General features: G+C 37.2%; 3 protein-coding genes across 7 annotated transcripts; 2 read left to right on the plus strand and 1 right to left on the minus strand.

Annotated features, from left to right (window-relative positions):
• Positions 1-14,926: 14,926 nt before the first annotated feature.
• LOC122038692 (proline-rich receptor-like protein kinase PERK9) lies at positions 14,927-19,051 on the minus strand. 2 transcript variants are annotated; one of them, XM_042598575.1, is made up of 9 exons: positions 17,683-19,051; positions 17,368-17,466; positions 17,056-17,292; positions 16,878-16,967; positions 16,708-16,778; positions 16,536-16,618; positions 16,268-16,415; positions 15,307-15,468; positions 14,927-15,207 (listed from the first exon to the last, which is right to left on the minus strand). In XM_042598575.1, the coding sequence occupies exons 1-9, from the start codon at positions 18,395-18,397 to the stop codon at positions 15,010-15,012; spliced, it is 1,803 nt and encodes a 600-aa protein (XP_042454509.1). In that variant the 5' UTR covers positions 18,398-19,051; the 3' UTR covers positions 14,927-15,009. The 2 variants fall into 2 exon arrangements, with proteins under 2 accessions (XP_042454509.1, XP_042454508.1); XM_042598574.1 differs by having other exon boundaries at positions 17,056-17,466; positions 17,683-19,050.
• A 4,773-nt stretch (positions 19,052-23,824) lies between these two features.
• On the plus strand, positions 23,825-39,401 carry LOC122038693 (ubiquitin-like-specific protease 1D). Of its 3 annotated transcripts, none has more exons than XM_042598576.1 (14): positions 23,825-24,216; positions 24,791-24,842; positions 28,163-28,233; positions 28,305-28,555; positions 30,700-30,760; positions 31,321-31,397; positions 31,487-31,516; positions 31,605-31,700; positions 34,802-34,904; positions 36,158-36,249; positions 36,997-37,119; positions 37,844-37,964; positions 38,411-38,521; positions 38,595-39,401. In XM_042598576.1, exons 1-14 carry the CDS (start codon positions 23,935-23,937, stop codon positions 38,751-38,753), a joined length of 1,629 nt encoding a protein of 542 aa, XP_042454510.1. In that variant the 5' UTR covers positions 23,825-23,934; the 3' UTR covers positions 38,754-39,401. The 3 variants fall into 3 exon arrangements, with proteins under 3 accessions (XP_042454510.1, XP_042454512.1, XP_042454511.1); XM_042598578.1 differs by having other exon boundaries at positions 37,850-37,964; XM_042598577.1 differs by having other exon boundaries at positions 31,324-31,397.
• Positions 39,402-39,882: 481 nt separating this feature from the next.
• LOC122038694 (histidinol-phosphate aminotransferase, chloroplastic-like) lies at positions 39,883-46,183 on the plus strand. 2 transcript variants are annotated; one of them, XM_042598579.1, is made up of 9 exons: positions 39,883-40,204; positions 40,639-40,722; positions 41,859-42,013; positions 42,108-42,205; positions 42,433-42,541; positions 43,037-43,194; positions 44,038-44,180; positions 44,271-44,411; positions 45,848-46,183. In XM_042598579.1, the coding sequence occupies exons 1-9, from the start codon at positions 39,986-39,988 to the stop codon at positions 45,977-45,979; spliced, it is 1,239 nt and encodes a 412-aa protein (XP_042454513.1). In that variant the 5' UTR covers positions 39,883-39,985; the 3' UTR covers positions 45,980-46,183. The 2 variants fall into 2 exon arrangements, with proteins under 2 accessions (XP_042454513.1, XP_042454514.1); XM_042598580.1 differs by having other exon boundaries at positions 40,064-40,465.
• The last annotated feature ends 25,906 nt before the right edge of the window (positions 46,184-72,089 follow it).

Raw genomic sequence — 72,089 nt, forward strand, 5'->3', positions numbered from 1 at the left:
CCCAGTCAACCTTGACCGAGGGATGTTGCACCAACAATCTCCCCTTTTGATGTTTGACAATACCACAATAACACTTACAATACCACATGTAAGTTAGGCTAATCCTATAGCCTCAATCTTCATGCCACTAGGTAATGAACATATAAATTAAGCTCTTCATTCTCCCCCTACGAGGGCACACTCCCTCTAGGTAATGAAAGCCTAACTTATACCCATTCATAGGTCCTTTCATTCTCCCCCTATTGGCACACATCAACCCATCTTTGGGCACACATCAACCCATGCCCCAATTTTGGGTACACATCAACAAATCCATTTGTTGACGACTCTCCCTCAAGAGTTACTCATCATTGTTCACAACATCACTCGTTGTGATCAACACGATAATGAAGGTCCCATACCCTTCATTTATCCTTAACTTCTCCCTCAATGTAGACAAATACCCAACCTTGAGCATTATCTAACCACTTGAGTTCCCACTTGAAATAATGAGGATATCCACTCCCCATTTCAAGTTCAAAAGCTCATACATGAGCATTTTCTTTAAAGAAGGTTAACCACCTTCCACGGTTCATGAAAAGTAATTTTTTATGTCTTTAAAGAGTCCCTCCCCCTAAAGACATGGTGGTAACTTCTGTCATTGCACCAACAATGACTTGGAATCCCTAAACCTTTAGGAAACCCAAATTTAGAAGTTTTGAGGTTTAAATGTTCAATATTTGAAACAACCTCAATCTAAACTTCTACTTAGTCTTCGTTAACCAATCCATCCTTGTTTTCAACATGAAAACACCCTTGTATTGTATACAAATGTATTTTAGGGGTTTGGAATGGTTGCATAGACTAACCATGGTTCAAAGATGCTGAAATCAGGCCTTCCCAGCCAAAACCAGCAACTTGGATCGATTGGAGTTGGGATCCAATCGATTGAACCTTTCTGAATCGATCCACTGATCGATCGATCGGCTGATTGATCCAGCGAGCTTCTGCTCGCGGGAGACTTGCCTTCTGAATCGATCCACGGATCGATTCGGGCACTCCAATCGATCCATGGATCGATCGGAGCTCTGATAGTTGCTGAAATTCCATTTCAGTCAACTTCAGAAACCCCTAGAAAATTCTACAAAAATCCAAAAATCATGAAATTTCGTGTAGACATTATTTAGGGTATACTTAATCATGGAAAAATAGCTTTCTATGAAAATACATCATATTTTCAAATATTGACACAAACTTGAAAACTTGCAAAAACTTTAGTGTTTTTCTTCAAGTTTGTGTCTAACTATTCAATGGTGATTACTATCAAAAGATAGCCTTCACCAAAGTTTTCCAAAAACATTTTAAAAACATTTTCAAAACCAATATCCCATCATGTTCCTTGGGCATAATGCACATGACTTGTACATTAGCTTTCCCAATGATGGGAAAACACATAACTATGTGTTTTGATGAACCTAAAACTCAAAAGAATGCACTAAATCAACATCTTGAGTTTTGTTCATCTTCCTAACATCTCACTTGTATCTAATGTGCACTAATCACATACAAGTCACCTTATAGTCTTTGTGAGATGTAAATTTTGGTTTTTGCCCTAATCTAGGGATCATGCATATCTATCTAGGCATTCTAGAGATATTAGACATCCACCTAGGATGTCACTTTTCAATAATTGTTGTTAAATGACATTCGTCCTTAATTACAAGGAATTAAACTTAATGCATGATTATGTTATGGAATACATCAAAAGAAAATAATTTTCAAAAGAAAATATCCTATTACTACATGATGTATGAATGTCATGACATGGTATTTTTTGGAGTTTTCATACTAAAACAATGAATTCAAAAATAGACATGATGTCATGGCATATGATGGGCAAACAATCATGGCAAGATTTAGCATAAATAAAATATACTTCGATTAACTATCTAAGTATCCTTAAAGTCTTAGCTAAACTTACAACTTAAACCTAGATTGCCCTAAAGTGCTTCAAGAGAATGCCAAAGCCTAAATTGGAATTTCTAATTTCCTTGATTTAATGTATGCCAATTGAAAATAAATATGTCCTCAAATGTTGGCATATTCCATTTTTCCACAAGAGTAGCACTTTTAAATTAAGGCCCGGATTGCCTTAAATTGCCTAAGAACATACCAAAATCCCAACTTGATAGTTCTTATGAATTTCCCAATATGTGCCATTTAAGATTAAAATTAATTCTTCCACCATTAGGCACATTTTACTCTTTCAAGGAGTAATCAATAGGTCCATTTCATTTTCAAAGGTTAACTAAAACCTTGAAAATGCTCCTTGAGTGTCAATTTCCTCAAAGTTAGGTTAACTACCCTTCTAATCGGAGTTGACACTCTCTAACCCATCTATGGGGTAGAGAAGATGTTCCTAGGAACCCAACACCTATTGGTGTTCCTTGGATGCTCTAGGTACTCACTAGGGATAACTTCCCTAGATACCTTCCTAGTGACCTTGTTGGGCTTCTTAGAAGCCTTGGTCACACTTTCTATGTCAACTCTAGGGATAGCCTCCCTTGTGACCTTGTTAGTGACTTTCTTAGACTTCTTAGAAGTCTTAATCACTTTGGTTGCAAAGATACTTCTAGAGATATCTTCCCTTGTATCTTTGACTTGACCTCTAGACTTAGGGTTTGTTCCATAGCTATATGGAACCCTATGATAACTAGGCACATCCTTTTTAGCTTTGGGTTTGTATCCCAAACCTCTATAGCCATTGGATGACCTTTGTGCTCCTAGCCCTAGGTATTGCTCATTTTGCCCTTTAAGGATATTCTCCATCCTTTTTAGGGTCTTTTCTAGTTTGTCAAGTCTTGACCTCAAGACTTGATTTTCTATCATTAAATCCTTAGGTTTTGGTCCATGAGCATTTTTGATCTTGGGCATGTGTCTATTTTCCTTAGTGTTTTCGCCTAGATTTTTACCTACAATCCTAGCCTTAGGTGTAGTAGTTTTAGCATGAAAAGCTATATGTTTTTCTTTAACGCTATCATGCTTTCTATTTTCATGGTAAATAGCATTAAAATGATATAAATTGGAACTATCATGCTTTTTACCATAATGTAAAGGAGTAGGCTCAATAAATGTTACCTTCTTCTTTACCTTAGAAGCTCCCCCTTGACTAATGCCTCCTTGAGCCTTGACCATCTTCTTCCCCTTGGGGCATTGACTTCGGTAATGCCCTTTTTGGTTGCAAGAAAAGCACACAATGTGCTCCTTGCTCCTTTTTATTCTGGGGATGGTCTCCTTGGGCTTCTCCTTGCCCTTTTGTGCCACTTGGCCCTTCTTCTTGGCCAAGTTGGGACACTTGCTCTTATAGTGCCCATGTTCCCTACATTCAAAGCATATAATATGATTTTTATTATTAATTGAAATATTTATACCTTTGCTTGTAGGGATGACATCTTTTCCTTTGGATCCGGAGGTAGAAGCTTCCTCTAGATCAGACCTTGATTCTCCTCCATTTGATTTTTCTTGACTTGTGGAGGTAGAGGCTTCTTCCTCCTCTTCTTTTCTCGACCCGGATGTAGAAGCTTCTCCTTCTTCTTGATCCGATGTCACCAAGGATTGCTCCCCCTCAATCCTAGAGGTGGAGGCTTCATCATCTTGAATATGAAACAAGGAGTATGCTCCCTCCTTGTTCCATTCGTTGCATTCCCTTGAGGATGAAACTTCTTGGATTTCCTCTTCTTCGGAGGTTGAGCATCTCTCAACTTCGGAGTCCTCCTCTTGGTCTTGCTCCAAAGAGTCACCCTCTCTGGATTCTTCTTGCTCTTGTACAGTGGAGGGGATCTCTTCATGAAGCTTGGCCAATTTGCTCCATAGTTCCTTTGCATCTTCAAATTCTCCAATTTTGCAAAGAATGGTGCTTGGCAATAAATTGACCAAAAGCTTGGTCACTTTGTCATTTGCCTCGCACCTTTGGACTTGCTCCGGGCTCCATTTGCTTTTCTTTAGAACTTTACCCTTTGAATTTCTTGGAGCCTTGAAGCCTTCCATTAGAGCAAACCATTGCTCTATCTCCATCATAAGAAAATTTTCGATTCTTGATTTCCAAGAATCGAAACTCGTAGAAGTGTATGGTGGAGCCACCCTTGTGTCAAATCCAAGTCCATCTTGGAATTGCATCTTGAAGTTGAGTTTGATAAAATCTTGAACTTGAAGAATTTGCTCCAACTTCTTCACCCCTCTAGCTTTTCTTGTTATGCTTGACCCTTCCGGCGATGATTCCGGTGAAGAGCGGCCTCGCTCTGATACCACTTGTTAGGACCAAAAGTAGCTAGAGGGGGGTGAATAGCTCGTCGCGTTCGCTCGGTGCTTGGCGTTGCTCGGCGTTGATTGTTTCTTCAAGAATATGCAGCGGAAAATACAGAAACAAATACAACCACGCTAACACTAGGATTTTACTTGGTATCCACCTCCAAAGGATGTGACTAATCCAAGGATCCACACCACGCACGCACCCTCCACTATGAAACACTCCTTTTCGGTAACTACCGAGGGCGGAGAAGCCCTACAAGACTCTCGGTACAAGAAGAAGGAAAGGGAAACAAAATACAAGCACAAAGCTTACAATGAATGCAGAAAACCCTAACCCTAGCTTCTCTTCTTGCCTTTGATCCGCCTCTTGACTCGGAGAGCTTCCAAGAACCTTCAAGAACTGGCGATCACGAGCTTTGAGAGTGCTGTGGAGGAGCTGGCGAAGATCTGAGATGAAACGGTGAAGAGATACTGCAGCCAACGCACGCCTGCAGCTCAAATACGACGCAACGGTCGGATCCCGATCGATTCGAATATTCCCAATCGATCGGGGAGGCTTTGGATCGATCCACGGATCGATCCAGAGCGCCTCTGTGCTCTGGAAAAACGCCTGGATCGATCCACGGATCGATCCAGCGCTTATCGCGCAAAGCAGCAGCGTCCCGATCGATCCACCGATCGATTGGAACATCTGGATCGATCCACGGCTCTGATCGCTTAGGAGAAGCCTGGATCGATCCACTGATCGATCCAACACTTGGTTTTTGCCCAAACCAAGTTCCAAGCCTCTCAAACCAACATCCGGTCAACCTTGACCTGTTGGTACATCATGCCTAGCATCTGGTCACTCCTTTGACCTGCTAGGACTTCCCACCAAGTGTCTGGTCAATCCCTTTGACCCACTTAGACTTTTCTATTCATGCCAAGTATCTGGTCACTCCCTTGACCTACTTGGACTTCCATCAGATGTCTGGTCAATCCCTTTGACCTATCTGTATTTCCTCGTGCCAAGTATCCAGTCAATCCTTTGACCTACTTGGACTTCCCAACACCAGATGTCCGATCATCCTTGATCCATCTGGATTTTCCCTTGCCTGGCTTCACTCACCAGGACTTTCACCTAGCTTCACTCACTAGGGTTTTCCTTCTGCCTGGCTTCACTCACCAGGACTTTCACCTAGCTTCACTCACTAGGGTTTTCACCTGGTTTCACTCACCAGGACTTTCACCTAGCTTCACTCACTAGGACTTTCACCTAGCTTCACTCACTAGGGTTTTCCTTCTGCCTGGCTTCACTCACCAGGACTTTCACCTAGCTTCACTCACTAGGGTTTTCACCTGGTTTCACTCACCAGGACTTTCACCTAGCTTCACTCACTAGGGTTTTCCTTCTGCCTGGCTTCACTCACCAGGACTTTCACCTAGCTTCACTCACTAGGACTTTCACCTAGCTTCACTCACTAGGGTTTTCCTTCTGCCTGGCTTCACTCACCAGGACTTTCACCTAGCTTTACTCACTAGGGTTTTCACCTGGTTTCACTCACCAGGACTTTCACCTAGCTTCACTCACTAGGGTTTTCCTTCTGCCTGGCTTCACTCACCAGGACTTTCACCTAGCTTCACTCACTAGGGTTTTCACCTGGTTTCACTCACCAGGACTTCCCTGTCAAGTATCCGGTCAACCTTGACCTACTTGACTCTTCTTCAATCAATTTCTTATTGTCAAACATCTAAACTCAAACCAAGACTCAGCTTGGTCACCCAGGTCAACCTTGACCTGAGGGATGTTGCACCAACAATTTCTAGGGGATAAAATCCTAGGCTAAACCGGATTTTTGAAAACTAACAAAATTTGGAGCTTTGAAAATATTTTTTCCTAAGATTTTTAAAAAAATTGTTTATAAGTTGTGAAAAGTAAAAGATAAGTTTTATTCTACCAAGCATATCCCTATTTGTCTTCTAAGTGAACTGAACTCAAGTTTAGGTAAGGGCTTTGTGAATATGTCGGCTAGGTTTGATTTTGACTCAACATAGTTAAGTACAATATTACCCCTAGCTACATGATCCCTTACAAAGTGGTGCTTTACTTCTATATGTTTAGTCCTTGAGTGGTGAATTGGGGTTTTCGTTAGATTAATTGAACTTATATTATCAATTGAAATTTTTATTTTCTGATATTCTAGTTGATAGTCTTTAAGGGTATGCATCATCCATAACAATTGAGATGTGCATTCACCTAGGGTTATATATTCAGCTTCAGTGGTAGATAAAGCAACACAGTGTTATTTTCTTCTTGACCAACTTACTAGGCACTGACTTAGAAATTGACAGCTACCACTCGTGTTTTTTCTATCTAACTTGCACCCGGCATAGTCTGAGTCAGAGTAGCCGGTTAGGTCAAGGGTGCAAGATCTAGGGTATCATAGTCCTACATTTAGGGTTCCTTTAATATACCTAAGGATTCTTTTGATAAAGGTTAATTGAGACTCTTTTGTACAAGATTGGTATCTTGCACACATACCTACTGCGAAAAAAATGTATGGCCGACTCGCAGTTAGGTATAGTAGACTCCCTATCACACTTCGATAGTATTTCAAGTCTACTAGTTTACCTTCTAAGTCTGAGTCAATTTTAATATTAGTAGTCATTGGTGTATTAATATTTTTTTTAGTTTTCCATTCCAAATTTTCTAACTAATTCCTTAACATATTTAGTTTGATAAATATAAATTCCATCTTTGGTTTGTTTAATTTGTAAGCCTAAGAATAAGTTAAGTTCACCTACCAGGCTCATTTCAAATTCATTTTCCATTAGTTTGGTGAATTCTTTTAAAAATTTAGAGTTGGTTGATCCAAAAATTATATCGTCTACGTAAATTTAGGTTATAAAAATATCTTTTTCTAAGGTTTTTACAAAAAGGGTTGGATCTATTTGACCTTAGTTGAACCCTTTTGATGTTAGATAATTGGACAAACATTCATACCAAGCCCTAGGTGCTTGTTTTAGTCCATATAAGACATTTTTTAGTCTAAAGATATGATTTGGTTGTTCTAAGTCCTCAAATCCTAGGGGTTAACCTACATACACTTCTTCTTTAATAAATCCGTTTAAAAATACGGATTTTACATCCATTTGATATAGCTTGAATCCCTTGTGTGTTGCATAGGCCAGCAGCATCCTAATGGATTCAAGTCTGGCTACAGGGCATATGTTTCATCATAGTCTAATCCTTCTACTTGATTGAACCCTTTAGCTACTAACCTAGCTTTGTTTCTAACTATTTCGCCTTGACCATTTAATTTGTTTCTAAAAACTCATTTAGTATCAATTATAGTCTTGTTAATGAGTTTAGGCACTAATTCCCAGACCTGATTTCTTTTAAATTAGGCCAACTCTTCTTGCATTGCTAAGGTCCAGTCTGGGTCTGGTAGGGTTTCATCTATAGTTTTGGGTTCAATTTTGGAAATAAGAGTTATTTGGCTTAGGTTTCTATAAGATGACCTAGTTATGACTCTTAGAGTTGGACCACCCAAAATTTGGTCAGATGGTGATTGGTGCTTGTTCTTGTTGGTCTTATACTTGAGTTAGTAATTGGTTCTTCAGATTCATTAAGTTCAGGTGGAATTTCATCATCATCTTCTGTATTTCTTGAGTTATCATTTTTTGTATTATTATTTTCATTTATTATATTGGATGGTTTATTTTCTTCATCAAATATTACATTTGTTGTTTCTTCAACTTTTAGTGTATTTTTGTTGTAAATCTATATGCCCTACTGGTTGTTGAATACCCTAAAAATATTCCTGGGTTTATTTTTTGACGAAAATTTTCCTAAGTAGTCTTTAGTGTTTAAAATAAATATTTTGCACCCAAATACTTTTAAATAGTTTAAGTTAGAAATTTTATTATAGTATATTTCATAGGATGTTTTATTCTAAGATTTGTTAATTGAAATTCTATTTTGTATATAACAGGCTGTATTAATTGCTTCAGCCCAGAATTGATTAGATACTTTGTATTCGTTTAACATGGTCCTAGCGGCTTCTTGTAGGGTTCTGTCTTAGTGATCATCCAGACTTCGAACTAGGTTTACAGGTACGACTCCATTCGCCCTTTCCAATAGCCGAAGTCTTCACCGGACAAGAGCGGGGGACGGACGGTGCTATAGCCTTCTTGTTGAACCATTTGAAAACTAGCACACAGAAATAAAAAATCTGTTCCAAGACTAGGTCTTGGATTAGTAGTGCGGAATGTATAATAAAAGGAAAACGAACTCGAGTGGTGTTGCACCAACTTCGAGCAAAAATTGATTCGAACGAGAAAATAGATCAGAATATAGCAACGATACTTAATTCTGATCGACTCCGAAAAACTGAAAATACCACAAAAAAGTGCTTGATTGGTGGTTGCACCAAATCAAAGCAACCCCGCTCTGATATCAATTATTGGATCGAGACCGCGCTAGAGGGGAGGGTGAATAGCGCTCGTGGCTAATTCGTTTGATTCAAAACTAACAGAGTAACACAATGGAAATAACAAAAGAACAATCACACAAAAGAAAACCAAGATTGACTTGGTTCAGAGCCTAGGGCGACTCCTACTCCAAGGTCCGCGATCGTAGATCGCTTTCGATGGGCAATCACTATAAATTCATAAATCTTTTACAATTCAAGAGTACAAGTGTTGAAGAAAGAAATATAATACCGACAATACAAAAGAATTGAAAAACAAAGTCGTCAGTTGTCGGAGTAGTAGAGCGTAGTTGAGGCATTCGGAGCAGCGTACGAGAGCACAAGTTGTTCTGTTCGAGTTGTGTTGGAAGCCGCAAGCTGAGACTCCTTTTATAGCCTTTACAGATCTAATCCAGATCCTCAAAATCTGGGATCAAGTTTGACCCAAAGAGGATCGGTTGATCGATCCCCGCGTTCGGTCGACCGATCAGACGATCTCCTCCTCATCCGATCCGCCCGATCCGCTCACTCTGCTTCGATCTGGTCAAGTCTTATCCCCGGTTCGGTTGACCGATAACCCGGTTCGGTCGACCGATCCTCTGGTCGAGCCCGGTCCACAAGCTGGAAGTCTGATCTACTGCTTGGGGGTTCGGTTGACGGATCCAAGCATTCAGTCAACCGATCCTGGTCAATTTTGACCCTGCACAGAAACTGTTAGAACTGTTCTCCTACAAAACAGAGTTAAAATATAACAGATAATATATAAGTAAATAAATTGACAGTCTTCGGACAATCCGGTTTTGACTTCAGATTCCCTACCGAAAACCCTAGGTCGAACCGACGCCTACTGTTCCCTCTTCCGGGGAACGCGTCCTCACCTACTCCACTCAGGAGAAGTTACCTTTTGCCAGTTCGGTTCTCCAGACCGACTGGACTTTTGCTCGGCGCTCAAATCTTCCGGTCTTTTTCACGCTGGACACCCGCTCCACGACTCATCCAGACTTCCACTTGGTTCGCGACACCAGGATTTCCATTTAGGGTTACCGCCCCCTAGGATTTTTGCCCGAAGACTCTGACCCGCCAAGGCTTTCCTCATAGGGTTAACCCTATGACCTAGGATTACCGCTTCATAGGGTTTTCCACTTGCCTAAGCCCAGCTAGGACTTTCCTGCAAGCTCATTGAGCATATCAGATAATAAGTAACATTAACTTTAAATCCTTTTGTCATTATCAAAACTCGGGTTCGATCGTCGGATGCTTCCCGCACCAACACCACTTCGAGCTGCCAACAGGTTGAGAATTCCGATCGCTCGGGAAGACGTAGGAAGAAGAAGTACTTTCTCCAATGTTTATTAGAGGTTGACATTTTATCAAAAAACACTAAGCCAACCCTAGATTGGAAAAAGAAGGTCCCTGGCTCAGGCAGCTTTGGGTAGTAAAAATAGTGAAAGATCCGAGGGACAAGAGGGATGTCGTGCAACCGAAATAGGACGACTACGCCACACAGAAGGCGGAAGGAGTTCGACACGAGTTGAGGGAGAGAGATGCGGAAGTATTTACAAACGGTGATAATGAAAGGATGAATAGGGAATTGCAGACCGGTGACAAAGTGGTCTCTGAATAGACAGATGGTGTCGGTCGAGGGATTATTTGGACGGTCAGACCAAGAAGGCAAAACAATCTCGTGGTTGGGCGGAATTTCGAAGGCATTTCTAAGGCCCTCTGCGTCGCCCTTGTTAAACCTAGACTCTATGGTAGTATATCAGGGTCTAGGGACGGCGGCCGACGGCTGGGAGAAGCTAACCATCGATAAAACAGACGTAGAAGGGGAAAGACAGCCAAAAAAGGTACGAAAGGGTCGCTGGAAGATCACCGGACCAGCAAAAAATAAAAGAACCGAAAGAAAAGGGGACGAAGGGAGAGCTTACTGGGGAAAAGGGGAACGGAGGACCATCGGAGGACAAAACACAGGGAGTTGTCGGAGAGCACAACACACAGGAACACGGGTCGTCGGAGACAGCAGCGAGAGCGTGAAGAAGGCGGTGACACAACGAGCTCATATACCCCGGGCTCGGTTGACCGGAGTCGTCCGATCTAGGTCACAGAAACCTACGACAATATCTCGCCGTTAAATTTAAACTGCCAAACGTCGCCATCAATGCCTGTCACGTCAGGCGTGCGGCGGCTACGGGCATGCCACGTGGCGTGCTACCATGGGTCGGCAATTAAGGCTGGCATGGGAACTGTTGTGTCTTAATGAAAAGGGATTTGCATGCTTTCCAAGAAATCGAGGTGATGTCAACCCAGTCCGCGCTCGCCCGAGGTCGCCCGAGGAAAAAATTCTGGTGTAAACCTTTGTCCGCCCGATCGGACAAAGGGAACATGTTTATGATCGAGCGACATACTTCAAAAGGCTGATCGGAAAGGATTGGGCCTATCCTGTGGTCTGCATAGTGAGGAAGGCCGATCGGGATGGAATCTGTTCACGCAATGATCTAGTCAGTTGGACTATAGCCTCCTTCGATTAGACTTGAAGGGGAGACATGTGATGCGGTGATAATAAGGGGCTCACCTTGGGAAAGGTCTTCGCCACAATGAAGGTCAAAGTCAAGACAGTCGACGCCCCACTATCAATGGCCAGGCGGGCGAGTGGTTCACCCGACCAAGATATGCAAGTCCTGATCTGACATCACTACTAGCTCCGGCACCAGCTGAGCTAAGATGCTCAAGAAAAGAATGAACACCAAGTGTCTGCAGAAGCAGGCCGAGTGACTACCCCGTTCAACCTTAAATCAATGTCCAGATCAGTGGAGTAGAGTCATGGCCGAGCGGCTGTCCTGTTCAGTCTAGGTACACATGCAGTAACCAGACAGTGGAAGTATCAGCCGAGCGGCTACCTCGCTCGGCCAAGTAGTAGATTCATCAGCCAGACAACAGAGACTCTAGGCAAGCGACCACTCCGCTCGGCCCAGCAACGGACGACTCTGGGATAGGGGACTTTCAGCCGAGCGACCATTCCGTTCGGCTGAGCAACAGACACAGCAGAATATTCTTCGACATCCTTTTGGGAATTAGTGTCGTTGACGGGCACCATGGTCAGACAGAAGATCTTACGGTGGAAGCTTTCAATATCACTTCAAAGATATGCTCACCCCATTAAGGTATTGTGTCAAGGACACTTTACCGACATGTCTCTTCAGAGAAAGCTTGGAATTGCGTGCTCGCTTTAAGAAGCGTGCACACACGCTACAGGAGCCCTATATAAAGGGGGTCCAGGCATTGATGGAGGTATGCTTTTCTCGTGATCTCTACTATTGCACTACAGTTCTTTGCTTCTTGCCTCGTCGGAAACTGACTTGAGCGTCGGAGAGCCATTGTCGGGGACCCCTTCCCTGGCTCGGCACTGACGCTGTTTGTGTTGCAAGCGGGAGCAAAGTCCATCGGAGGTCAGCAGGAGCGCCACGTCCCCAGCAACCGTCTCCCTGACTTTTGGACAGGATCACTGATAATAGATGTTTATTATATATGTGGATCTATAGTCCTGCATCTATTATTATATATGAGCTGATAATAGATGTCTACTATATATAGGGTTAGTCTTCCAGGGTTTAGGAAAGAATCTTTGACTTAGTTTTTTGTTCTTTATTAACAAGAAGTTTTTTGGCACCGTCATCCCCTAAATCTCTTGGAAGATCCGTTCTATTTGTTTCCGCTTCTTCTTCATCAAGATTTTCTAGACAACGCTAAAGGACAAAGACAAGACTCTTCAATTAAATTTTTTATCATTATATTTATGTATTTATTTTTTTTATGTCATGTTCTTGATTAAACTAAATCTTCTTGCTTTTATATTTTCTAGATGTGAATTCTTTGTGTTTTAGAATTTATGTGGCTTAAATTTTATAAGAACTATCATGAAAATGATAAAATTGCTAAAATTTCTTATTGAGAAAGAAAGAAGATAACAGATTGATGTTTTAGATTGAATGGATGACAGATTTTTGCTTCCTATTACTATCAAGGAAGAAGACTATTATTTTTGTTTGTCAAATAAAGAAAGAGGAAGAAGGAATTGGGATGAGAGATCTTTGAAACATCGAATCACTGATGAGTGATAATAAGAGAGTGGGATTACCGACTAGAGAGAGAAAGAGCACATGATCATACATCGACAAAAAATTGAAAAAGATGTGAGATTACTGTGAGACTGGAGGAGAGTATGAGATCACTGGTGACGATGAGAGAGGGGAAAGACATTTTTAAAAAGCAGTTAGGTTTTAAAAACAAAGATATCTTCGTATTAATGTGAAAGAAAGAAGTGTTTGCTAGTTTAAAAAAATATATATGTAATTAAAAAATTAATTAAGAAAATTTTAATATAAATAATATTAAAAAATATTAAGGCTTTTGGGGCTTAGGTAGAGGCTATGGCATGAGCCAGCCCGGCATTCATCCATGAATATCTAGCATTATTTTTTTTAAAAAAAAGTATATATATATATATATAAAATAAAAGCAGTTCAGCTATTTCTCACCCAACATGGTAGTCAAATAAAATAAAGATTGATTATTTTAACTGGTGTCCGAAGGTTTGTTGTATACATTTCATTTCATGCTATCTTACATGCAACTTGTCCATAAGTTCTCAGGACGGAGTACAGTTAAGGGTGTATGATCTTATGATCGAGAAGTACAGGGTTCGATTCTCGAAGTGTCATGACATGAGATTAATGTTTCTGTCATGCACTTTCAACTGTGTACCTGTATTTACCTTCTTTTATATCTGTGGGACCGACTCTAGGGGACCGTTGATGTGACGGTTCTATTTTTTTTTTTTTTGCATGCAACTTGTCCACGAAACTATAAACTATTTAGATTGTGTTAGCTTGATTCAAACTTGCTCTTGTTTCTTGTTAAAATATAACCCAGCTCAATTAGAAAATTTATAATCATGTAGCTTATCAAACTGTAATTGTATTAGTATACGACCTTTTGTGATCCTTCACATAAATGAACATAAAAAATCGAGATTATCCAAATGATCACGGCTTTCTTATACAATGTATCTATACGCTATGATGTGTATATGGCAGTTGAGACCAGCTAGAACTATTTTTTTTTTCTTTTGAAGAAGTGATCATCATCCATCATTCATCAACTTGTTGGACATATAAATCTTCTTGTTTCCATGATATTTTCTCTATTAATTTCTTCCCTTCACGCTCTCACCAAAACATCTCCATGGATGCACCAATCCAGCTTCATTATGAGAGTTCCTCTTACGCAAGGTCTTCCCTTGGTGATAGCCATGGCAGCAGCTCCTTCATCGAAATGGACCTTAATCGCATCTTAGAAATTTGCAAAAGTGCTCTTCAACTAAATCTTCCCTCGCGGCCATCTTTAGTTCCTGACCGCAAAGATCATATTTTTCTTGATGGTCTCCTTCACCTTCCACCAAGAAGCCTGCTTTCCCAGAACAAGAAAGCAGATAGTTTATCTAAGTCATCTAGTGCGGGGCAATTTTATGGATATCTGAAGAAAGTTATTCGGAGATACTTGAACCTTTTGATGAAGCTGTGCAAGAAACTAAAAAGGATTCGATCCAGGAAGTCGACAAAGTGCTGCGAGAACTTGGGAGGAAGGATGAACAATAGTTCTTGTTCAGGCATAGAATTCTGTCGTAGCAATGCTGATATATTAATCTACGACGCAATTCTTCACTGCAAGAGGTCAAACGTATGAATGCTTGTTTAAAACTCATGTTCATGTGTGTGATGCAAATTTACGTACCAACTCAGCTATAAGAACTTGAAGCTCATGTTCATCATGCATGGAAGGGCGGTGGCATGTTAGCTCACTAATTAGCATTAATCTTTAGTTTCTTTAATCCAACAAAAAATCAAATTTAATGGAAATGTAGTCCCACTTTTCATCTCCATCTGCGATTAACGAAGTCAATGAGCAATTATTTTGCACCGCGCATGCATGCACTCTGATAACTTTGTTTATCATTACTGAAACACTGCAAAAATAATGGCAGAAATGGAGATCCCTCTGCAAACCTTAATGACTCTGACTTTTTTTAATGCTGCATAATTTTGATTTGTCTGGGATCTTGAGATCTTCCTCGAAATGATTAGTAGGAAGCTGAAACAAAAAAAACAAAAAAAAAAAAAAAAACTACCTCCTACATAACATGCTTTTACTAGTAGGGCAAAAACAATAATATACACCAAAAAATACAACAGTGCAAATGCCACACAAGCCATCTTTATACATCATTTTGATTACTCCAATAGGAATAGGAATGGGAATGGCTGTAGTCAGAACTAGAACCAGGGTTGCCATATGCCAACTGCTGAAATATTCTGATGTCCGCTGAATTAGCTACATTGAAGGCTTCGCTCTGTCCTGGTGTTATACCGCTGGTAAGATCGATGTCGGCAAGACTGTCAAGAAACCGGCCCACCTGTATCGACAAAATATTATTTCACAATAACAAGAAGCTGCAGCTGCACCATTGGATTCGAAGGACATATCAGTCGCATTGTTGGTATGTCAATGTTACCTTCCCCATTTGAGGCCTCATCGATGCTGAATGACGGGTACATGCAGCGGCTGCTTCAATCATACGGAACATTTCTCTTTTATCAAAGTTCTCATGGAGTCTAGGATCAGGTAATTCTCCAAGCTCGCCAGTTTTAAGTGCTTGGGAAAGCAATGGTCGTGCCTGAATTTCATCAGCAGTTAAGCGGGATAAATAGTATAACTACCAAGTCAAGATGAGATTCACGATAGCTTATGAGCTTGTGTAAAAAGCGCAATAAGTTAGAAGTTATGCTTAGCAACTGAATTCTCATCTAAGGACAATAAGTTGAATTTCCTCATTTAGTTTCAATCAGTAAGATTCTGCCTGACAGATATCAGTGATAAACACCAGTGACAAAGATATCAGTCTCAGAAAATGAAATAAAAAAATTTCAATCATATACTGAGTACTAGTCTCTAGATTAAGCACAGTCAATGTAAGGATGTGTTGGCATCGAATGTTACCACTCTTAGCCAAATCAAATCTAGAGATTTAACCTTCAGTATACTGGCTGATGGCAGTACAAATGCATCAAAATTTGCAACCAGAGAAAATGCTTAACCTAAAGCTTAAAGACTTGAGTATGAAATGTTTGTGAATCAAATAATATTTCCAACTAGCAGTGAGGAGGCACTCAAACCAGCAACAAACTGTTCCAATATGAAAGGCAAGATTTTGGCGAAACATGGCACTCGTGCAGATTCAACATTGGCACAGTTAGCCCTATGTATGCTTTACATGATCCATTGAATGTGCAACAACTGTGGACTTGTATTACTACTGTAGCCTGGGTCTTCGATCTCAAACACCAAACTTTAAAATAAAGAATCTGGTTATTTAGACATGCTGATTCATTTCAAGCTCCAGAGAGAGAATAATTAGCATAGAAGACTTATCATAACAAAAACGATGCTTATAAAATGGAAAATTTTGAACTTACCCACTCAACAAGTCCCTCGTCACCCGATGGCCTTGTATTGTCAACCGGCTTTTCTCCAGTAATAAGTTCCAAAAGCACAACACCAAAAGAAAAAACATCAGATTTTTCAGTCAATTTGCCACTGGACGCATATTCAGGTGCCAAATACCTAACAATACAAATAACATCAGTTTGTTTATATTTAGGATGGAAGAGCCACATGATTCCAACCGATCCCATAATCATTCTGATTAAATTCAAGATTGCAATGATAACATGGTTCACCTACCCAAATGTCCCCATCACACGAGTAGTTACATGTGTACAAGCATCCAGTTCCAAAGCTAACCTTGCAAGGCCAAAATCAGAAACCTGCTTCATAATGAAGAATTAGCAAAGAAGTAACACGAGTGAGAATGAACATCAATATTATAAATAAAAATCATTATGATGAGGATAACCTGAGCTTCAAAGTTATTGTCCAATAGAATGTTGGAAGACTTTATATCTCTATGAATTATTTTCGGATTACCTGGTTACAATTCCAATGCAATATATAAAAAAATATACAACCGGATAACCAAATAAATATGTATATATATATTGCTGATGCGTATCCTTATAATATTACAATCCTCATGCAGGTAAGCAATGCCACGAGCTGCACCAGCAGCAACCTTCACCCTGGTTGCCCAATCCATTACAGGTCTTGTGTTCTTCCCTGAAAATGCAGAGATAAATCAAACAGATCCATTGGTTTTCAATAAAAAAATGGTAAGACTACTTCAATAAATAAATAATAATTGTACCATGAAGATGAGATTCAAGTGTTCCATTGGGCACAAAATCATACACAAGCAGCCTTTGATCGTATGATATGCAATACCCTACAAGAGAAACCAAATGGCGATGGTGCACACGGCTGATAATCTCCACTTCAGATTTGAACTCACGGTCACCTTGCCTACTTTCAATTTTTAATTGCTTCACGGCCACTTCTCTTCCATCAGGTAAGCACCCTTTGTAAACAGAACCAAATCCACCCTCTCCCAATATATTTTGAGGTGAGAAACCATTGGTGATTCTGTATAACTCTTCATATGAAAATGATAGTGTTTTACCAGCCCTTGGTGTTTCAGATAATGAATTGGTTCTTGAAGTGGTTTCAGACTTCTGTTGTTGCACAAGAGGGGCTGTTGGGGACCTTGAAAGGGATGATTCTGATATGCGAAATCAATATGTCATGGAAATGTTCAGAATGAAGTCACAAAACATTTTTTCATCTAGTTACTTATGAAGGTAATGTGCCATGAATCCGAAAATCTTTTTTCAGAAAACACTGCAAGCAATTATAGGAGTTCATAAATGAGGATTCATCTCACTCACAAGTCCCCCCCCAAAAAACCCAGAAATTTACAATTATGTTTCTGCATCACCTGAAATTGAAGATCTAAATGAAGAAGGCATGACAACCCTTGCATTGTGGTCAGCAACAGCTTTTCTGCGCTTCCTGATAATGCAAACTGCAAATCCCACCAAACTAAATGCAATAAGAACTGCTACAACTCCAATAGCTACAACAGATCCAGTCGTAAGGCTGCCACCAAATCCAGAGCTTCTACCTCCCTCTGACGCATCTGAACTTCGATTGCTTGTTCTATTGGGATTTGATTTATGAGGATCAATTGCAGTGCCCGGAGGAGTAACTAGGGATGGAGGAGAAAGACCAGGTGGATTAGGAGTTGCAGAAGAATTACTAGGAGGAGAACTGGGGTTTGAGGACTCCGGTGTTGGTGGTGGTGAAGACGAACTCCTAGGTGGCTTAGCCGATGGTGGTAGAGGAGTACCTGTTGGCGGCGCACTAGAATGTGAAGGCTGTGACGCTAGAGGAGGTGGGGATGTAGAAGGTGGAGGGGCATTAGGAGTAGTCGGCGCTGAAGGTACGGAAGGAGGTAGAGGGACAGTGGAAGGTGGTGGCTGGGAAGTGGTAGGTGGCGAAGAGCGAGATGGCACCGGCTGCGAGGGAACGGTACCTGAAGGAGGTGGTGGAGGCGACGGCAGCGGCGGCGGGGAAGATGGTAGTCGAGTAGGAGGAGACACCGTGGAAGTCGGAGGAGATGCCGAAGAAGAAGGAGAAGGCGAAGAAGACATCTTTTGCTGCAATTTCTCACCTCCTTTATCTTCTCGCAACTACAAGAACAAGCTCAGGATTTCCATTCGCAATCAATTTGGAATGAAAATCAACATCCCCATTGGACAACTCAACAACTCCCTCGTCTTTTTCCTACGCCGAAAGGAACTCACGAAATTCATAGGATCACAAACAAATCAGCAATGTTGAATCGCAAGAAATCCTCCAATTCCAACCCTTTTCCAGGAAACTACCGAAACCCTAGATTTCTGCTTCACAGTGGTTCACGATTCACCGAGATTCAGACTTCGCGTTCAACAAACGCGCCAAGGTCAAACCTTTACCATAATTTCCTCAGGGGAGGCCCCTCAATCAATTCAGAGTCCTCTCGAAAAAGCTCAGCAATTTCACAACAAACCCAATAATTCGGCAGCTAAACAGATCTCACATTCTCACAAGGTGCGACCTTTTCCGCAAGATTCAGCCGCAAATCGCAGCCCCAAAATCTGCCAGTTTCCGAAGCAGCAGATCGAAGAAACAAATGGCATATACCAGAAAAGAAGAAGAAAAAAAGATGGAAAGAGATGAAAATTCGAGCATCAGTCAAGCTTCGGCAGGCGTCGCTGCAGATAAATGGCAAAATTCCAAAGAACGACCTTGGATTTTACTTATACGCGGCGGCCACATATTTATCATGGGCAATAATGCGTTCCTATTTAAAGTAAACTTTAACGGCTTGTGCAGTTCATCTATTACTGAGTTTGGTCATAATTATTAGAAACTTTTAAATAAATCTAAATGATTCAAATAAAAATATAAAATGACTCTAAAACTAAAAAATATAAATTATTTTAAAATTTTAATCAGGATTTATCTTAGTAATTTTTAATCAAAATTTATATCTCATCTTTTAGAACTTAAGGTCTTTAAGAACTTTAATTATTCTAAGAAATAAAAAAATAATATATTTTTAAAATTCAACTAATTTAGATTTATTTATCAGTTTTATTAAAGTTATTAGATGATATAATCAAAACTAAAAAAAAAGATAATTTAAAATGACTTTAGAGACTTCAAAAAATATGATAAAGAATTGTAATACAATTTGACTAATTTTTAAATTTATATTGATTTTGGTTAAAGTTTTCTATTTAGTTCGAATAGTCAAAAATAAGGGTATAATTAATACACAGGTAAGATAAAAATTTATTTCACCCTCTTATGATTTTAAATATATTTATATTTTATTGATAATAAAAAGATCTTAGGAAGAATTAACTTTCGTCTCATCCTACCGACTTAATCTTAAATTTGATATGCCAAATACATTTTTACCTGATTGTCAATTGTATCTATTTAGTTCGAATAGTCAAAAATAAGGGTATAATTAATACACAGGTAAGATAAAAATTTATTTCACCCTCTTATGATTTTAAATATATTTATATTTTATTGATAATAAAAAGATCTTAGGAAGAATTAACTTTCGTCTCATCCTACCGACTTAATCTTAAATTTGATATGCCAAATACATTTTTACCTGATTGTCAATTGTACAATATTTATACAGAATAAAAAACACTATTTGCATAAGAAGATTTTTTTTTATATATATTTTATAAATTATTAAAGATAATTTAATATTTAAATCTATATGAGTAAAACAAAAATAAATTTAAATACTTTCCACATGGTAATCAAGTTCCTACCTTTCATTATTCACGATATTATTTTATTGAGCATAATGACATTCTTGATGTTTCCAAATATAACCAGCATCGTATTTTTGTTAAAAGAAAAAAATTATATTATCTCAGTGCTAAAAATATTTATAAATGATTAATGAGATCATTTTTAATTAGGCAATAATCAAAAGGGTTTCACCTCATCAGAGCAGAGCTAGGATTCAGTGTAGGCACTATACTGGATCACTTCAAAAAAATATATATATATATGGTTACTGATCTGTCCGGAAGCTAAGTCGGATGAAGGTAGGTCCCGATGTATTGAAGGTTGACGGAAAGTTGCTGTGATGTCTGATCTATCTGACACTCTTCAGAAGGGTTCACACGGGCGGATGACGAAGGGTGATGACCAGGATGATGACGCTAGGGCTCTGCGCACACTCAGACGAGCCCCCCGAGTCGTTAGAGACTAGAAACCAGGAAAAAAGTCCCCGGGTCAGACCCTCCGACGCTCAAATCAAGTACTTTTTCCCCAGAAGCACAGATAAAGGATGAAAAGTAAAGATGAGTAAGAAATGACGAGTGAGCGTACCCGCGTAAGAGACAAAACATCCATTTTTATACTGCAACATATTCTTCTGGAGTCTGACGGGTGTCAGGAAATGCCAGATGTCAAGCTTTGTCTAGCGGTGGGTGACACATGGCGTCTTCTTATAGGTCTAGGAAGGAATCAGAGTGTTGTAAATACCCGACCATTAGCATATTCTCTGACAGACAGTGATTATTCTCTGACAGGTGGTTACGATTCCTTGGACTGCTTGTTGCGTAGCGCCCGACCTCCTTCTCTTGTTATCCCTGCCCTGGCTCTTGGTGTTTGCTGATCCCGACCTGTACGCTATGCTTGTGCCGCAGGGCTAGAAGCCCGACCTGTATTCTTGTCCATGTACCCTGTGTTGTAAGGCTAAAAGTCCCGACCTGTATTCTTGGTTGGCCAATCCCAACCTGTACGTTATGTCCTGTGCCAAAAGGCTAGAAGCCCGACCTGTATCCTTGTCCATGTATCCTGTGTTGTAAGGCTAGAAGCCTGACCTGTATCCTTGGTTGGCCAATCCCAACCTGTACGTTATGTCCTGTGCCACAAGGCTATAAGCCAGACCTGTATCCTTGCCCATGTATCCTGTGTTGTAAGGCTATAAATCCTGACCGGTATGCATCGGTCTGCTTCCGCTTATTTTGAGTTCCGACCTGTACTCTTTGATCCTTTTATCCAGTGTTGTGAGGATATAAGTCCCGACCTGTATCATCGGTAAGCACACTCCCGATCTGTACGCTTATGCATGTATCTTGTGCCGTAAGGCTAGAAATCTCGACATGTATCCTTGGTAAACACACTCCCGACCTGTACGCTTGTCGATGTATCTTGCGCCGCAAGGCTAGAAATCTCGACCTGCATCCTTGGTAGACACCACCTACCAACCTGATTCTGTTCTCTATAATCTATGGTTCGTACGTCTCGACCTGTACGTCAGGTCTGTATACTGACCTGCTTCTGTCCTCTATAATATATGGTTCGTACATCCCGACCTGTACGCCATGTATACCCACCTGCTTCTGTCCTCTGTAATCTATGATTTGTATGTCCTGACCTGTACGTCAGGTCTGTATACCGACCTGCTTCGATCCTCTGTAATCTATGATTTGTACCTCCTGACCTGTAAGCCAGGTCTGTATATCGACCTGCTTCTGTCCTCTGTAATCCCTGGTTCGTACGTCCCGACCTGTATCTAGGGGTGTCAAAAATGAACCCGACCCGACGACCCAACCCGAGTCGACCCGAAAAAAAATCAGGTTCGGGTTGGATATTTTCGGGTTCGGGTCGGGTTCGGGTTGGAGGGTTGGAGAGTAAAAAAGTTTCGGGTTGGGTCGGGTCAGGTCGGGTTCAGGTTGACCCGGGTTGATCCAGGTTGACTTAAATATAGGGTTTTGTGGGTTTTTTTGGGATTAAATCAAATTTTATTTTAAAAATTTAGATGTTTTTATGTATATTAATATCATGTTTGTATGATAATGATGGAGTATTGAGATAAAAGCGAAGAATTATAGGGAAAATAGCCCAAAAAAGTCGTTTTGAATCGGATTTTCGAGTTATATGGGTCGGGTTCGGGTTGATCGGGTTGGTCGGGTTCGGGGTTCGGGTTGAGGTGTTTTGGGTTGAACTCGGGTTCTGGTCGGGTTCGGGTTGGGTTAAAAAAAAAACTCAACCTGACCCAACCCGACCCGACCCACCCAAATTGACACCCCTATTGTATCCTCGGTAAGCACACTCCTGATTCGTATGCTTATACATGTATCTTGTGCCATAAGACTAGAAATCTCGACATGTATCCTTGGTAAGCACACTCCCGACCTGTACGCTTGTCGATGTATCTTGCGCCGTAAGGCTAGAAGTCTCGACCTGCATTCTTGGTAGACACCACCTATCAACCTGCTTCTGTCCTCTGTAATCCCTGATTCGTACGTCCTGACCTGTACGCCAGGTCTATTATACGCTAGAGGCCTTTCCTTCCGCGCCTTTACCTGGCCTGTGGGCCTTGCCCTTAATTACCATCGAGGCTGGATCTTGTCCAACTTGTAATCTTATCTTTTGACTGTCCCATCAGCGGAGACTTTGACCTTGGTCACACAAACTTGACTTCTGACCTTCACAGGGACTAGACTTTTGACCATCTCATGAACTTGACCTTTGATCACGTCATCCGCCTGACCCCTTTTCATGCACTGTATCGGTTACAATCTCAAATAGAGTTTTATTAGCTACACAAGCCATGGCTACTAATTAAGTATAATTGAATAATTGATTATTCCACACTCGAATATAAAATATCAAAACCAGTAACCACGGCTCAAAAAAACATCTAAAATTAGGATTTTTCTAAAGCAAATGGTTAAGAATAGTTTTATAAACACAATGCTAGAAGGTGAAAACTAAAACGGTTGTTTCTTAAGCTGTTACATAGTTGCTTGGCGAGGTAACCGACGATTCATAAATCATAACGAGGCTATTCATCAAACATCTATAATTGAAATTTAGTTATTGAGTTCGACTTGAAAGTAAATTTCAAAAGAATAAAGAGGCTAGCATCGTCATCATTTTTACAGAACAAGGGATTTTTTTTTTTTAAAAAATTAGGATTATCTTTCTTGAGCTTTCTTGCTTGTTGAATAGGGCGGAGGAAATAGGCATGTAGCTGACTGTGGAGTGCGGATCAAATTATGGAGGTCGGAAGACGTGTCTAGAGGTTGGAGGGCAGAGCAAAGGTGTGGCATGTGCGAAGATAAAGAGGGTGAAAATAATAATGTTGCACGTGATAGAAGATAATAATATTTGAATAATGTACTCGAGTGTGGCTACCGAGTTCTCTTAGAGGCTAGAGCGGTACATTGTTAAGACATGAATATCACATTAGATCATGGATCGAAATTTAACTCATCCAAACATACCTTTCTTCATAATTTACATCCTAATATTATCCGAAGGATAAATTTATGGGAAGCTGAGACAAACGAATCATCTCTTACTCGTTCGGCTACCGACCTCGGTGGGATGGAATGCCATTGACGAAGAATATTAAAAAGTTACCGTGATTCCAAAATATAAGGACGGCCTATTTTGATTTTTACCATTTTCATCTCAACAAAAAAAAAAAAAAAAAAAAAGGAAAACAAATATAATTATTACCAGTCCTTTTATTTTATGAAGAAATATTGATCAGGTCATTCGTGAAAACTTTCTTCTCGCGTTTGAGGGGACACAGGGCATCTTCGGTGGCTCGCACTGATACGTAGACCGGCCAGCCTCCTCCGGGCCGGAGATGGCGAAGCAGCCTATAAAGATCGATTGGGAGGCGATTCTTCCTGAGACGCGGGACAACGGCCCGTCTCTGGAGGTCGAAGTGGTCCCCGTGGCGCCGCTGCAAGGTTCGGAGGTCGCGAGTTTCTCTGATCATTCGTTGCTGGGACCGATCCAGCGGGTGAAGAAGCTTCTTGCGTCGGAGGTCGGACAGCGGCTGAGTGACGGCGGCGCCAAGTTGAAGGCATCGCTGTGTCAGATGGAGGCGGAACGCGATCGAAGGAATCGTGCTCGTGACCCCAAGGTAGGTTGACAGCCCCACTCGATCGATGTTCGCGTAGACAGAGGGAGCAAATGATTTAGCAGGATTTTGTTGTGAGAAGAGGGAGTAGGATAGAATGAGATCCTACCAATGCGACGGCAGACGGAGTCCCTAGAAAAGGGGGTTTGCCCAGGATGTAGTTCTAATGAAGGAACTTTTTATAGCAAAACCTAAATGGAGATAGGGAAGTGATAAGAGGGTCGATAACGATGAAATGGGAAGAGATAAATGGGAATATGTAGTAATGGCAGGAGGTAAGTTTGAATTTGCATTTGGAATCAAAATGATTAAAGTGAGAAAATATCACCATTGTGGAACATGCTTTCTTTATTCTGGTGTTCAATCAACAAGAAAGACATTGTAAATTGGTATGGATGGGATATGATCACTCAAGATTGTTGTGAAAGATGTTAAAACTGAGAAACTGCACGAGTTTCGAACCATGTCAATTAATCTTCTTTTGTATATCGCGCTGAGTTTAATTACTGTACTAATTGCCACTATGGTAGTTGATGAAGTCTAGTTGTTGTCAGTTTACTGGTTTGCTATGTTCCAGGATGCTGGAGGATGCAGTACAATCACTCAGTCAAAAAACACAGAATCCCCTGGTACAGTTCGTAATCTTCCTGCATATGCAGAAACAATGCCCTTATGCAATACTTCCTTTGTATTATGCTGTCGTGTTTACTACATTATCACCCAGATTTTTTATGCCTGTCATGTTAGAAGTTTTCTATACATGGGCTAAAATTAATGAATAAATGATTTTGATTTTTATCTAAAAAATGGGGCTAGTTGAAGTTGAGCACACTCTTAACCCATATGGATTTATCAACTTGGCTTAGATTTCAACGTGTGGGATGACTCTCAGCATCAAAACCTAATAATCCTTTATGGGGGTTATTTAGGGTTATTTCATATAAAGAGGTTAAGTTCCCTCTTCCCTCTCTTCTCATTGTGCTCGACCCAGATGCCATCTCAAGGAGAGAGTAAGAAGAGGAAGGTCCATATGACGGGTATTAGCTTAGTGATAGAGCGTCCATTTGATAATTACATCCTTGTGCCTATGTTGTGAAGGCTCTCAACCACATGGACAGTTCAATGTGCTCATTAGCGCCTAACCTTGATATGTGAATCATGATGTATTCCTCCTTTTTGAATCAGAGTTTGAAACCAAATTTCTTCTTAGGGAATAGATGGGGTGATTCGGATGAGATATAATGTAAATCTAACTTTCTATTCACTTGTGGGATTCAGGCAATTTGGGGTGAGGTTATGGAGAAAATCTAAGGCAAACCAAGACATGAAGAATAAAGCTATATTTTATTGTTTATAATTTTCAATTATCTTGTTCTAGATTATGTGGAAATCTTGGGCAGTATTTTTTCTCTTACATGTGATATCAAAACCCAATGTGTTATAAAACCCAATGTAGTATTAGAATAAGTCTCATGTGTAAACACTTATTGCATTATGCCTAAAACGGACTATAAGAATGCACTTGGGTTCTTGTGCCCAAAATTTAAGTTTACAATTGTTAGTATTTTTTAGTGCCCATAATATTGCTAATTACTAGTTCCTTTTTCGAGAACAATAATCAAACATTGATTTAGAAATATAAATTGTTTATTATAATTTTAGATGAAGGAGAGCCTTGGCTCAAGGTAAAATTACTGTCGTGTGACCTTGTGGTCACAGATTCAAGTCGCTAAAACAACCTCTTGTAATGCAGAGCAAGACTGCGTACAATAGATCCAATGTGGTCCGACCGTTTCCTAGGAATTTGCATCAGCGGGAATTTCATGCATCAGACTACCATTTTTATTATAATTTTAGTTATGTACGGGTTCGAATCCTAGGAAGGGGAGCCTTGGTGCAACGGTAAAGTTGTTGCTTTGTGATCAAAAGGTCACATATTCGAATTCTGGAAATAGCCTCTTGCAAAAGGTAGGATAAGACTGCGTACAATGGATCCTTCCCTAGGACCCTGTATGGCGGGAACTTCGTGCACCGGGCTGCCCTTTTTTTCTGTACATGAAACTTTTTAACGTATATTTTTAGTTTGGATAACTTCATTTGCCCAAATGGGATAAGTTGTATGAAGTTATATGCTCATAGTTACTTTCATGGCTAAGACACTTTTAGTATGTCCTAATCCCGGCTTAAAAGGGATCATGGTGATGTGCCTAGGTCCTTGCAATTGCCAAAATTATCATTGTTATGGTGAATTGGAAAAGGACACTATAGCATGGATCTTTGCACAAAGAGGAGATTTAATGATGTACTTGGGTTCCTATATTTTGGCCTATAATTGATAGCAATTATCTTTTTCTATTGTTATTTTAATACAAATAGTTGCTAATGACCATTGAAGTATCTTTATCATAATGATCATATTGATGTTTAATCCTGAGGGTTAATAATGAGAGATAAAAAGATGATACTAATTTTATCCTAAAGATAATCTGAGTTGACCAAACCTACTATTGATAACACCATGGAAGTCCAATCAACTGAATCTCTATTCTATGAATATATTTCTTTGAGCATGCATTTAGAAAGACTTCCACTAACCTTAATGCTAAGCCTTTGGTGCATAAGATAAAAGATATTGTATATCTATTAAGTTTAAGGCTAATACCTAATAAACAGACTAACCGACAGAAAAAATGTAATGTTTAAGCAGTCTAAGGGTTTTCATCAAGAAAATGGTCTAAACTCTACATTTGACCTAAATTCATTTTCCCATATTTGATGGTGTGTTCTGAGGATAATACCTTTAAAAATGGAAAAGAGTTGGAAGTTTCTTTTATTTTCCAAATAAATTTTGTTCACACTTACAAAATTCAATCTAACTTTGGGATACCTAGAACCCATGGTTCTCAGAGACTCAAGCTAATAAATATATTCATAATGATCAGACCAATGAAATAGAAGTTCCTAAATGATAACCTAAGGAATAACATATAGTGGAAGGGTTTAAGAACTCATACTATCAATAGAAGATGGTCAATAAAATAGAAGGGTCCTAATTGTAAGTATATTTGTAGTAGTAGAGCCGGCCCTGGGGTTGCAAGGTGGGGCCGGCACACAGGGTCCCACCTCCGGAGGGGGGGGATTTTTTTTTGTGACTTTTAATATTTTTTAGTAAATGGTAACCAAACATGTTCACTAAAAAAATAAATTAAATAAAAAAAGTGGGCCCACTTTTTTTTTTGTAATTTTTATATATTTTTTTAAGTAAATGCTAACAACACCTCGTTTTCGATAAAAAAAATAATTTAAAAGATCTAAATATAAATTCTAAAACATTATGGATTGTTTTAATAAAAATGACCAAAAAAAACACGAGCCTTTTCTTCCTCCTTCACCTTTCTATTTCTATCTCCCTAAACACAAAGTGCCTTTTTTTTTTTTTTTTTCTTTTGCACCGGTCCTTCAAAATCTAGGGCCGACCCTGTGTAGTAGTTAGGGAAGAGTTTAAGAACACTTACAAACCAAGGTCTGTAGCTAGATATAGGGGAACAATAAAATTCTATTGTAGTTAAATTTATGGCTCTTAATATTGATTTTCCTGCCAATTAAGTGCATATATGGAACTAATTTTCCAAAGGAATAACAATAGCTTGTCTATTAAGAGATGAAAAATATATATTCCTCAATTTGATTGCCTGCTGTTCTTTAATGTTTATAGTTTTGTAAAAAGAAAGAAGATGTGAATTTAGAATACCAAAGTAAAAGAAACTTGTTTCCAGAAAGGAAGGAAATAACCTAATTGTGTGGATCACTATTCCAGAACATCTTAAAGTCCAGCACTTCAATATAAAAATATGTTTGATATTATCTAGAATTTGTTGAGCAATGGAAAATAATTGTTAGTTGTTTTGCATTTAAAAGTTGCTAATCATTATTTGCTTCTCTGGTACAGTTAAGGATCACAATGAAAATCCTATACAATCAACGTTTGCTGCTAAGTTTCTAGAGAAGTTAGAAGGGAAGGTAAATGTCTGACCTTTTCAATACTATTATTTTATAACATTGCTGGAATAAGCATTTCAATATTTTATCAGGCAGATGCTGCATTTGATGAGGACTTGAAAGTTATCAATCAACGCAAGGACATTGGTTCTAGGAAAAATGTGCTTCAGAAGAATGGAAGAGGGCATCACTTTATAATCACTTCACAAAAAACTAAACATTCTTCCAAACAAACACCTTTCAAACATGTTGGCAGATTTGTTAAGTTGAGCTCCTTGAGTGCTGACCATGGGGATCCATGTTCTTCCAGTCGTCTGAAAGAGAATTATTTCAATTACAAACGGTATCTTGCGGCTTTTTCTTTGAGTTTGAATTACTACTTTTTTATGAATTTTGATATTTAAAATTTCTGTCCTGAAAATATATTCATCAAGTTTGTTTTTGTTTATACCTTCATAAATTCTATCTTTAGACTCCCTTGTCATAATTATTAGTTTCTATTTTTCTCTATCTTTACTGATCATCATTGAGATGGGTCATTGGTTGTCCTTTGGACATCGAAATATAAAGTCAATAGTGAGCATGTAATAAAAAATATTTTTAATTAATATACACATATTTTAAAAAAAGTATCAAAATCATATCAGCATGGTGTATAATATTGAAACTATATCATTCTAGTTAGAGATTGAAACTCCAAGTGGACTCGAAATTTTAAACCTTGAGACAAAAATATGACACCCAAACCCAATTAATCCGTTTCTTTTTTTTTTTCTCACATTTGAATTTTGTTTTTTGAACTAATGATAGGTACATCCACATTTCACTGTGTGATAGAGTGGTTGTGCTATTGCTATCTTGTGACTAATCTCTTTGAAGCAAACATACATTCCTTTGGCTATGGTTTTAAAAATTATTGTCTCAACCTTTAGCTGCATAAGCGACCACGTAGTGGATTTTGAAGGGTGCTCATAGCAACCACATATGCTAAACCAAATTGACTTAAATTCCTCAGCTGCTCTATTTGATAGTTTGCAATTTGTAAGTTTTAACTTAATCATTTATGTTGCAAGAAATATTTATTGATTGTGTATGCCTTTGCATACCACATATCGCATGAAACACTTGACTTTACTTTTTATGTTTTTAATTGTTTCTAATGAATTTTTTGTCAAGTAATAATGGAAATATACAACAACATTTAACAACCAAGTCTTATCCTACTAGATGAGATTGGCTATATAGATTCTTCTACGTCATTATACTCTATCCCCTATTATATTATCATTTATATTTAAATAAACTTTATCTTGTTTTATTGTTGCTATAATAAAATATACAATGATGAAATATACAATAATACTTATTTAATTTTTAGTATATAAGATATCATTTAGTTTTTATGACAAATTCATTTTTGTTTTAATTATGAATATATATTAGTTTTTTCAATAAATTTAATAAATTCAGATTCTTTCATGGTACTTAGGTAGAAAAACAACAATATCATAATTTAATAATATTAAATTAATTGAATCATTCAACAACCCCTTTGTATTGGTTTAATATGAGACAAGTTTTTTCTGAATCAATTTGGGTGGAAATGCTGAAATATATAATTTTTTTTATTGAAAACATAAAAGTATGACAAGGTATTGATGCATAAACATTATGCATCTAAATAGAAAGCATGTGCATTTGTTGATCCATTTTAGGAGATGCATGTCACAAATATAGTGAATAGATTATATTAATTAGAGTAAATTAAATAAGATTTAATGAAAATGTAAATTGAAATGATTCACATATGGACATTTATTTATGAATTTTATATGTACATGTATTAAAATTGTATAGCATAATAGGTTTGTTAAAAATAAGAAAAATAAAATGGAATGTGTATGGATCGGCTCACATGTTGGGCCATATTTGATTCATCCTTTGCTATATATTTTAACAACACATCATCATCACGAAGCCATGGTTATCCCAACTATTTTGGGTCATCTATTAATTTTGACAAATATGTACTAAAAATTATCTCAAATTTGTTTTCTTATCGATTGGACCAGAAATAGCAATCCTGATGCATCACCATCATGGTTTCTGATGTGTTAAGCTCCATGCTTACACATAGGTGGTAGCTTCAGTTATTCTTCATTATCTAAGAACTGCCTTATGGTTCTTTAGTAATCTATAAATTGATCAGTCTACTAGCATCTAATAAGTTGCTTTCCAATCTAATCAAGTCTGTTACAATTACTTTGATATGCTGGTATCTTCTGTTCTATGCTTGTTTCATATTGTCTAAAAAGCTTGAATGATGAAAGGTGACATTACAATCTAGTTTTATTCCATACCTTCAGGCTTTATGTGGCATAAAGTTTACTAATTGACATGCTTAATCGTTTAAACCATTTACTAGTGAATCTAGTGATTCTTCGTACCTGTTTTTTTAATATTTTAATTTTGTGTTATTCATTCTAGAAAGAGGATGAATGCTCCAAGCATTAAGGGTAGGAATTCAGTGGCAACGAGATTACAAAAGGTTGGTATGCTTGTTTATATGTATCCTATTCTTTATGCAAATCATACCTTCTTCAAGTTCAAGCTTTGTGTATCTTATTGATGAAAGCTTCACATTCCTGGTTTATGTGAAGGTTGTTCTTGCCGTGAATTTGACAATTCTATTTTGTTATCAGAATAAAAGAGACCAACTTGGAAGTGTTTTTCCCCTAAAACTGACTAGTTCAGGTTAAGTTGTTCAGTGAACAACTTTGGATGAAGCAGAGGAACTGTTGATATATCAGACAAAATAAGTAGAGGGCTAGAATGCCATAGGAAAAAGGAGAATTGCATCAGCTATTGGAAGAGAAATGTGGGATTAATTACCTAAAACCAATGCTTAACTGATAGATACAAATAAGACAAGTCTATAGCCTAAAAATAGTACTATACATGACAAATGTTGATTGGCTGAAGTTCATAGCCTTTTTCTATGTGACTTCTAAAGAAAAGTTCGTTGGAAGTTCCCTCTTATTTTTTTTCAGTTATTGAAATTTCAAATATAATTATATACCTTAAGTTCTTCATTTTTCATAATGGAAGCAGGTTAGCGAAGTTGTTCTTTTGGATGAAGAAGAAACTCATCCTGTACAGCCAACAGAAGATAACTCTGATAATTGGTGATACAATTCAACTATTTTCCTCTGTATTGGTTAGCTGCTACTTTGTCAAACTGCCTTGCTAATGAGCATTTTCATTTTTTTTCTAGGACGGTGGTAAGTGTTTATTACCCTTCAAGGTCAGTCTTTTCAATTAGTTGAACGTACAAACTACGTGCCTTAATATCATCTCCAGTGCCTCACAACTAAAGTGTCTACTTGAAACAGGGATGATCCTGAATCTGTAGAGCTTTCTTACACAGATATAGCATGTCTAGAGCCTAAATCATACTTGACATCTTCCATAATGAATTTTTACATTCGGTAAGTACTACTAGATTTACAGAAATTTATCTTAGAAAATCAACTTATAAGGATTTGGTAGGATGAATACAATTGGTATCTAACATTTGGTATCACTAGGGTGTATTTGGTAGGATGAATACAATGGAAACAGTTAATTCCTTATATGATTCCATCTTAATTTTTAGATTGATGATTCAAGATGGAATTGTCTATTTCAAAGAATGACCAATTTTGTTATATTGTTTAAAATGTTTTTTTAAAATCAAGAACCAATTTATAAAACTAGCTAATTTGATGGGTTTATTATTATTATTAAAACCCCATTTTTCCCTCATCCGTGAGACCATGGAAAGCCTTATTTGCCTAATCTGTTTCATCTCTCCCTGATTATCACTTGTGGCCATTGTTACCAACTTTGTCTCTTTCTGTATCTGCACTCGCATCACTTTCCTTCTCATTTTAGAAAATCAGCTATCTAACATTTGGCATCACTAGGGTGTATTTGGTAGGATGAATACAATGGAAACAGTTAATTCCTTATATGATTCCATCTTAATTTTTAGATATAATGATTCAAGATGGAATTGCCTATTTCAAAGAATGACCAATTTTGTTATATTATTTTAAAATGTTTTTTTTTAAAATCAAGAACCAATTTATAAAACTAGCTAATTTGATGGGTTTTTTATTATTATTAAAACCCCATTTTCTCCTCATCCATGAGACCATGGAAAGCCTTATTTGCCTCTGTTACCAACTTCATCTCTTTCTGTATCTGCACTCGCATCACTTTCCTTCTCCTTTGTTCAAACGTGCATTATTTTCCTCCTTTTGTAATTGCCTCTATAGATTACTCACTCTGCCTCAATCTAGTGGAATCTAACTTCTGATGCTTCTCTTCTTGACCGATAACATCATCGTCAAATGATGTATGACTGAATAGGATCATTCCCACACTGCCTTCTATTTATTTATTGTTGTAGACCTAGCAACAATGTCAAAGGCTGCTGCTGCTGCTGCATGTGACAGTCTTCGTTGTCTCGTGAGCCTGCGACACACGATATCACAAGACACTATTTCTCTCTCCCTCACAAACCCCTCACTGTCATGGTTGTCTTAAACCAAGTGTTGTCAGAAGTTGTTTAACGTCAGTTGGTTGTTTTGCCGAAGCCTACTGAGAGATGTAGCAGCTACGTATAGTAAATCTCACCACAATGGGAAATTTAGCAGGCTCCAACAAAACAACCCGATCAACTGATTTTGGACAATTTTTGACACCACTTGGTTTACAACAACCACGCGAATAAGGGGTTCGTGAGGGAAAGAAAAAAAATGTCTTGTCATTTCGCATGTTGCATGCTCGACTACTATCACATGCAACAACCTTTGACATTATTTTGCTACGTTTACAGCGATAAATAGAGAGAAGGCGGTGTGGGAGATCATTTAACGATGATATTGTGAGTTGAGTAAACAAGCATCGAAAGTTAGATCCCACATGATTGAGGCAGAGTGAGTAGTCTGCAAAGAGCCAAAGACAATGACAAGGAGGAAAACAATGTGAACGAAGGAGAAGGAATATGACTTGAGTGCAAATAGAGGAGGAAAGCAATGGTATGAGGTTGCAACAAAGCCATGATTAGGGCTATGCGAGGCAAGGCTTGGTTGTGACATTGCTTTAGATGACAGGCAGGTAGTGTCAACGACTTTGCCCAAAAGCCTAGGGGCTGCAGTTGTCCATGCAAGCTAGGGCCAACTATCAACGTCAAGTGCACACGACATTAGATGGTGGCATCAGGGTTTGCACATGTGTGAAACATTGGTGCTGGAACACGTGATGTCGGGTACAATGCTAGAGTGCAAGCACCAACATTGTTCATTCCTATGCAAGGGGGTGGAAGAGATCACTGACAGTGTTAGCTTTTGGCCCTGGTCCCAAGTGGTGGTAGAGCAAGAGATAGATATATCGTGAAAGATGAGTGATAGAGAGAGATTTACTGGCAACTATGGCTTGGTTCGGGTTGGCGATGTGCGCTCGTGGTGATGTCAATACTGACAGCTTGGGTTGGGAAAGTGAAGGAGCGGCCGGGTGGCAACTACACACAAAGAGGAAGAGAGAAGGTTCAATATAAGAGGGAAATAATATGTGGAGAGAGAGGGAGTAGGTATAGATAATCTTAATTTCCAAAAACTTCACTAACCCAACCAAACATAGCTGAACTAGACAGTCTCAAATATAAACTTGGTTCATCTTAAAATTGGCCAAAATGAGTCCCTGTTGAGTCAACATGACTTTAATCACCAAGTTTAGTTGATAGACTCCACCTAAACCTAAATCAACTTCAACCTAAGCCTAAACCAACTTCAATTTGACCTGTGAAACTAAAAATAGTGGTTCAGTTCAACTTAATTCGAATCTGAAAATCTACAAAATAATTTAAAATGCAAAAATCTAAATACCATAAAATACGGGATCTAAAATGTAATGTTTATCACCCTCTTTCCATTCTCCTTAAAAGCCTTAAACCACAAAGATGCCCCCACGGGCATAGCTTAAGGTGGTAAGTGGATGGAGGTTTGCCACTTGAGGTCAAGGGGTCGAACCTTGCGGTTGGCAGGGCGTAAATCCTTGCACCCCATATAACTCAATCACCCCCCGTCACCGTGATTTACCTCCTCTGTATTGGTCTTGGGATGGGCTGGTGGGGGCGAGCGCTTCACCTTTTGCTACTTAAACCACAAAGATGTCAAACTATCTGTGTTGCAAATGAAAGACAGTATTACCTTAACTTTGTTTGTTGTCAACTCTGTTTACTTTGCTTTGTAGCTCAACGATATGACCCTATTTTCTCAAATATTGGCCAGAATAAATAATTTAGAATATAATTTTGAAGGGGTTAGTATCTGAAACTTTTAAATTTTAATGTGAGATTTGGTTCAAATTCATAGTATATTTCTTCAAACTTAATATCATGCAAGAAATACATGAAATCACTTCTGGTTTGCTCTGTATATCTTCCATATTTTTAGTGGGAAAATGACTGCTAAATTTTTGATACATATACCTATGTGTGATTCACCTTCATATTTGTATATATGACTAGTCCTTTGTGCTTCAGGTATCTGCAGATGCCCCTATCCTTGGTTGATAGACCAAAAGGATACTATCATTTTTTCAATACATACTTTTACAAGAAACTTGAGGAAGCTATTTCACCCAAGGTGGCATTTCTTTAACATGCCATGGTTATTGATTTATATTCTTTGGTTAATATAACAAAAATTCAATACAGATAGAAGTATTCCTTTCAGTGTACATTTTAAGTAAAAATCCTTTGATTTGGAAATTACTTTTAAGCAGGATGAATGTCTTTTTAATCACATTGAAAATACCAGTCAAGAGGCTAATTTTGACATTTGAAAAATGACAATGCGTGCTGTAGTTGAATAATTTTACCTATCTTGAATATATTTGTATGTCATATGTTGCTGAAATGTTCAGACTATACATTTCTTGACATTTCTCTCTTTAGCTCAGCCATCTACTATGGTTGCTGTTTAATGCTTACTAGTGGGTGTGGCTGGAAGTTGTGGGTTTGTTGGTCTTTTTTTTTACACATTATTTATTCTTCTCTAATATTGGAAGTTGTGGCTGTTTATGTTTTTTTTTTTCTTTTGATATTCTTGTAGAATGATGAGCTATTCAAATCTGTACTTGTGTGTCTGTATTGAAAATGTAAAACTATCTATTCTGCATTATGTTTAGCTTTGTTGGTTGGGTATAGATCTCTGGGCTGCATATTCTCATTTTATTTGTGCGGCACCTTATTGACACGGTTGCACGTCACCAAAACAAGAGATTGCGTTTATTGTGATATATTTCTGGTATTTAAACCTATCCTTTTATGAAAAAAGGTCCAATTTTTATTGTTGAAAATTTTCAAGCAACTTATGCATTTTAAATGATTTTAGTGTCTCTCAAATAGTGTTACTGAGATTTTATAGATTGTAATTATGTAAGATAGAATTTTTGCATTTACTTGGAGAAGATGGAATAGGATAGAAATGTAGTAGTTTAAGTTTAGGGAAAAATGCATATATCATATTATTTCCATTTTATTCCATTAATCTTGTTTTCACATATTTGTATTTATTAGATGCATAACTACATTTTCCCTTATTTTTGCTGAAATTGCATGGAAATAAAATAGAGTAATCGATTTAATTAAATCGCTTCCAACTAAACGAAAGAAAGATAAATTGGTAATTTTTTATTTTCTTCTCTTTCCACTCATCTAAACACAACGTTGTTGCTCAGGGATGACTAGATGCGTACCATTGCCTGCTTATTATTAGATACATTTGAAACCAATATCTTAATTTCACCTGTTTTACTCTACATATGATAGATTGATCTTATACCCATTTCTCATTCACTTTTGTCAAAAAGATAACTAGAATACTTTACTTGGTAGGCTAGCAAGCAATGCTTTGAGAAACTGAGGAGATGGTGGAAAGGTGTTGACATATTTCAAAAGTCTTACATCTTCATTCCTGTTCACCGAGAGTGAGTACTTACTTTTCCTACCAATAATGTGAATGGATCTAGTTGTCTTTTTTCTTTCATGTGTTTCAATATTTTCCCATTCTGACAATGATTAAACGAGACTGATGATCTTAGTTAAAGCCTTACAGATATTAAGTATTAACATGAATTTGAAATGTTATCCATATTGTTCTTTGCGTAGTTGAGAGACTACAATAGTCTTTTTGCTAGTCTCTGATGCATCTGTTTATCCAGATTCACCATGTGACTGAATCATTTTATGGGAATCTCTTCCAAGTTTCTTTGAAATAAAATGGTGAAGAATGTGCTATGTAAATGTTATCTAGTTTTTTGATTGTAGCTTTAGCCTCCCAAGAATTTTTGTTGAATGGTATTCCACATTATTTTACTGATATTCTGCTTCTTTAGGTTAATTGAAGTGTACAAAGTTATCTGAGGGAACGATAAATCTGATATCTGCTTTCTGTGGTTAGTATGTTGGAGAGAGCGGTGATTCCTATATACCTTGAAAACAAGATGTGTCATGCTAATTTTACCTATATTTGCTCAAAAGTCTCAATAGCTTTTAGCGGATTTGGATTTTTTAATTCTTGATTGCAGTTGCACAGATATCTACTTTATGACCTAGATATAAACTCTTTGACTGATGAGGGTCAATGCCTTTTTGTAGTGATATAATAATTCCTGGCAAGTTCATAGAATGTGCAAGTATTTTAACAAATGATAATCCTTTTTTCCTGTAATCAGTATGCACTGGAGCTTGGTGATTATCTGTATACCTGCAAAAGAAGATGAATCAGGTCCAATTGTCCTTCATTTGGATTCACTGGGAATTCACAATAGCTATTTAATATTTGAAGTCATCGAACGGTGAGTTGCAGTCAAATCCTTAGTCTACAACTAATGTACTCCATATGTTTATTTGTCTTGTTATATCCTCATAATCTTTGAGCCGACGATTTAAATTTCGTTCTGTGCTAGTCGGCACAAGCAATAAATTGTATTTAATTTTAAATTGATCAAAATAAATCTAAATTAAATATAGCGTAAACCTACTTGATAGACTTCAGTTAATCTAAATAAACTTTTACTCAATAAACATCAAACATTTCACGAGATAATATCAAAACTTAGATTTGAACATTCAACATCTCAAATATAACTCAATAATAAACATCTATAGCGCTCAAATATTACTAAAAATATTTTTAATTAATATATTTTTATGTGCTACACTAAAAATTTAACCTGTCAACTTGCAAGCAATCATTAGCCATAATTATTTGCCTATTATGTCGTTGCAAATGTTATCATATCAACTAGTCGTATTTCATCAGTATTATTGTTGGTTGTACCTAAACTATATGCATTTAATGGAAGAACTTCAGAATGACATTATGCTGAGTCTCCTGTTTGAAAATAGAGATGCATCAGAAAATTGGTTTACATTTGTTGTTCGTCTTCACATTTGAGTGCGTCTTTACTTGTTATGCTTTTCCTAAAGTAACTAACTTACATAAAAGAAAAGATGAATTTTCCCTGATATACAAATAGTACTTATATATCCACAACAAATCTAATATTCAAATTTTAGCTGCAGATATTTGAAAGAGGAATGGAGTTACATGATCCAAAACTCTCCTCCCCAAGATCCTCCTTTTTCAGATAAGATATGGAAAAACTTTTCACGTAGAGTTGACAGAAAAGTGATCACGGTAATCCTTGGCCTAGAAGAGCTGAAACATTTTTATCCCTTTAGTTTACAGTAAAGAATCTTTTAGCAACTTTGCTGTATTTCTCCATGATGATGAAGTTTTTTCTTTTAGTTCATTGAGTGCCATACACTTATGGGAATATGTATCTTGTATTTCTTGCAGCCATGTGACATTGAAAAAAAACCTCCTTGGTGTCTTTATTCCCATCATTACATATGTATACAATTTAACATTGTACTAGTAACACACATGCCTTATGTACAACACCCCATGCTGGATGACATCAATCATTTTCTGTAATTTTGTTACAAATAGATATTACCTATTGTCCTCTCAGATAGTGTGAGTAGGTCGGACCAACTGTTCACTCAAATTGAGTTATGCAGAAATAATATTATGATTGCACCAATTCTCACGGGTAAATACTTTCTGTACCCTGGTACCAGGTTCCCCAGCAGAAGAATGAATATGACTGTGGCCTTTTTGTGCTCTACTTCATGGAGAAGTTTATTGAAGATGCACCTGAAAGATTTAGAAGGAAATATCTCCACTCTATGGTACACGACACATCTCCAAGGGTGTTGTAGCTGTTGCCATTTACTTTTCTAACTCCTTTATCCTGTCAAACAGTTTGGTAGCAAATGGTTCAAACCCGAGGAAGCTTCTGGATTGAGGAGTCGGATTCGAGGTCTGGTCCTCGAAGTATTTGGCTGTGCTATGCATGAGAATGATAAAGCAAAACCACCAGCATATTCCTGTGAGCCACCTGAAGACGATTGTTTGCAATGATTTGATCCCTTCATTGAACTTGGACTAGTTAGTCATCTTGAGAAATTCGACTGTGAACAGCATCGTAGAGGCTGTAGATAGTCATTGGCTAAAGCCGGCAAACTACCAACCTGAAGTACTAGGGACGTTGGTACACCTACCAAAAGTTGGCTCAGCAAAGTATGAAGTTAAACAAAATAGTGAATCCGACCTTGGATGAAAATTGAGTTGAAAATTTGCCGTTTTAAGAGAACCCTTGACATGCTCCATCATCGGATGAGCTCTCACATTTGTGAAACGAGGCTCTTTATCATGGCGGGATGTATATTCTACTGTCAATTTTGCACTGTTTTGTTGCTTCACTATATGCTTCGTAGATTGTGAACAGAGAATTGTGTGCATGTATATATTCGTCTAGGCTATGAAGGGTCTCTTCCGTCTAATTCCTTGAAGAGATTTTTGTAGCCTCAATGTTGATCAGAATGCTCCTATCATCAGAATACAGCCTTTTGCCTGGTCGTTCATAGAAGATGAAAACATAGCAGAACAATTATGCATGTAATTACATTCACAGTTCCAGAGAAAGGAATACGCATGGAGATTAATGTTTTTATATCGTGATTTAAATAGAGACAAACATAGAACAAACTCTAGACGCATTGCCATAAATAGCTCAGCTCTGCATCATACCATATCGATTCACCACTTCATTCATCTCGGGTCGTTTGATCCCAGCACATTTTCATCACATTGCTAGAGAGCTTGGGCAACAGCGTGGAATGTTCTATCACATTTTCTATGTATGGGTTGCCATGGAGAGGACCTGCAGGTTCGTTAGTATCATTGTCACGCCAATTTTACAGTCATACGAGCAAAATCTGTTTGTTCACAAGGAAGTTTGGTTTAGATTTCAAGTACCTTTAGAAAGTTCTTTGACAAATTGTTTCTATCTTTTTCATATTCTTTGAAATGTAACCTTGAGGGCTACATTCTGACTAGTATATATATTGCTCCTGTGAACTGTTGACGAATTCATCAAGGGGCCTCAAGAAGGGCATGCTTTCTTTGACATCTTCTCTCTTGTGCACTGTTGAACAAATGATATAATAGATTTAAGTAAAGTATTTGTTTATTAAATAAAACTCGTGTATTATTTTCTTGTTGTGTTAAGTGGTTAAGTGACGAGTCCACGGGCAAGCGACGTCACGTCCTAGCGCCGCTCTCGACGGTTAGGGTTTGCTTGTCGGAGCTGGATGGGCGCGCTTAGTTGCTCGACGGCTTTCTGCTCCTCCTCAGTCGCCGATATCAGACGCGAATCCAGGCGTTCCAGGACCGTGGGCGGGCGTTTTATGGCTTCCTCTTTGCCGGTGGAGCAAGTCAATCCATCCCCTAGCCAATCGTCCACCGGAGATTCCTTCATTCGCCTTCACCTCAGGAAGCTCGCACCTTATCAGCCGATCCTACCTTTTGAGGTGAGAATATGGAGACGGAATAGTTATAACCCCTTCGATTTCTTGCTGAGTTGCAAAGTTCTGGCCTTGATTGTGACCGTCAGACGGATGGTTTATTTCCAATTTACCAAATGGGAAGTAATGCTTGGGCTATGTGAAACGAGGAAGTATTAATTGAGCATGTTCTGTACAAGTCGCGTGTGATCATATGTCAGGGTGAAAGTGATGAAGGGGACAATGTCAGGCTATTGAATTCTGGATCAACACTATTATTAGTAGATGGTAGGTGTCTTGCATGCTTAGCCAGGTTCTTCTTTTGCTGGTAAAGTGCATTCACCAACTATTTTGGGGATGATGATATGCACTCTCTAACTACTGGAGTGATGATAAGTATAATCAATTCTATTGTCATTGTTGTCGACATTATATGAGGCTGATGCTATTTCGATTTAAAGGTATTATCTACACGCTTGGGGAGAAAGCCAGAGGACATAGTCAAGCTGGATGCTAATGAAAATCCTTATGGTCCACCTCCAGAGGTGAGTTTTTTTTTTTTAAAAAAAAAATATTTTCACCTTAATTAGATTGAAATGCCTAGAATCAAATAAAAGAAACTTCATTTTTTCCTTGTAGTTGCTAATCGTTCTGGAAACAAGTTGTGCCAAATTTTAGGTGCCATATACATGGTTCCTTTTCAAGTCTAGGTCTTTGTTTAGATGAAATCTGTTTGTTAGGTATCGTATTATTTGACAAGTTTAGGAACATACTTTCACATATATATATATATATATATATACTTGCATTGTTAAGTTTTACAAAATTTTGAAAAACAAATTTAATTCTTTAAACATGTTAATCATGTGAGTAACTAATTGAAATTTCAATTTCTCAGTTTTGCTCAATTTAAGAATATAAAAACTGAAGAAAAATGAAATTCCATATGTAAATTCTTACAATAAAATGAAGTGTCTTGCTAAAAAGCCTAATCAAAATTTCAATTTGGTTCAGCTCTGTGTTTTTTTTATTCATAATTTTTTAAGTTTGAACCTAATAATAAATGCAGATCTTGATTACAGAGTCATAAGAAGATGCAACTGATCAACTAGTTTTTGTATCCTAGTTACAGTGAAAGTAATAATTGCAATGCTGTATAAATTACAAAATAAACCACTGAACCTTATAATGAACACCTAATTATGGATCTTGATTACAAAGGCATAAAATGATCTAAGGGATCAGCTAGCTTCTGTAACCTATTTATATGAAAATAATAATTGTAATGCTGTGTAAATTATAAATTAAGGCACATATGACATATCCATCTGGTTTGTCTGTAAAATACAGGTGTTTGAGTGAACAATATCACAAAAGAAACATGCATTACATGTTACCATAGTCTGTCATATGCTTATATCAATTATTCAGAAAACATGTTAACTGAAAACTATCTGTCCATGACAGGATGACTGAATGCAAGCTTATCTTGCCATATCATTGGTTACAGGCATATCATATATAATACTAAATACAATTGTTATAGATAACTCACATATGCATTCTGTTTGTAAAAGATAAGCTTTCCAGAAAACTTTATTGCAATGAAATATTTATAATGTATCACCTTATCATATTGTTCCTTTACCCAACCAGCTTCTTCCTTTCTGATAATTAATAGGTCTTTGAGGCTTTGGGAGCACTAAAATTTCCTTATGTTTACCCTGACCCTGAGAGCCGTTGTTTGCGTGCTGCTCTTGCTGAAGATTCTGGCCTTGAATCTGATTATATACTGGTTGGGTGTGGTGCAGATGAGTTGATTGACTTGATAATGAGGTTTTAAATGAAATGCCTTCAACTTTCTAGTTTAACTGAGTTATTGGCTTGGATTAAAAGATGTTCAGTAAATTGTACTACTGACTTTGTGCAGATGTGTGCTCGATCCTGGTGATAAGATTGTTGATTGTCCTCCAACATTCACAATGTATGAGTTTGATGCAGCGGTTAACGGAGCAATGGTTATCAAGGGTACTTTAATAATTTAATTTACTGAATGAACTCCGTTAACTCATTTATGCAACTTCACTTTTGAGTGGCATGTTCATTAGTTTTATTAGGATTCTCAATTTTTTTCTTAGCCTGGTATATGATATCTTACATCCAAATATATTTTTTCATCAATCAAGATAACATCTTTTTCCATTTGTCACAACATTGTTTTGCCTATGTACTAACTCATTCCTCATTTCATGCAGTTCCAAGGATGGCAGATTTTTCTTTGGATATCCCCCAAATTGTTGAAGTTGTAGAAAAGGAAAGGCCAAAATGCATTTTCCTCACTTCTCCAAACAACCCAGATGGAAGGTAAATGCAAGGGTGAATGTGACTGTTAAATTAAAGGCGTGTGTGTATACCATGAATTGTTGAACTTGTAGAAAAGGAAAAGCCAAAATATATTTTCCTGATATCTCCAAACAACCTGGAAAGAAGGTGGTGGTGGTCTATGACATTCCTTGAAGAAAGAGATATAGTAGCTTTATTTTTCACTTCCTTCATTTAATCTGCCTCATTTTGGATGGATCAATTTTGGTGAAAAGGAGAGGCCAAGAGCTCTCTCTTAAGTTGTTCTCTCTCTCTCTCTCCGTTCATGTATCCAAGTTAACAAAATTTCTCTTCCCCTTTCCTCTTCTTTAATTTTGGATCCCTTCCCTAAGCCCCCGCCGAGTTAACACCACATAAGCGAAACTTTCTAAAGGCCTTATAGCTGAAACAATTTTTTGTGCAAGTACGATTTAAATTTTTTTAGAAATTGTTTCTAATATTTGTTTTTTTATTGCAATACTGCTTGTTCATGTCCAGCATAATCAGTGATGAAGAGCTCCTCCAGATTCTTAACTTGCCAATCTTGGTTGTGTTGGATGAAGCATACATTGAATTCTCTGGACTTCAATCAAAGATGAAGTGGGTAAAAAGGCATGAGAACTTGATTGTCCTCCGAACCTTTAGCAAAAGAGCAGGTAGGTTTTTTTTTTCCTGCTTGTCATGGTCATCTTTGAAAGAGAGTTTAATTCAGAAAGGCCTATGCTAGTAATTAATGCTCCTTCATTAGATGCACATGAAGACCAGTTTGATGCACTTGAAAAGTTTGTAGTAGGCTGCATGCTAGGATAATGAAGAAATAAAGCAAAGAATCTTTGCTTCAATTTTGAAGGGAAATACATAAAATTTATGTTTTTTTAAAGTGAATTAAGTTCAATTATTGCATGGTGCAAGGATATATAAAATAACACTTCATAAGATGTTAATAGAAGATAATGCATAAAATAACACATTTTCTTGTGGTAATGTGGTGAACCATATCACCTCATGGCTGCAAAAGATAGAAAAAGGAACCACATATTTTACAAGTGTGGGTGTGTTGTTATCTGTTAAAATCTAGATTAAATGAGTAATAGTGTAGTTGCTAAATTTTTTTGCCATTGTCTGCTGGTTCATTTCTTATTCTAGGTTTTATTCTAGGTTTCAAAATGTTTGTCCTCATCCTAGTTTTCCTTATTCTTTGTTGTCTTGTGCATAATGTACATAATTTGTTGCTGTAAGACAAATAAAATTACATTATATAACATTGAAAATATTTGTGTATCTTCATGTTTCAGTGGATGTTAGTGTTGTGTGAGTATTTTTTATGATTTTTTGTGCATTCATTGGTTCTATTCTCTTGTTAAGTTTTTGTTGCAATAAAAAGCAGTGAAAAGTTTCAGGTTCTTTTGCTTATGAAAGTTTTTCACTTGCAAATGTTTCTCCACCTTTTCTATCTTTCCAATAATGTGATTTTTACTTTCTGGTTGTCGCAAAAACAGGTTTAGCTGGGCTCCGTGTTGGCTATGGGGCCTTTCCTATTAGCATCATCCAATACTTATGGCGTGCAAAGCAACCATACAATGTATCTGTTGCAGCAGAGGTTTCTGCGTGTGCAGCTTTGCAAAATCCTGAATATCTGGAGGTCATCCCCATCCCCTTTGTGTGTTTTTGTTATTGGTCCTCTTGGTCTGTTATAATTAATGAGTATCTAATGTTTCCTTTCTTTGTTCAGAATGTTAAGAATTCTCTAGTGCAAGAAAGGGAAAGGTTGTTTAGTCTTCTAAAAGGAGTGCCCTACCTGAGTCCATATCCAAGTTGTTCCAATTTCATTCTTTGCAAGGTTACATCTGGGAAGGATCCTAAGAAACTTAAGGTAATTGGTTTTGCGAATAATTACAAATCCAATTGTGTTACAAATCCAGACGATTTAGTAGTTTTTATACATGTTTCACATGGTCCTGGATTCTTCGTTCTCCTTGTTTACTTTGGTATTTAAGATAAGGAAAAAACTCAAGTCTCCAATTGGCTATCCATATGAACTCATTCGACAAAATCCCAGTTATATAGAACCTAGATTTTCTACTTTCTACTTATCTAATATATCACATTGGAGTCATATTGACAATTAGTTAGACAATATAGCAAGAAACATTGCTCTAATTTTGTTGCATTATCTCAAATTGCTGATTAATGCAGCCAACACAGAATTTCCATGTTATACAGCAAATTTCATCCAATTTGAATTTGTACTGCATTTACATTGCAAGGGCATTCTGTACCTTCAACACTAATGAACTTACTTTTATTCCAATCAATGTCTTGTCCTAGACTCCTAGTTATCATGAAATACAAACCAATGCAGTTTCAGATTCTCAACTCAATTCATCACTGGCCAGTGTTAACCAATCAAAGGACTTAGTATCACTAAAATCTGTTGCATTCAGCTCATGAAGTTCCTTTTAGAATTGCAGTAATATTTCAGCCGATACTTCAGATCAGAGTTTAACTATCATATGCATGTTAGTTTCAGGATATCCTAATCATATTCCTTTCAGTAAAGTTTACTACTGTTCAGTTGTAAGCATTCATAAACCAACAGTCCCTGGAAATATTTAGAATTTAGGCCCTATTGAATTTCATATAATACATGCTCTTCTGCTTATTGTAGCAATCTGCTGCAGTAATTCATTAATTACAATTTGTTCAATTTTTGCAAGATTGTACTACTACAAAACGTTACTCTGCTAGTTTATGAGATCATTTCATATATGTCCTCACATATATTCTTCTTGTATGTAATTTATGCATCGGGGATAAAACTCCTCCCACCCCTAGTCACTTGGCGGTTGGCTATAAGCCGATCTCGAGATTTATTCCCTTCACATATCCCGAGGACAGATTGTGAGGGGTGTCTAGAGTGAGCATAATCATCTTTTATTACAATTATATCTAATTTATGCATCTGCTTAAATGTATCAATAGGGCTTCCATATACGTATACTTGTCATAATTAGTTTCATACATACTCGTCAGATATGTTCGGATGCATACAGCAATGTACCTAATAAATTAAAGCTCTGTTTTTCACGTTGAACCTGGATAGGATACAATAACACAACTATCGTGGATAGAATGCCTCATTCTTTATTGTTTCCTTAATAATGTGAACATGTGGATTCTGCATTCTCATTTGTAAGTTCGTCTCATAAGACTCAAGAAACTGTCTAGAATGTGTTAAAGGTTTATTGTATTTTTGTTAGTTTGGAAGGAACTCTATGTGCCAGTAACTTAATTTGTTAACTCGTGCAGGAAGACCTAGCAAAAATGGGCGTGATGATCCGGCACTACGACAAAAAAGAGCTAAAAGGATATGTTCGAATTTCGGTCGGGAAGCCAGAGCATACAAATGTTCTCATGAAATGTCTTAATCTTCTAAAGTAATCTTCCTCTTTCAAAGGTTTTTGTTCCATTCAAGATTGCAATGCCAAAAGGTTAACTTAATTGGTCATTTTAAGTGTATACATCCTGCAAAGAGGAAACGGATAGGAGCGTTGGTTTTTAGAGAAGTCGATCTGCTTGACTTCATGTACTATTTAGAAGTTTATTTATGCATTTTAAACTTGGAATTGATTGACATTTCATTCACTATTATAAGTCTCGCTACATGCACACACGTAGACACACCGAAGAATGCTAAAATCTTATTCTTTATTGCTTGCTGCTTTTGTCCAAAGCACTTTTTTATGTCTCCTCCCCATCCTACTCCACCAGCCCTCTTTTAGTGTTGTTGCCTAGCCAACAGCATTGTCATCGTCCAACCAGCCGTGGCTTGTCGTACACGGTGCGTTCAGATGTTTGTCATGCGCTCGATCGCCACCCAGATTGTCAGCCCATCGCCTGCAACCTGCTGGGGCCGCCGGTACTCTATCAAAGCTTCAAGCCCTAGCTCCGGACGACTATGTGGGTCTTGTAACATATCTGACAATCGATTTTGAACCAAACCAATAGGATGAGATCTGCAGTGCCTGGACCATGATTTCAAGACTGTTTGACCTCGGGGTTTGGTACGATGGTAAATCGATGGATGGATTTCTCAAGTAATGTGGGTTTGGTTCTCACACAGTACAAACAGACGCCTAATAGACTTCTCTCTCTTGATTTCATGACTGTTTGATCGTTATTCTCACACAAGGGAAATGGCGGCTCACTGTTTCTCTTGGTCAATACACAAAGGAAGTTAGGTTCACGGTTTGCAATATTATGACCTAGCAAATAGAGTAATTTTGCTATTTACAAATCACATTATTTGACTAAAAGATTACATAATCCCACAAATACAAAATGATTCATTCTAATTATACTATAATATTGATCATTAATTATCATTAATTCATTTTGCATACGTTCCCTTTCTAATTGTACAACACAAGGAATTTGACTATTTTGTTTGTGCCTATTTCACACATACCAAGTCGTAACCAAACAAACAACTTGGGTTGATGCCTGTTGATGTATACGATACAACTTAATGAAATCATTACGTATACTATTTTGATCATCCATCTATAATCAAATAAATGAAAAAAAATATGAGTAAAAGCAAATAATTAAACCAGAAACAATTAGGAAAATAATGTTTATTAAAATAATTGAATAAAAATGGGCAAAGGTGATAAGCAAATAGTGATGACCTGATATTTTTCTGGTTATTTTTTTCAAAAAAAAAAAAAATTGAAAGAGACAGCGATAGATACATATATCTAATGTTTTCTTCTTACTCTTTCTGGGTGTCAGATAGGAAAATGGAATGGAATACTAATTTCACGAGACAATGATAGTATGACAGTTAGCTTTAAAAAAATAGTACGAGAGGATTGCTTGTTGATGGCTCCTAGTTTACTCCTTTGGTTCCGTCATCTTAATTTACAACAAAATAGAAAATTCACATCCATAATTTAACCAACAGTTCAACATGAATGGGTAAACAGACAACACAAACTTGAATCAACAAAATTCTAACAAACTCATAAGATAAGATAAAAAATTAGCCTCTAATTAAAATAAAAACACCAAACTATATTAATCAAAACAAAGTAAATCAACAGAAGCCGTAACCAAACAACCAGAACTGAGAACCCTATAGCCAAAAATCTAAAAGGTATATGGGTGGAAATATACCTTACCTGTGTGGATGCAAGAGCTAGCTCCAACCTCCGAGAAGACGATGAAGCAACCACTAGAAGAGGAAGACACAATTGAACATGAGCAACTTGGGTTATGAGAAGAAAGAAGAAACGCAAAGAGGGGAACACTTTTGACATAAAGACATAATAAAAAAGAATAAAATTGGAACGAGATAATTTTGGAATTAGTATTTTAAAATAGAGATAAGATTGGAACCAAAATTATTTTGGTTCTCTTTCCTTTCCTATACATCCCAAATTAGAACGAAGATATGTGCCCCTAGTGCAGGGTTGAGTTAGCTAGTGTGGGGCAGAGTAGCTACTATAGGGCAAGGGTTAAACATCTTAGCAAAGCCGAGGAAAAAAAGCCCTCCCTGCATTGGTCAACTATAGAATCTCGATTTACCTCCTCACACATAGTCATGGGGCCGACCATATGGTGCTGCTGGGGTTGTGGATTTTGGAGCAATCAGTGTGTCCTTATATTTTGATGTTTGGACAAAGAGTTTAAGTTATTGCTTGCATCTGTATTTGATATGTGTTGTTAAGTGTGTAGGTGATAGGTGCAAAAAAAGACCAAGAGGGATCTTGGCAAAGGTGAAGTCCATGTGGGATCGAGGCGTATGTGAGAGAGGGGGAGGGGGTGGATCACATGGTTTTAAAAACTTAACCTTTTTTTTTATGTTTTTTTAAAATAAGTGTGCAGCGAAAAACAAAACAAAAATAAAAAAGCCAAGAGCACAATAACTCGATCAGTTACTTGGTTCGGAGCCTTTGGCGACTCCTACTCTAAGACCCAGACCTCGCGGACCTATCGATAGGTAATCCACTAATGACCTATTCCGGAACCGCTAGAAGAGGGAATTGACTACAATAAAAATGAGAATAAGTATAACAAGCTACACTTTCCTTTAAGCAATAATTGAGTACAGAAACAAACTTTCGTTACCTAACACTTTCGAAGATAGTCGGATCAAGCTTTGTGTTGGATGACTCCTCAGCATTAGTTGGGCTCAGTGGTGTCGTAGCAGAGCAGGAGGATGAAGTCGGTGTTGGTTGCTACTTGGAATATCGTACTAGTTCCCCTGTACAAAAATTTTGTACAAGACCCGAACCTTTCTTAACAACCTATTGTGTTCTTTAGAAATTAAATTTGGAATCGTAAACGAAACTTAACATTATTGATTCCAGATTCAACTTATCTGTTCTTAGAGGGTTAGACTTGGATCGCAAACGATGCTTAACATTATTAATCCAAATCCGCCCATGTTACAAATTTGATTAAATATTTATTTCAGAGATCGGCTTCCAAGTTAAACATGGCGAGGCATTAGGCCTTCTTGGGTATGAGATCATCCACCACTTCCTAGACAAAGCCTTTCAACGAAATTCAATATTTAATCTCCTTATAGTAACCCTAGGTTTAACCAATAAGAACAATCGAATCACAAGATCGAAAAACAAAAGAAACACAAAATTGAATCATAAATTTGAAAGCCTAGAATCGTTAGCCTCTTGTGTTTGATATTTCAAGATCTAAACAAAGGATGAACTAGTTATGAGGTGGAAACTAATAACTAGTTATACCTTTTGTAGCTTATAGACCTCATGATTTTCTGTCGTATTCCTCTTCTTATCTCGGACGTCGTGTGGGCGACGATCTACCGAGACGAGAATCCACCCAAGCCTCCTTCTTCTCCTTGCGAGTTTCGGGCACCAACAATCTCCTAGAGATGAAGAACTTCGGCCACCAACCAAGCTCCAAGGGATGCTAAGAAACAAAGGTTCCTTTCTCTACTTCTTCTCCAAGCTAAATCCGGCCACCAAAATCTCCTAGAGAGTTGATGCCGCCGCTGGCCACCAAAGAAGAAGAAAAGGAGGAGAGGAAGGATGAGGGCCGACCACCTCCAAGGAAGAGAAGAGAGGAATAATAGATGTGTTGTTGTTGTGAGGTGAGACACCTCTACCCTCTCTTTTATATTCCTTGGTCTTGGCAAATAAGGAAAGTTTTAAACATAATTAAAACTTCCTTATTTTCCTTGCCAATGGCTAATAAGGAAAATTTAATTAAAACTTCCTCTTAATCCATCTTGTGGCCAGCCCCTACAAGTCCTCCAAACAAGGAAAGTTTTAAACACAAAATTAAAACTTCCTAATTTGTTTCTGAAAATTTTTAAAATAAAAATTTCTCTTTTAAAAATTCCCTTCATGGTTGGTTATAAAAGGAAACTTTTATAAATTAAAATCTCTCCATTAAAACATGTGGATGATTACAAAAATGAAAGTTTTCTCGAAAATTAAAATCTTCCTTTTAACTACAAATAAGGAAAGATATCAAACCTTTCTCTTAATCATTTGTAGAAACTATAAAAGGAAAAATTTAATTTTAAAACTCTCTTTTAAATCATGGCTTCCACATAAGGAAAATTTTAAAATTAAAATCCCTTTTATTTTTATTGTGGCCGACCACCTTACTTGAACCCATCTCTCCTTGGTTTGGCTGGCCCTAACTTGGGCTCCAAGCTAGGCTTGACCGACCACCTTAAGGTGGGTAAGAAGTTGGGTATAGGTGGGTATAAGACTTTATAAATAAGAGACTACGACAAGGACCGAGAGGAGAAATTGGTTTTGGTCTCCCGATGAACTTGAGCTTCCCGCGTTCGCCCCGAACACCCAACTCAAGTTCATCGATAATAACTCATACCACTAAAGAGTTATTATTGAACTACCGCACCAATCCCATATTACTATATGAGCTCCTTCTTATCATGAATGTGTTAATCTCCCTGTGTTTAAGATATCGAATGCCCACTAATTAAATGAGTTACTGACAACTCACTTAATTAATATCTAGCTCCAAGAGTAGTACCACTCAACCTTATTGTCATGTCGGACTAAGTCCACCTGCAGGATTTACATGACAATCCTTATGAGCTCCTCTTGGGGACATCATCACCCTAGATCACTAGGACACAGTTTCCTTCTATAATCAACAACACACACTATAAATAATATCATTTCCCAACTTATCGGGCCTTTTGATTTATCGAACTAAATCTCACCCTTTGATAAGTTAAAGAATTAAATACTAGTTATATGCGCTTGTTATTATATCAGGATTAAGAGCACACACTTCCATAATAACAAAAGTCTTGTTCTTTTATGTAGTCAGTATAAAAAGAAACTACCTTAAATGATCCTGCTCAATACACTCAGAGTGTACTAGTGTAATTTTATAGTCAAGATAAACTAATACCAAATTACACTATGACTATTCCAATGGTTTGTTCCTATTCATCTTAGTCGTGAGCTACTATTTATAATTTATAAAGAATTGATAACATGATCTTCTGTGTGTGACACCACACACCATGTTATCTATAATATAAATTAATTGAACAACTACACTTAGCATATAAATGTAGACATTTGACTAATGTGATTCTTTATTTCAAAATAAATGTTTACAAAAAGTTGGACTTTTAGTATACACTTTAACAGTTGGATCAGTCAGAATCTCAAATGATCGCATGTAGAAGTTGTGTTTTGAAGGCTGACTGAAGCACTCTTTTATTGAGCATTGGAGGTGCCTTCCATGGTACTAGAGGCGCCTCCAACTTTAACTCTTCCTCGAACAGTTCGCTTTTTATCATCGATGAAGTCCTCAACGTTATCTGGTCGAAGGCACCTTCGGAGCTCTCCGAGACGTCTTCAGCGACAGGCTTCAAGGCACCTTCATTCGCATATAAGGTGCCTTCGCGCCCTTTTGCGTGGACTCTCAACTAGGCATCCGAGGCATCTCCACTCGCACAGGAGGCGCCTCGAGTACTATTCACCCAAGACATGTTGTGCTCCTTTCGTCCTATAAATTATTTTGGTCCAAGAAAATAAAGTATATCCTGTAAAATAAAGTTAGCACAATAAAATAACTAATATTAATTAAATCATATCTTATCGAGACCAGAATCTAGTCATGGTCTCAATTTAGATTTCTAAAATGGACCTAAATTAGACCTACACCTAAAGTCCCAAATTGGGACTCGTCCTTACTAGAATGCTCTGCTCCAATGACTTACCTTACTTACAACATAGAATCGCTGGACTCCCTCATGGTCCACTAGGTTTTCCTACCAATTGTCAAGTCCACAGACCCAACTGGACTTTGGCCTGATATAAGGTCCTGCGGACCTAACCGGACTTCAACCAGATATCGAATTACTCCTTGACCTATCTAGACTTCTACACCAGCTATCAGGTCCTCTAGACCTAGCTGCATTTCAGCCTAGTATCAGACCAGTCAAGTTTTGCACACTTGGTAGAAATGTTAGATTACACAACACATCTAATTTTAACCTATTTATCATTCAACAAAACTTAGATTTGATCATTGGAGCCAACTGCACTAATATTTTTTTTTTGATGTAATGACAACTTGGGTTAAAGTTAGAAAATATATAAACAGAAATGGCAAATGGAAAATGACTTAAGAGATTTTAAATAATTAGATTTATTTTTTATTCTCTTGATCATTTTAGGGTTAAGTTTTTCAGATTTACCTTAGTTTTTCTTACTTAAACCCTTACCTTCCCCCTTTAACATTCATAAAAAAATGTGCAACTTAACAGGAAAAGTAAGAAACAGATAAATAGTTCAAGGAATTATGTCCAGCAAAGAATATTCAAAAGTTAGGTTTATTTTAGCGAGGATTTTCGAAGTAAAAAAATGTTGCAAGCATTTTTCAAAACTTATATAAGTGTATTTTGAAAGCAAGTTTTGAACGCAAGTTATGAAAACATTTTGCAAAACATTATCTAGATAAGTTTAAAATAATTTTTAAACCAATTTTAAAGTATTTTGAAAGAAGTTTTTCAAAGCAAAGTAATTTTAAAGTTAATTTTCAAGCTATTAAAGTCAATATTTCAAAGGAGAGTTTTTCAAGACTTTTGAAAACATAAAATTTTGTAAGTGATTTTCCAAGAAATTTTTAATAATTTGTAAGAATTTGTAAGTATTTTCCAAAACAAATCGTTTAAACATAAATTTTGTGACATATTTTCAATAGACAATTTGTCTCAAAATACAAAATTTCTAAAGTAAAATATTTTGAAATATCCTCACCCTTAACCAGATATTATTTTAAAAATAATATTCATCTATAAAATTATCCTTAAATGCCTAACATTTAGTTACTAACTACTAGAAGATAGTAACGTTCACTTGATTAGTCAAGTTAAGTACTGTTGTCCAGTTAAAGAATTAAAGAATTATTTTCTACCTTTAAAATTCATAAATCTAGATGTGCAGAATTAAAGAAGGAGTCCAATAAGAACATTACTTTAAAAGTAAAAATGGATGAATCAAATTTCGAAGCGTTAATCAATGAAAATGAAGCATCCCTAATGGCAAGAAAATTTAGTAAGTTTATTAAATCTAATAAATTTAATAAAGTACAGGCTAAGAAACAATCTCAGAGTAAAATGAAGGTCCAATGCTACAACTGTCAAAAAGAAAGACACATTAAGGGTGACCACCCTAAACTCAAGAACAAGGGCAAAAGACCAACAAAATGAAGCTTAAAACCCTGAAGGTGACGTGGGATGATTCGACATCATTAGAATTAGAAGTTGAAGAATATGCCGGACTACCTATTTGCGGACCACCAAGGAGAAGATGAAACCAACTCAGAGATGAGTATCGATGAAGGGAGAGGATCTTCAAAAAAAAGCTACGATAAAGGGGAAATATCACACCATGAGGTAAGTGAGATATGTGCATTACACTTGAACACTCTTTTAAATTTATCGAGATGTTATATAGGAATATAGTAAACTAGAAAAAGAAAATGCTAAGATAAAAATGACCTTAGCTAATTCATGCCCCTTAGTTATGTATAATAATTTAAAAATAAAAATAAAAATTTAAAAGTAAAATTAGAGAAAATGGAAAATGACCATGCATGTTCAAACAATTTTCAAAAATCAAAGCTTAGAAATTATAATAGAATCAATTGGTACATTAGAAATCACCATAGATAAATTAGAAAACTTCTAAGAAAAAAGGACCATCAAAGTTCTTGGTAAATCCAATAGGTATAATCTATATGGAGTTGTAAAATCCTTTTTAGATTAAACTCCCAAATCTTTTGAATTATTAGGATAGAAATTATTTTAATAAGAAAAATATTTTTAAAGTAAATTTTCTTTTCTAATTTCCTATTAAAAATTTTTATACTGATAGAACAATAAACTTTATGTTAGATTAAATATTTTTGAATTTATTTGATTTATAATAAATTTATTATGAATTAATTACCCAAAAGTTATTTTTAATACTAAAAATTCACAAAAATCGAAATTTAAAATTTTTTAATTTTTTTACCATTTTAATTTTTCTATATAGATTTAAAAAATTTAATAGAATTTTTAGAATTAAAAATATATTTTTAAATATTAGTTTTCAGAAAATAGAATCTTGTACTAAAATGATTTAATTCTATTAAAGTATAAAATATTTCTTTGTGAAAAATTTTATACGGATATAACATTGTCTGTTGAGTTTGAAATTTTTTTAGGATTTTTCAAAACAAAGATGAAAATTTTAATATTATTTTAGTAAAAATAGAAGATTAATCAGTAAACTTTGAATATTTTAAAAAATAATTTCTGAAAAATATTACTTTACTAGATATTATTTTCATAAACTCCAAAACAATTTCTCAAATTTGTATAACTATGTTATATATATATATTTTTACCTTTTTTATATGATCAAAGGGGGAGAAATAGGTCAAAGTTAAGGGGATTTAGGAGGAGTTAGGATAATTTTTATCCTTGTACTTATTTTACAATATTAACTTAGTTAATTCATTTCATTGTATTTTTTTTATATCTAATTGCAATTTACTATGTTATTTCATTATGATTTAACTCTAACTTTAACTTGAGTTGATGCACATAAAAAAATAGGAGATTGTAAGTACCTCATGATAGTTTTGATTTGGTCAACTAAGTTAGGTTATGTCCTATTATGTTTGACCTTATGTCTAAGTGTATAGGAATTTAGGATCACAAGAAGTCGAGCGAACGACGTAACTAGTAAGAAGGATGACAAGGGAAAGAGTTGACGGACTTGGTACATCCGAGGGACTGTAGGATCGTTGCGTGTGGGTGAATAATACTCGTGACTTTTTCACTCGTTGGAAAATACAAAGTAAATATGCAGCGAAAATAAAGAAAGGAACAAAAGCAATTGCTAACACAATTTCTTTTACTTGGTTCAGAGCCTGTGACGACTCCTACTTCAAGGCTCGTGATCGTTGATCACTTTCATTAGGTAATTCACTATTAGTTCGGAATGCTTTACAAAAGAACAATACAAGTATGAAGCTTTACAAATACGAAATACAACTTGTTACCGACGACTTGGTGAAATCAATCTTCTGGCTTGATCGTCGTGAGAGCAGCGTTTGGATGTTTCCAGAGTGCGCGCAGTTGTTCGTTCTGAGTGTGTTGTAAGAAGCTGCTGGTCGACCCTCCTTTTATAGCCGAGCCAAACATGATCCAGATCTACTGATCTTGGGATTAGTCTTTGACTCGACGCTGATCGGTCGACCGATCCAGGTGTTCGGTCAACCGAACCCTTTGAACATGCCCAGCTTCTCATCCATATTCTTCTGCTCAGATAAGAGTCTTTGTTTGATCGATCAATCCCGTCATTCAGTCAACGGATCCCCAGCTCATTTAGTCCGATCAACTCAGCTTCGACCACGTTGATGCCTATCCACTGTTCGGTCGACTGAACCCCAGGTTCGGTAGACCGATCCCTTGGTCAAACCCGATCAGCTCATTGGAAATCTGATCCTTCTGTTTGAGTATTCGGTCGACTGATCTAGACGTTCGATCAACCAATCATGGCCAAATCTAACCCTACAAAAAGCGGTAGTCTTTTGTAAAATAGAGTTAGACAAATAGTAAATAATAAAGCAATATGAAAGAATAACTTTTGACAACCTCCGAATTTTCCAGTTCTGACTTTTGGATTTTCTCCGGAAATCCTAGGTCGAGCCGATTCCTACTGTTTCCTTTTCGGAGAACGTGTTCTCACCTAATCCTCTTAGGAGAGTTTACCTTTTTGCTAGATCGGTCCTCCAAACTGACTGGACTTTTGCTCAACACCCAAGACTTCAGGTCTTCATGCTGGATGCCCGCTCCACGACCCGTCCAGACTTTTACCTGGTCCGCGACCACCAGGATTTTCACCTAGAGTCCCCAACTTTAGGATTTTACCCAAAGTGCACAACCCGTCAAGACTTTCCACCTAGAGTTACCATCCTCTAGGACCTAGTGTTACCTCCTCCTAGGGTTTTCCATAACCTAGGGTTACCTCCCCCAAGGGTTTTCTATAACATAGGGTTACCACCCCCTAGGAGCTAGGGTTACCTCTCCCTAGGATTTTCCACCTACCTAGTATCCACTAGAACTTTTGTCTAAGAACACTAGGACTTTCCTGCAAGCTCAATCACACTTGTTAGATAACGAATAACCTTAACTTTGGACCCTTTATCATAATCAAAACTTAGGTTCGATCGTCCGATGCTCCCTGTAATAATAGGGATGAGGTGATGGGGAAGAGTATGCTGGCAGATGAGAAGGAAGCACACGATGTTTTCGAGGGACGAGAAGTCGGAGTGGAAGATTACTCGAAGATGAAGATCGGCTAAGGAGCTGATATGCTGCAGAGAAAGCGCCTTCAACAGCTTGGAAGGCACCTTCAATGAATGGTGTTGAAGGCGCCTTCCAGCCGGTTGAAGGTGCATTACCTAGCCTTTAGCCAAAGATAAAACCTTATTTTCGACGAATAAAGTTTTTTACTCGAAGGTGCCTTGAACCCTCTTATATGCGCCTTCAACCCATGGTCATGATTTTCTAGGAGCTATAAAAAGACCCATGGAGTTAATAATTAATAATAACTTGAACAAACAAGTCTTGTACTGTTTCCTAGTCATTCTTTTATGTTATCAGCTTCTGTAAGAGGCTTCTCCACCTGCAATGAAGGAGAATTCTAGTGGAGTACTTTCAAAGCCTTGGATTAATAACCACTTAGGTTGTAATTAAGTAATTCTTCTGCCTCTTTTATTTTAGTTGTTCAAATAATTTATTATAATTGCGCTACTAATCTAAGTTGAAAGAACGAGAAGGGGTTAATTTTATTTTGTAGGCAATTCACCCTTCTTCTTGTTGGCCTCACCGGGACCAACACATTCTACTAAACCAGTTGACAAGTGATGGTCCAAGGAGTTAGCATCCACCACTTGTACATTTTCGATCTAATTTTCAATTGGCATAATCTCAATTCAGAATTGGTTGTTCTAGGGTACCAAATTCCTACATTGGATGCACCTTTTAAGTACCTAAAAATTCTTTTTACATTGATCATATGAGATTCCTTAGCATAGGTTTGGTATCAAGAATACATACTAACTACAAATAAGATATTAGGTATGTTTGTAGTTAAGTATAATAGACTACTTGATGCGGTGATGAAAGGGGGCCCCACCAATAGGTCAAAGTAAAAGAAAAGCAGTAGACGTGAAGGTCAAGGTCAGAACAGTTAAAGGCCCAAGCCCATGAAGCAAACCAATTAGGTCGAGTGGTGGCCTCGTCTGTCCGACCTCGACTGTCTGGCCGGGCGTGACAACCCGGTTGACCCCAGTCGTGCCTAAATGACTGCTCCCGATTAAGGCTGATAGCCAAGCAGGAACTCCCTTGGACCGTTATCCTCGAGCGGGAGGCATGCCCAGTCGGACAATGGGAAACCCTCTGGCAATAGTACAACCAAATGAAAAGCAGGACAATAGTTTTGTGCATTACATCTGGACAGGGACTACCCGACCAAGCAGCAGCCGGTCGACCACATGTAGACCTACTAACTATCTTATCATATCCTTTTAGGAGTTTATGCCACTGACAATAGATCATGTCCAGTAGGTAAATCATACTTTAGAAACTTCCAAGTTGTCATATCAGAAAATTGCATGGTTGTTTAAGGAATGGTGTCAGGAATACTTTTTGACTTATCTTTTCCTAGGATGCCTACAGAAACATGCCTATGCTTTGAGATGCATACACAAATACTATAATGACACTATAAAGGAGGTTTCTATCTACAGGTGAAGGTATGTGCAACTTCATTTTCTACATGCTCTTGCTATAGTTCTCCATTTTTCTACTCACCGGAAACAGACTTGAGTATCTGAGGACTATTGCTGGGAACCTTTTTCTGGCTCGGCACTAACACCTGCTGTGTTGCAGGTTTACACGGAGTCCTCATCTCATCAACTTTCCAGCCACATCCCCAATTTACCATCATCTATGTTTTTAGTCTCGATCACTACCTATGACACTTCTATAATATTTTAGGTCCACTAATTTTCTATTTGGATCATTATCTAGAGTTATGTTAGTGGTCATTGGTATTTTTATATCTTTAGAATTTTTTATTCTAAATTTTTTAAGTAAATCTTTTGTATATTTTTTATTGATAAATGTAATTTTCTTCATTTGTTTATTTTACTTATAAACCTAAGAAGCATGCTAGTTTACCTACTAAACTCATTTCAAATTCTTGTTCCATTAAAGTAATAATTGTTGGATCGTGATGCACATGAAGGGGGGGGGGGTTGAATCACGTGATTTTTAAAACTTGTTTTCTTTTCAGTTTTAAAAATACGAGTACATAGCGGAAAATGAAAATGAGAAAGCAAAAAACCAAGACACAAGAAAATACAAGCGGTTTTTACTTGGTTTGGAGCCTTCGACGACTCTTACTCCAAGACCCAGGTCCCGCGGACCTATCGATGTTCAATCCACTAAAAACTTCTTTCAGTACCCCCAGAAGAGAGAATTGAGTATAAAAAGGTTAGGTCAATCACAATACACTGCACTTGCCCTTTTATAGTAATTAAGTACAAAGACAAAGTTACCAACCCTCTTTTGGATCGAAATGAGAGCTCTTCTTGTGTTGATGTTTGTCTGCCGGGCATGACCGAAACTCCTTGGATAATTCGTCAGGCTCAACAGCTTTGTAGTAGAGTCATAATATCAATCGAGAGCAGTCGGATGCTTGAATAAACACGTAGTAGCTCATATGTAGTTGTTGTATAAGTGTCTACTCGAGACTGCCTTATAAAGGGTTTGGAGGACGCCTCCCATAGCCATGGAAGGCGCCTCCAATGAGGAAAAAACTATCCCAATTTCCTTGGCACTTATCCGCAGCGAAGTCAAATTTTATCCATGGAGGGCACTTTCCATGAACAGTACCGAGGCACCTTCCATAGCCATGGAGGGTGCCCTCGGGTATTGTTCACTTGAAGGCAGCTTGCTTACTTGCTTGTTTTCTTGTCCTGCAACAAATGTGTTAGTCTAAATACCCTACAAGACAAGTGTTAGCACAAATAAAATAGAGTAATTAGTTCCTGTCCTCCCAGGACCAGGAACTAGTCAAGGTCTAAGTCTAGGGATCCCAAATGAACCTAAACTGGACCGACGTCTACTGTCCCTCAATTGGGATGCGTCCTCATAGTCACTCTCCTCCAGTGACTTACCTTCACTTACCGTTTGCTAGACATCCGGTCAGCCCCTCGACCAGTCTGGACTTTGTGCCAGCTATCCGGTCGGCCTGTTGACCTAGCTGGACTTCCCTGCAACACTGAGTTAGCACAATAGATAAAATAATATAGTAAAATAGTGTTGACAAAATTCAAGATTCGCTGGTCCAATCAAAAACCAGTCGGTCACATATAACCTAGGGTTACCTCCCTACGATTGCCTAGCTTCACTCACTAGGACTTCCATTGTCTAGCTTCACTCACCAGGATTTCCTTCACCTAGCTTCACTCACTAAGACCCGACTTCACTCACCAGGACTTCCACCACCTAGCTTCACTCACTAGGTTCCGGCTTCACTCACCGGGACTTTCACCACCTAGCTTCACTCACTAGGGCCCGACTTCACTCACCGGGACTTCTACCACCTAGCTTCACTCACTAGGGACAGACTTCACTCACCAAGACTTCCACCACCTAGCTTCACTCACTAGGTATAGACTTCACACACCAGGACTTCCACCACCTAGCTTCACTCACTAGAGCTTGACTTCACTCGCCGGGACTTCCACTACCTAGCTTCACTCACTAGGGATCGACTTCACTCACCAGGACTTCCACTTGCCTAATCTCTAGTTAGGACTTCTCCTTGCTAGTCATCTAGTCCTAACTAGACTTCTCTCTTCCAAACATCAAGTCATGTTTAGATTAACTCTTGGTCAAACTGACCAGACTTGGGTATATTGTCAAACATCGAAATCCTAGAGATCGATTGCACCAACAATAATTGCTTATAAAAATTCAAAATTTGTTGACCCAAAAATAATATCATTTACATATAATTGAGCTATAAAAATGTTTGTTTTAAAGGATTTTAGAAATAGGGTTGAGTCAACTCGACCTTGATTAAAATCCTTAGAGATCAAATAGGCGGATAATCATTCATACCAGACCCTAGAGGCTTTTTCTAGACCACATAGTGCTTTCTTCAACTTAAACACATGGTCAGGATGGTCCAAACTTTCAAATCCCGTTGGTTGACCTACGTAGGCATCTTCTTTGATGACCCATTTAAAAGGCAGACTTTACATTCATTTGATAGAGCTTAAATCTCTTATGGGCTGCGTAACTTAGTGGCATCCAAGTCTAGCTACTGGGGCATAGGTTTCTGTTGGTATAATTTCTCCTGGGTCAAGATTGAACAGGTTGACTAAGCTTAAGTTGGCTCAAGCTTGAGCCATGATGTTTGAGTTTTGATATTTGACAATATATGGAGATTGTAGGTGCAATTATTTGTCTAGGGAGATTGTTGGTGTAATTCGCCTCTAGTCAAGGTTTGACGAGTTTAATGTGAAGAAGAGTTAAGTAGGTTAAGGTTGACCGGATACTTGACTGAGAAGTCCTAATTAGAGGTTAGGCAAGGGTAAGTTCAACGGGAAGGTTGGTAGAAGATAAAAATTCAAGTGGGTCAGTGTTGATTGGACACTTGGTGATGAAAAGTCCTGGTGAGTGAAGCCAGGTGAAAAACCCTAGTGAGTAAAGTTAGGCAAATGAAAATCTTAGTTAGTAAAGCTAGGTGATGAAAAGTCTTGGTAAGTGAAGCTAGATGAAAATCCCAAGTGAGTGAAGCTTGGTGATGAGAAATCCTAGTGAGTGAAATCAGGTGAAAAGTCCTAGTGAGTGAAGTTAAGCAGTGATAAAATCTTGGTGAGTGAAGGTAGGTGAAAAGTTATAATGAGTGAAACTAAGCAGAGGGAAATCCTAGTGAGTGAAGAAAGGTGGTAAAAAGCCCTGATGAGTGAAGCTAGGCATAAGAAAATCTAGGTGGGTCAAGGTTGATTGGATACCTATGTTTGGAAGTCCAAGTGGATCATGGAGGATTGGACACTTAACACGAGATGGTAAGTTCAAGTGGGTCAAAGTTGACCGGACACTTGGCATGGGGAGAAAAATCCAAGTGAATCAAAGGTTTACCAAACACTTGGCAAGAGGAGAAAAGTCCAAGTGAGTCAAAGGATGGACCGAACACTTGTTGATGAAGTTCTAGCCGGTCAAGGTTGACTGGATCCTAGGCATAAGAAAGTCCCAATAGGTCATGGTTAACCGGATGTTGGGCAAGTTACCCTAGGACTCGAGTTTAGGAGTTAGGATTGTTGAATCGTTTAGGGTAAGTGATTCAACATGCCTTAAGCGATTAGGGTGATCACTTAAGTGTTGGTGCAGTGGGACTGGCAAGAGGGGAGGGGTGAATTGCCTGCAAATAAAATAAGACCCTCCTCGTTCTTTCAACTTAAGAATAGCAACAATAATAAAAGAAATAACAGAAGTAAATAGTAAGAGAAAAGACCCAGACTTTTGACTTGGTTACAACCAAGAAGGTTGTTAATCCAAGACGGTTGGAAAGCGCACTAGAAAAGTTTCCTTCTCTGAAGGCGGAGAAGCCTTTTACACACTAGAAGTTCAAACAGTTGCTAGGAAGTTGATACAAAGTTGAATGAATAATTTTCTAGTTTCAGGGGTCTTTATATAGCTCCTGGAAAACTTATCTCGAGCCTTGAGGGCGCCTCCAACGAGGTTGAGGGCATCTCCAGCCGAGTCAATGGATAAAACTCTATCCGAACTCGCAACAGTCATCTAGACTGGGTCGAAGGCGCATTCAATAGCCTTGAAGGCACCTTGGACAAGGTTGAGGGCACCTTCAAGGCAATGAAGGAACCTCCAAGATTGCAATCAGCGCAGGGGCCTTTAGCACTTCGTTGAAGGCGCCTCTGGCTAGTTTTTCTAGCTCCTTTTGACTTATTCTCTTCTTCCTGTTGGTTGCTACTCGGAAAGCCTAGAGGTTCCACTGTACAAAAATTTTGTACAAAGGTCTGAACCTTTTCCTAGCTACCATGTGTTCTTTTAAATTAAATTTTGGATCTCCTGCGGAACTTAACACGTTTGATCCAAAACTTAATCTATTTGTTCTTTTAGGTTTTGACTTGGATCTCCTGCGGAACTTAACACGTTCGGCCCAAATCACCTTAAGTTATTAATTCCATTAAATATTAATTTCCATAATTAGTTCCCAGTACTGACGTGGCGAGGCACATGACCTTCTTGGATATGGGAGCAACCACCACCGACTAGACAAAACCTTTTATAGAAATCTAATATTTAATTTCCTAAAATAACTTTAGGTTAACCGAAAAGAACAATCAAATCACAAGGAAAAATAAAACAAAAGAACACAACTTCGAAAAACATATTCGAAACACTAGAATTGTAAGCTTCTTGTATTTGGTATTATTTCCATAAATAACTAGCATGACGCGGAAAGAAAAATTACTAGTTATACCTTCTAGAAAGACCTCTTGATCTTCTACCGTATTCCTCTTCTAACCTCGGACGTTGTGTGGGCAACGATCTTCCGAGATGAGAAACCACCAAGCACCTTCTTCTCCTCCTAGCTGTTAGAGTGTATACTAAAAGCCTAGCTTTTGGTATGAACATTTATCTAGAAATAAGAATCACATTGGTCAAATGTCTACATTTATGATAAATGTAGTTGCTCAATTAATTTATATTGTAGATAACATGGTGTGTGGTGTCACACACAGAAGATCATGTTATCGGTTCCTTATAAATTATAAACAGTGGCTCACGACCAAGATGGAAAGGAACAAACCATTGGAAGGTCGTAGTGTAATTAGGTATTAGTTTATTTTAACTATATAATTACACTAGTACACTTAGAGTGTATTGAGTAGGACCATTTGAGGTCGTTCCTTTTATACTGACTTTATAAAGGAACAAAGACCTCAGTTATTATGGAAGTGTGTGCTCTTAATCCTAATATAATAACAAGCACATATATTTGATATTTATTTCTTTAATTTATCAATGGGTGAGATTTAGTTCAATAAATCAATAAGCCCGATAAGTTGGGAAATGATATCACTTATAGTGTGTGTTGTTGATTATAAAAGGAAACTGTGTCCTAGTGATCTAGGTTGAGAATGTCCCCAAGAGGAGCTCATAAGTATTGTCATGTTAAACCCTGCAGGTGGACTTAGTCCGACATGACGATGAAGTTGAGTGATACTACTCTTGGAGCTAGATATTAATTAAGTGAGTTGTCAGTAACTTACTTAATTAGTGGACATTTGTTATCTTAAACACAGGGAGACTAACACACTCATGATAAGAAGGAGCCCAAAATGTAATTTGGGATTGGTGCGGTAGTTCAATAATAGTTCTCTAGTGGAATGAATTATTATTGATAAAATTAAGTTGTGTGTTCGGGGCGAGCACGGGATGCTTAATTTTATCGGGAGACCAAAACCAATTCCTCCTCTCGGTCCCTATCGTAGCCTCTTAATTATAGAGTACTATACCCACCTTCTTACCCATCCTATAGGGGCCGGCCAAGCTAGCTTGGAGACCAAGCTAAGGTCGGCCATGGGTATGTTCATGGGTGAATTCATGTGACCGTCCCTATTAAAATAAAAAGGAATTTTAATTTTAAAATTTTTCTTATGTGGATAATATAATTTAAAAGAGAGTTTAAAAATTTAAATCCTTCCTTTTATAAGATTCTACAAAAGATTAAGAGAAGAGTTAAAATCTCTTTCCTTATTTGTAGATTAAAAGGTTGATTTTAATTTTGGTAAAAACTTTCCTTTTAATTATATTCATGATTTAAAAGAAAGTTTAAAAATTAAAAATTCTCTTTTATTAGTTTCTACAAAAGATTAAGAAAAGATTTGATATCTTTCCTTATTTGTAGATTAAAAGAGATTTTAATTTTTTGGAGATAACTTTCTTTTTATTCACATGTTTAAAAGAAAGATTTTAATTTATAAATTTCCTTTTTATTAACCAATCATGAAGGGATGAAAATTATTGGAGAAATTTTTATAAATTTCTAGAAACAAATTAGGAAGTTTTAATTTTTGTTTTAATTAAAACTCTCCTTGTTTTGGGGAAAGTGGTGGCCGGCCATTGCAATTAAAAAAAGAAAATTGTTTTAATTAAAATAATTTTTCTTTTTCATGGCAAAGGAATTAAGGAAATTTTTATTTAAATTTCCTTATTTGCCAAGACCAAGGATTATAAAAGAGGGGGTAGAGGAGGCTTCATAATGAACAACTCTATTATTTTTCTCCCTCTTTTCTTCCTTGGGTGTGGCCGGCCCTTTCTTTCCTCTCCTCTCCTTTGTGTGGCCGAAATTTTCTCATGGTGGAGATAGCTTTGGTGGCCGGAACTAAGAAGGAGAAGAAGGAGAGAAAAGAAGCCTCTTTTCTAGCATCCCTTGGAGCATGGTGGTGGTGGCCGAACCTCTTCATCCTAGGAGAAGTTTTGATGGCCGAAACTTGTAAGGAAGAAGAAGGTGCTAGGTGGTTCTCATCTCGGAAGATCGTTGCCCACACAACATCCGAGGTTAGAAGAGGAATACGGTAGAAGATCAAGAGGTCTTTCTAAAAGGTATAACTAGTAATTTTTCTTTCCGCATCATACTAGTTATTTTTGGAAATAATACTAAATACAAGAGGCATACGATTCTAGTGTTTCGAATTTGTTTTCGATATAGTGTTCTTTTGTTTTTTTTTCCTTGTGATTTGATTGTTCTTTTCGGTTGACCTAAAGTTATTTTAGGAAATTAAATATTAACTTTCCTTAAAATGTTTTGTCTAGTCGGTGGTGGTTGCTCCCATATCCAAGAAGGCCATGTGCCTCGCCATGTCAGTACTGGGAACCAATTTTGGAAATTAATATTTAATAGAATTAATAACTTAGGTGATTTGGATCAAACGTGTTAAATTCCGCAGGAGATCCAAGTCAAAACCTAAAAGAATAAATAAATTAAGTTTTGGATCAAACGTGTTAAGTTCCGCAGGCGATCCAAAATTTAATTTAAAAGAACACATGGTAGCTAGGAAAAGGTTCAGACCTTTGTACAAAATTTTTGTACAGTGGAACCTCTAGATTTTCCGAGTAGCAACCAACAATTGGTATCAGAGCTAGGGTTTTGCCTCTGTGTATTTGGTATTAGTTTAATTATGCACATGTCATACATAATTTAGGCAGGTTAATAGTAGGATGTGCTAACTTTATGGATGCAGGATCCAACTATTATGGCTTATAGTTATTATGTGTGTGATTGGACCCTTGGACATGTCAAGTGCATTTTATTGTGTGTGCATGATTGTATTATAAAATACAGCAGGAGCTGTATTTAGTTTTATTAGGATTTTATTTTTCATCTAGTTACATGTACATTCCTTTTATGGAATATAGGATCGATGGATGTAAATTTTATTTTATGTTCGATCTAGTTTACATGTACATTCCTTCGAGGAATATAGGATCAAAATGTAAAATTCTATTTATGTCGCGGATCGAATCTTGCAAAGCATGGAACCTTCTAAGGACCAGAGGCGCAGCGGAACTAGGAGCAAGATGGATGCGACAGCTAGACCCGGTGGCAGTGGCCAAATATGGCAGCAGCAGCTTGGGATGACAACACACGGAGGACAACAAGAGATAAAAGCCATAATAGTTGAAAAATAGATTTTCTATTTATTGCTTTTATATTGTGCTGTGTGTGCATGTTAGTTTACATATTTAGTAGGCTAGCATAGTTAAAATTCCTCATTTATAAATAACTAAGTGGGAGAGGGATTTTTAAGTAAATCCCATGGTCTCCATTACTGGTTTTAAGTGATGCAAACAAGCTTGCGCGTTGGCTCTGAGTGCCTTCCTCCATAACGGATGAGCTTGTTTGTGGATCACTAGAACAGACTTCCATTTTTGGATGACTATAGGAAGTTAATTAAGAGCGTGTGATCTTCCCCAACGGAAGGGGCATAATCTTATTAATGGACTTAGTGTCAAGTAATGGTATACACTTAGACACATCTAATAGTATCCTCCCCATCGGAGTCACTGCTATTATTTGTGTGACCAAATGATACCAACTATTAATTTTATTTGTCAAAAAGTTAGGTTGACAAGATAATAAAATTAATGGGTTAAAACCCTCCTTTTACAAATGTTGAATTTGTATACGTCCACACTAACGTGGCATGCAAAATTCACGGTGTTTGAGGTGTTTGTGAATTTAAATAATATTGTTTGAGGAATCAATATTTTTTTAAAATTCAAAAGTTTTTGACCAAATATTTGATCAAAGACAGATCAACTATTAATTTTATTCGTCATAAAGTAAAGTTGATGAGATAATAAAATTATTGAATAAAATCTCCTCTTCGATTTTGTATACACAAAATTCTTGGAAATTTTAAGGAGTTGATCTTGACCAAATATTTTTGTGATTCTCAGGATTTAAAATGTTTGTCAATCCGTAATAGTCATACTATAGAAAAGACTTAGTAGTTCCAATTGTAATGATTGGAAATAGGACTTGGACATTAAGGTTGACTGTCTTCTTAGAACTAAGAACAATATAGGTGTATTTAATTCATTAGTTGAAACATGTTTAGTGGTGTTATCTACCAGAACCTGGAGTGTAGATACAGATGTCATCAATCATGTCCGTAATTCATTGCAGGGTTCCAGGAAACCCGACAACTAAATGAAATGAAAACACCGTCCACATGGGCACTACTGTAAAAATGGTAGCTGTTGCAGTGGGAGATGTTTATCTTTTGATAAGAATAAAACATGGATTTTTGAGTAATTGTCTTTACGTACCAAGTTTAGAAAGAACTAGTTTTCAGTTTCTAAACTATTCAAAGAACTTGATATTCTGCCTCTTTTAATAACAAAGTTGTTATTAAGAAAAAGAGGGAAGTTATCTGTTCTGGTACGTTGGTTGACAATTTATAAATCCAATAACTCTCACGATACAACAAATGAAAATTAGTAACACATCTTCTAATTTTAAGAGAAAGCAACCTTCGGAAATGAACCATTAATATCTTTGGCATCTAAGGCTAGGTTATATTAACTTGAGTAGGATTCATTGGTAGCTGATGAACTTTTGGGTTCATTAGTAGTAGAAATCTTTCCAACCTGCGAGTCTTACTTGGAAGGAAAAATAACCAAGAAGCTTTTAAGTCTAAGGGGTATGGAGTCAAAGATATGTTGAAATTGGTTCATTCTGATTTGTGTGATCCTATGACTATCCAGACAAGAGGTAGTATTAAATATTTCATCTATTTTATAGACAACTATTCAAGATACAAATAAATTTACTTAATGTACCGCAAGACTAAGTACTTTGATTAGTTCAAATAGTACAAGGCTGATGCGGAGAAATGTTAAAGTAAAAGTCACTATGGTAAGAACATAGTGGCAAGTACCTCTTGGGAGAATTTAGGAGTCACTTATCAGAAGTAGGGATTCAATCCCAACTAACTGCACCTGGTACACCCCAACAGAATGGTGAAGAAAAAGGAAGGTATAGGACTCTTATGGAAATAAGTAGATTGATGAGTTATTTAGAATATTACCAAAATCATTTTTAGGATATACTCTGGAAACGGAAGTGAATATAGTACCTTCCAAAGTCAGAACTCTCTACTCATATAGAATTGTTGAATAGACATAAGCCTATTTCGAAGCATATTCGGATACGGGTAGTCCAGCACATATGCTGAAGAGAGACAATGATAAGTTGGACAGGAATTCACTTGTTTGTGGGTTATCCTAGAGAAATGAAAGTAGGTTTATAGTCTTAAAAATCAGAAGGTCATTGTTAGCATCAATGACCGATTTTTAGAAAAGGACTATGTAATAAACCACGTGCCCATAAGAAAATTTATTCTTAAGGAAATATTAAAAGGCATGTCTAATCTAGTACCAACTGTACAAGATGAGATATCACAAGGAAACTGCAACACGTATCACAAATGATACACAATTGCAGAAAAGTGCCTTGTCGTAGTGGGAGGGTTGTTAAGCAACCTAAAAAGATTCATGTTTTGGGAGAGTTTTTTGGACTCGATCCCTGGAGGACGTGAACCTGATCTCCGGACATATGACGAAACACTCCAAGATAAAGATGCAATATCTTGGCAAAGAGTAATGAATAACAGAATTAGAATATATGTATTCTAATAAAATCTGGAAGCTTGTAGAACCACCAAATGGTGTAAAAGCCTTTGGGTATAAAAAGGTCTATAATAGGAAAAGAGGGATAGACAGGAAGGTAGAAACTTTCAAAGCAAGACTAGATGAAAAAGGAAACTTTTTCACTGGTAGCCATGCTTAAGTCTATCCGGATTCTTTTATCTATTTGGTAAGTGGATGTCAAGACAGCATTCCTTAATGGAAGTCTTGAAGAAAGCATCCATATAAAGCAACCAGAAGGGTTCATTGCAAAGGGCTAAGAGCATCTTGTGTGCAAGCTCAATCAGTCTATGGACTGATACAAAGCTTCAAGGTCTTGGAACATCCCCATTTATCAAAGCAATCCAGACCTTTGGATTCATTTAGTAACTGGATAAGTCTTGTGTATACAAAAGGTGTGATGGAAGCGTGGTGGTATTTCTTGTACTATACGTAGATAACATTTTTGGTAGTTGGAAACAATATCAAAATGTTGTCAGAAGTAAGGGTATGGTTGTCCAAACAATTTGATATAAAGGACTTGGAAGAATGTATATATTCTTGAGATCAAAGTAATAAGGGATCGCAAGAAAAGAATATTTTACTTATTCCAAGTTTCATACATCGAAAAAATCCTTGCTCGTTTTAAGCATGCAATACTCCAAGAAAGGTTTCTTACTTTTTAGGATGGAGTAACTTTATCTAAAGATATGTCTCTGTAGACATCAAAGGAGATAAAGGAAATAAAGACAGTTCTTTATGCTTCGGCTATCGGAAGCCTAATGTATGCTATGCACGAGATCAGAAATTTGTTTTACCAAGGGCATAGTTAGCAGATATCAAAGTAACCCTAGACAAGGACATTGGACTGCAGTAAAGCATATATTAAAGTACCTTAGAGGCGCTAGAGATTATATGCTAGCTTACAAGGCAGTTAATTTGGTCCCTGTGGGTTACACGGATTTTGACTTCCAATCGGATAGGGACAATAATAAGTCGACCTCGGGGTTTTGTGTTTACTTTAGGAGGAAAAGTCATAACTATGGAAAAGTGATAAGCATAAGTGTTTTTTCTGGACTCCACCATAGAAGCTGAGTATATGGCAAGCCTCTGAGGTAGCCATAAAAGCTGAATGACTTAATTACCTCAAGATAGATTTAGATATGATTTCTAGTTTGTCCAAAGATTATTACAATTTATTGTAATAATAATGGTGCAGTAACAAACTCGAAGAAACCATGAGTCTATAAGGCAAGAAAACACAATAGAGCGCAAGTACTACCCAATATAAGAAATTATATAACGAGGAGAAGTTGTTGCCGCCTAGATTGCATCAGATGATAACCTAAGGTCCTTAAGGCAAGAGCTTTTTGAAAGGCTTGGGAATCAGATGTATGGCAGCAGATATGGCAGCTTAGTCTTTTAGTATAAGTGGGAGATTGTTAGAGTGTATACTAAAAGCCTAGCTTTTGGTATGAACATTTATCTAGAAATAAGAATCACATTGGTCAAATGTCTACATTTATGATAAATGTAGTTGCTCAATTAATTTATATTGTAGATAACATGGTGTGTGGTGTCACACACAGAAGATCATGTTATCGGTTCCTTATAAATTATAAACAGTGGCTCACGACCAAGATGGAAAGGAACAAACCATTGGAAGGTCGTAGTGTAATTAGGTATTAGTTTATCTTAACTATATAATTACACTAGTACACTTAGAGTGTATTGAGTAGGACCATTTGAGGTCGTTCCTTTTGTACTGACTTTATAAAGGAACAAAGACCTCAGTTATTATGGAAGTGTGTGCTCTTAATCCTAATATAATAACAAGCACATATATTTGATATTTATTTCTTTAATTTATCAATGGGTGAGATTTAGTTCAATAAATCAATAAGCCCGATAAGTTGGGAAATGATATCACTTATAGTGTGTGTTGTTGATTATAAAAGGAAACTGTGTCCTAGTGATCTAGGTTGAGAATGTCCCCAAGAGGAGCTCATAAGGATTGTCATGTTAAACCCTGCAGGTGGACTTAGTCCGACATGACGATGAAGTTGAGTGGTACTACTCTTGGAGCTAGATATTAATTAAGTGAGTTGTCAGTAACTTACTTAATTAGTGGACATTTGTTATCTTAAACACAGGGAGACTAACACACTCATGATAAGAAGGAGCCCAAAATGTAGTTTGGGATTGGTGCGGTAGTTCAATAATAGTTCTCTAGTGGAATGAATTATTATTGATAAAATTAAGTTATGTGTTCGGGGCGAGCACGGGATGCTTAATTTTATCGGGAGACCAAAACCAATTCCTCCTCTCGGTCCCTATCGTAGCCTCTTAATTATAGAGTACTATACCCACCTATACCCACCTTCTTACCCATCCTATAGGGGCCGGCCAAGCTAGCTTGGAGACCAAGCTAGGGTCGACCATGGGTATGTTCATGGGTGAATTCATGTGGCCGTCCCTATTAAAATAAAAAGGAATTTTAATTTTAAAATTTTTCTTATATGGATAATATAATTTAAAAGAGAGTTTAAAATTTTAAATCCTTCCTTTTATAAGATTCTACAAAAGATTAAGAGAAGAGTTAAAATCTCTTTCCTTATTTGTAGATTAAAAGGTTGATTTTAATTTTGGTAAAAACTTTCCTTTTAATTATATTCATGATTTAAAAGAAAGTTTAAAAATTCTCTTTTATTAGTTTCTACAAAAGATTAAGAAAAGATTTGATATCTTTCCTTATTTGTAGATTAAAAGAGATTTTAATTTTTTGGAGATAACTTTCTTTTTATTCACATGTTTAAAAGAAAGATTTTAATTTATAAAATTTCTTTTTTATTAACCAATCATGAAGGGATGAAAATTATTGGAGAAATTTTTATAAATTTCTAGAAACAAATTAGGAAGTTTTAATTTTTGTTTTAATTAAAACTCTCCTTGTTTTGGGGAAAGTGGTGGCCGGCCATTGCAATTAAAAAAAGAAAATTGTTTTAATTAAAATAATTTTTCTTTTTCATGGCAAAGGAATTAAGGAAATTTTTATTTAAATTTCCTTATTTGCCAAGACCAAGGATTATAAAAGAGGGGGTAGAGGAGGCTTCATAATGAACAACTCTATTATTTTTCTCCCTCTTTTCTTCCTTGGGTGTGGTCGGCCCTTTCTTTCCTCTCCTCTCCTTTGTGTGGCCGAAATTTTCTCATGGTGGAGATAGCTTTGGTGGCCGGAACTAAGAAGGAGAAGAAGGAGAGAAAAGAAGCCTCTTTTCTAGCATCCCTTGGAGCATGGTGGTGGTGGTCGAACCTCTTCATCCTAGGAGAAGTTTTGATGGCCGAAACTTGTAAGGAAGAAGAAGGTGCTAGGTGGTTCTCATCTCGGAAGATCGTTGCCCATACAACATCCGAGGTTAGAAGAGGAATACGGTAGAAGATCAAGAGGTCTTTCTAAAAGGTATAACTAGTAATTTTTCTTTCCGCATCATACTAGTTATTTTTGGAAATAATACTAAATACAAGAGGCATACGATTCTAGTGTTTCGAATTTGTTTTCGATATAGTGTTCTTTTGTTTTTCTTTTCCTTGTGATTTGATTGTTCTTTTCGGTTGACCTAAAGTTATTTTAGGAAATTAAATATTAACTTTCCTTAAAAGGTTTTGTCTAGTCGGTGGTGGTTGCTCCCATATCCAAGAAGGCCATGTGCC

Source organism: Zingiber officinale, chromosome 1A (genome assembly GCF_018446385.1).
Source record: "Zingiber officinale cultivar Zhangliang chromosome 1A, Zo_v1.1, whole genome shotgun sequence".
Taxonomy (NCBI): domain Eukaryota; kingdom Viridiplantae; phylum Streptophyta; class Magnoliopsida; order Zingiberales; family Zingiberaceae; genus Zingiber; species Zingiber officinale.

What these genes read in the sequence shown, in the direction of transcription:
- LOC122038692 (XM_042598574.1), bottom strand. Translation starts at nt 18,397, where the DNA reads ATGTCTTCTTCGCCTTCTCCTTCTTCTTCGGCATCTCCTCCGACTTCC. An exon ending in TGCTTACCTGCATGAGGATT is followed by an intron (nt 16,779 to 16,877) that starts GTAATATTATAA and finishes AATTGTAACCAG; the next exon opens with GTAATCCGAAAATAATTCAT. An exon ending in CGTGTGATGGGGACATTTGG is followed by an intron (nt 16,416 to 16,535) that starts GTAGGTGAACCA and finishes TTGTATTGTTAG; the next exon opens with GTATTTGGCACCTGAATATG.
- LOC122038693 (XM_042598576.1), top strand. Translation starts at nt 23,935, where the DNA reads ATGGCGAAGCAGCCTATAAAGATCGATTGGGAGGCGATTCTTCCTGAG. An exon ending in ATCGTGCTCGTGACCCCAAG is followed by an intron (nt 24,217 to 24,790) that starts GTAGGTTGACAG and finishes GCTATGTTCCAG; the next exon opens with GATGCTGGAGGATGCAGTAC. An exon ending in TTCATTCCTGTTCACCGAGA is followed by an intron (nt 36,250 to 36,996) that starts GTGAGTACTTAC and finishes TCCTGTAATCAG; the next exon opens with TATGCACTGGAGCTTGGTGA.
- LOC122038694 (XM_042598579.1), top strand. Translation starts at nt 39,986, where the DNA reads ATGGGCGCGCTTAGTTGCTCGACGGCTTTCTGCTCCTCCTCAGTCGCC. An exon ending in CTTATGGTCCACCTCCAGAG is followed by an intron (nt 40,723 to 41,858) that starts GTGAGTTTTTTT and finishes GATAATTAATAG; the next exon opens with GTCTTTGAGGCTTTGGGAGC. An exon ending in TTGATTGACTTGATAATGAG is followed by an intron (nt 42,014 to 42,107) that starts GTTTTAAATGAA and finishes GACTTTGTGCAG; the next exon opens with ATGTGTGCTCGATCCTGGTG.